The sequence below is a fragment of the Hordeum vulgare genome, chromosome 6H (assembly GCF_904849725.1).
Source record: "Hordeum vulgare subsp. vulgare chromosome 6H, MorexV3_pseudomolecules_assembly, whole genome shotgun sequence".
In the NCBI taxonomy this organism is placed as follows: Eukaryota; Viridiplantae; Streptophyta; class Magnoliopsida; order Poales; family Poaceae; genus Hordeum; species Hordeum vulgare.
In genome coordinates, this window is record NC_058523.1 from 6624502 (window position 1) to 6696590 (window position 72089).

General features: G+C 44.7%; 1 protein-coding gene, 1 long non-coding RNA gene and 1 pseudogene across 2 annotated transcripts; 1 reads left to right on the forward strand and 2 right to left on the reverse strand.

Annotated features, from left to right (window-relative positions):
- Nucleotides 1-20708: 20708 nt before the first annotated feature.
- Nucleotides 20709-21254, reverse strand: LOC123404425. Its single transcript, XR_006611791.1, has 2 exons — nucleotides 21139-21254; nucleotides 20709-21043 (listed from the first exon to the last, which is right to left on the reverse strand). It is a non-coding gene; the product is annotated as an uncharacterized LOC123404425 (long non-coding RNA).
- A 13714-nt stretch (nucleotides 21255-34968) lies between these two features.
- On the forward strand, nucleotides 34969-40969 carry LOC123406041. Its single transcript, XM_045099541.1, has 12 exons — nucleotides 34969-35068; nucleotides 35548-35601; nucleotides 35685-35820; nucleotides 35970-36079; nucleotides 36219-36288; nucleotides 36398-36471; nucleotides 36567-36662; nucleotides 36869-36961; nucleotides 37216-37343; nucleotides 37423-37669; nucleotides 37746-39157; nucleotides 40271-40969. Exons 2-12 carry the CDS (start codon nucleotides 35563-35565, stop codon nucleotides 40281-40283), a joined length of 2418 nt encoding a protein of 805 aa, XP_044955476.1. The 5' UTR covers nucleotides 34969-35068; nucleotides 35548-35562; the 3' UTR covers nucleotides 40284-40969.
- Nucleotides 40970-71492: 30523 nt separating this feature from the next.
- LOC123404853 overlaps nucleotides 71493-72089 on the reverse strand; it is an 8615-nt pseudogene continuing 8018 nt past the window's right edge.

The following is a 72089-nucleotide window of genomic DNA, read 5'->3' on the forward strand; positions in this document are numbered from 1 at the left end:
GCGGGTCATGAGGGTGTGCAGAAAACCCTACATCGTCTTCGCGCTGACTTCTACATCCCCGGCGATCGCACCCTGGTCCGCGACTGGGTTCGGTCTTGTCAGACATGCCAGCGCAACAAGACGGAGACCCTGAGACCGGTTGGGTTACTTCAGCCCTTGGAGGTGCCGTCTCAGGTCTGGGCGGATATTTCCATGGACTTCATCGAGGGCCTCCCCAAGGTGGGTGGAAAGTCGGTCATCCTCACGGTGGTCGACCGCTTTTCTAAGTACGCCCACTTCATCGCGCTCGGTCATCCGTACACGGCGGCGTCCGTGGCCCGGGCCTTCTTCGACGGCATCGTTCGCCTACACGGGTTCCCAGCTTCGATCGTCAGTGATCGGGACCCGGTGTTCACGGGACATGTCTGGCGCGACCTCTTCAGGATGGCGGGCGTCCAGCTCCGCCTGAGTACGGCATTTCATCCTCAGACGGACGGTCAGTCCGAGGTGGTTAACAAGGTCATTGCCATGTATTTGCGTTGTGTGACAGGTGATCGGCCTCGAGCTTGGGTGGACTGGCTCTCTTGGGCGGAGTACTGCTACAATACCTCCTATCACTCTGCACTTCGTGCTACGCCATTTGAGGTGGTATATGGTCGTCCACCCCCGCCTATACTTCTGGTGGACCCGGAGACGGCTCGGACGGAGGTTGCGGGTGACCTTACCGCACCCGTGATGAGATGCTTGCTGAGGTCCGTCAGCGTCTCCTTCAGGCCCAGCAGCTGGCGAAGCACTACTACGACGATCACCATCGCGAGGCGGAATTCGCCGTGGGTGATTGGGTGTGGATGCGTCTTCTCCACCGCTCTACGCAGTCACTCGACCCGCGCGCGAAGCGAAAGCTCGGCCCTCGCTACGCTGGGCCCTTCCCTATCGTGGAGCGCATTGGGAAGGTGGCCTATCGTCTTCAGCTGCCAGACCGCGCTCGTATCCACGACGTCTTCCATGTGGGGCTGCTCAAGCCTTTCCGTGGCGAGCCACCGGCGGCCCCTCCGGCGCTTCCTCCAACCGTCGATGGTCGCATTCTTCCGGAACCAGCCAAGGTGTTGCAGGCACAGCTTCGACGTGGAGTGTGGTTCGTCCTCGTTCAGTGGGCGGTTCTTCCGGAGGAGGAGGCTACGTGGGAGCAGCATGAGGAATTCCGCCAACACTATCCAAACTTTCAGCTCGAGGACGAGCTGTTTGCGCAGGCGGGGAGAGATGTTATGACCGGCTTGGTCTATAGCCGGCAGAGGCCCACCGGGCGTTAATATTAGGGGCTTGGCCCGCAAGTTATCTTAGGCAAATTATTTTAGGAAAGTTATCTTAGGCTCGAGTTATAAATACTAGTTGTAAAACATCAATTGAGATCAAGCAATAAAGATATTATCTTCTGTTGCCCAGCTCCCCAAGGAGCCGGAACCCTAGCCACCGCCGCGCCCAACCCTAGCCGCGACGGCGCCCTCTCGCCGGCGCGCCCGCTCCAGCCCTCGCTCCCCTCCTCCTTGCCCATACAATCTACGCCGGAGGCCCGGTAGGAACCCTAGTCCTACCATCCTATGGTAGATAAGTTGGTTAAATTCATCATAGGAAGCTGTAGCAGCTGAGGTACTCGATTATTGAACCGGGCAACCCCTTTCCATTACTCACATAACCGAAATACATTGTCCAAATTCAAAAGGAAAACCAGAAAAGGGGTGTGAGTTCAAAGCATTCTTGGGAAACCTACACATAGGCACTCGTCATCGAGCAGCCTACCGTAGGGCGAAAATCCAAGAACACCCATACTACGCACTAAACCATCCAAATAAGTCTAGTAAACTCCAGAAAGCAAATAACATAGGTCATCGCCTGAAACCACTCAATGCAGGGAGGCCAACAAAACAACTGAACATCTCACCAGCACCCCAATATAACCAGAATAAGCTACGCTCATCAGCAATCCTCCTTCGGGGCCGCATAGATCCTCAGCAGATTCGACGCATTCCTCTTCAGCATCTTCGCCCCCCGCTCCAGTGCCAGTTTGTCCTCCCCTGTTAATAACCCTGGCCAATATGTCAGGAACCCACAAACAGAGTAAACGACATCAAAAGGAGATCCCAGCTTCTTTTTTTCAAAGGTCGCGCGATTGCGGCAATTCCACAATGCTCAACAAATAGCAGCAAGGCCACAAGTATAAAACCTAGCTCCATTAGGCAAATAAGCAAAGCACCAAGCATAAAACTGCCAAAGATTATCAGGACCTTTGCTGGTCCCAAGCATACATCCCACTGTTCTTCACAACACTCTAGCGACAGGACAAGAAAAACACAAATGCTGCGAAGTCTCCCTCTCTGGGCAAAAAGAACATCTAGGATTACCTTTCCATTTTCTCCTACTCATCACGTCTCGCGTTAGAACAGCATCTTGAAAAAGTTGCCATAAGAAAATCTGGATCCATCACAACCAGCAATGTCACTAAGTTGACTGAAGCTATTAGTTAAGAGAAAGGTGTGCCTAGGCACCCTCTCTGAACAGTAAAATCAAAAAAATAGAAAATAAAATCAAAAAAATCTGAAACTTTACAGCATCAACGATGATCAAACGTTGTAGGTTCCTACAAGATTTCATGTCAAAATAGCATGTAGAGAAAGATGTACAAACAAGTTTCAGATTACAGCTAAAAAAGCTCAAAACTTCAAGCATTGAAATATTTTCCGTGTGAAGAGATCCTCGAATAATTTTTTGGCATGAAAACTTTCAAACACCTACAAACTTTCATCATCTTTGATGCTGCAAAGTTTCAATTTTTTCTTATTTTTTTTTCTATTTCTTTTGATTTTACTCTTTATAGAGGGTGCCTAGGCATCCGGGAGCTGAAAATCCACTCTCGTTAGTTAAATGTGTGACTGAAGCTATCAGACTAATAGTAATCTCCACATGCATCTGATGCGTATTGTCTCCCAAACAGCAGACCACATATGTATGCAGGCTCGTGCGCGCTCATTAATTGCACGCGCGCAGATGTCGGATCTGAGCTATTAATCAGATTCATCAGAGTAACCCCAATTCATTCCTTCACTAACCAGCCTCTTCTGTTTATATATGTGTGTACGACCGTCTCCTCAATCCATCCATCTTGTGTTGTTACTTGTTACGCATAGCATACTTGAGCGGCCAGCCAGATAGCCACATAGCTAGCTAGCCATGGCTGTGGGTATGTGTTCCAACAAGAAGAACAACCGTGGTGGCAGTGTTGTTGTGTGGTTGTTTGTATCCCTAGGCCTAGCCCTGCTCGTCGATGCTGCAGCGGCGAAGGGGAAGCAAGGGGGCACCACCGTTCACCTGCCCCGCTGGTACTGCCAGGAGAGGTGCCACGGCAAGGAGGACTACTCATACTGCCTCAGACGGTGCATGGCGAGCCCCAGCAGCGGCGCCGCCCTGCGTCTAGCATCCCATAGGCGAACCGGAGAAGAAGAGACGAGAGGAGGTGGCGGAGGAGCTGGCGTCGGACATGAAGAAGAGAGGAAGCAAGGGAACACGGTCGTCCACCCGCCCTGGTCTTGCGAACTCGAATGCGAAGACATAGTTGATCCAGCCTTGGACCCTGACTCCTACATGGCTTGCGTCCGTGCATGCTACTTGGGGTTTGGCAATACCATGCATCATAGGGCATAAAGAGAAGCAAGAGGAGGAGGAGCTGGTCTCCTGGCAATGCCGGCGGAGCACAGCGGTCGGCAAGAAGAAGAATAAGATGGGAAAAAGAAGTAAGAGGACGCCGTGGTCCACCGGAGCTACAACCCAGTGTGCTCCGCCGGCATATTTATTAGAGTGTCATGTTTGAGTTTCATATATGAATTATGGCATGAATGATACTGTAATTTGCCCTTTAAATCTAGGAATTTTGGGATATTTTTTAAAAGTACTACCTATTTTCTACCAAATTCACAAAGTATATGTCGAAATTGAAAAAAATCAAAAATAGCACCCCGTCGGCCTCTGGTGAGCCGAAGGGGGTCCTGTCGGCTGGCGGGAGGCCGAAGAGGGCCCGTCGGCCCGGGGGTGGCCGAAGAGCCGGTTGTCGGCCCACGGCTGACCGAAGAGGACCCTCGGCCTCCAGGAGGCCGAAGAGCCCCTGGATAAGGCCGACCGAGCCCTTCTTCCTCCTCAGTCGCTGGCTCCTCTTCTCTCTCTCGTTTTTTTCCCTCATTTTGCCCCCCTACGATCTCCTCCATCCTCCACCCATTTCCTTATTCAATCCGCTGAAACAATAGATCATACCCATCTCCACAGGCCTACGATCTCATTTTGTGCCATGGTGGTGGGGTGGTGGAGGTGTGGATGGTGAGGAGGTGGTGTGGTGGAGAGGAAGAAGAACGTGGAGAGGAGTGAAGAAAGGGACACACGTGGTGGTGGTGGTGGTGGTGGTGTGGGTAAAGGTGGTGGTCGTTCGTCGTTCGTCCGTCGTCGGTCGTCGTTTCTTCGCACGCTTCAAGGATAAAATTCAAAAATCGTTCCCGTATGCTCCGGTAGATTTGGATATATTTACGTGACTCGGTTAAGTAGTTTAAATATTTTTAGGTTCGTAGATTTGGATATATTTAGGTCTTCTAATTAAGTAGTTTAAATACTTTTAGGTTGTCCGGTAGATTTAGATATATTTAGATCTGTCAATTAATTTGTTCAAATATTTTTAGGTTGTCTTAGATTTTGATATATTTAGGTCTGCCAATTAATTAGTTTATATATATTTTAGGTTCTTCGGTAGATTTGGATACATTTATGTCTCCCAATTAATTAGTTTAAATATATTTTAGGTTCTCCGATAGATTTGGATACAATTAGGTCTGCCAATTAATTAGTTTAAATATATTTTAGGTTCTCCGGTAGATGTAGATCAACCCTCAACTCATTATATCGAACATTACGAGAGGGCTGTAATAAACATTCAAATTTATGGATTCAAACATTTTCACCTGTCAGACATTGTCAGCTTATCATTATTCGCAACGAACAAATTTATAAAAAATAAACCTACATACACTAAATAAACCAACACTAAAAAAGAAGCTACAGTAAAAAAACGGTATACCTCTGACGCGTGTGTCCCCTTCTTCTTCCTCTCCACCACACCACCTCCTCACCATCCACACCTCCACCACCCCACCATGGCTCCTCCAAACGAACAAAAAACTAATCCATGGAAGAAAAAACTAATCCATGGCACAAAACGAAAAAAAAGAGGCCGGTGAAGATGGGTATGATATATGGTTTCAGCGGATTGAATAGGAAAATGGGTAAAGGATGGAGGAGATCGGAGGGGGTGGCAAAATGGGGGAAGAAAAATGAGAGAGAGAAGAGGAGCCAGCGACTGAGGAGGAAGAAGGGCTCGGTCGGCCTTATCCAGGGGCTCTTCGGCCTCCTGGAGGCCGACGGGTCCTCTTCGGCCAACTGTGGGCCGACAGCAGGCTCTCCGGCCACCCGCGGGCCGACGGGCCCTCGTCGGCCTCCCGCCAGCCGACAGGACCCCATACGGCCCACCAGAGGCCGACGGGGTGTTATTTTTTATTTGTTTTTCAATTTCGGCATATGTTTTTTGAATTTGGTAGAAAACAGGTAGTACTTTTCAAAAAAAATTGTATTTTAGATCCAAACTCAATACTTAGCTCAAGAAAAGAGAAGATAAAAACTTGTTCAAATATTCATAAAAGGTATCTATCATTTCTTTGTCATGCTTCCATGGATCAGATTCATCAAAAGGCTATAGCTAGCTCAACTTACCTCTTTATATATATATGTGTATCGCCGTCTCCTCAATCTATCCACCCTTAAGGAGTTCCAGCTTCTTCATAATACACTGTATCTCATGAGCTTGTTCAACCATAAAACGGTTGTTTACCATCTTGTAGTCGTAAAAATTCTCCATGATGTACAGTTCACTGCGTGCATCTGTCGTGCCGAACTTAGCTTTCAACACATCCCACATTGTCTTTACATCTTGTATGTGCATGTACACATCACACAAACGGTCAGTAAAAACACTCAAAATGCATTCCACAAACATAGTGTTGGCTTCCTCAATTTTCTCTGATCTTCATCAGAAGCTCCCTCTGGCACGGCAGCACTAACATGGAAAACTTTCAGAGCAATAAGCTAGAGCGTGGATCTCACTTCCCACCTCTTGAATTGCACACCGGTAAACTTATCCGGCCTCAGTGCATCAGCAAATCCAACCATAATTAACTCAGGAAATTGCCTACAATTAGGTTTTTGGATTGTTGGAAGATTAGGCAAGTTCATGATTAATTTCCATAAATAATTCATGACTAGAACAGAAGATAGTATGCAATACTCTAGCAATCTAGAAAAGCAACCGAACATACACATCATCACCGCGCACGAAGTAGCAACTACAACGAAGAACATTAACAGATTACGAGTAACATACTGTTCGTTAGTTGCAGCAGGAGCAACTTTGTTGATGAGGATGTTGGCGATGATCTTTTGTTGATGGTGATGAAGACGACGATGAGTAGCACCTCCCGACTTCGATGGTAAACAACCCATGGTGAAGGATTTGAGCAGTCGCGTAAAACGCTTCCGAAAAACCTAATTCGTCCTCTCCCGGTGCAGGATCGCAAAGACGAACGGTTCCAGAGACCTGCCCTCTCGCACGTCGATGCACGCCGGCGTTCGAGATGAGGTAGACTACAACGGCCGCGCAAGTTGTGAGACAAGGCAAAACCCTAGGTGTTTTCGGTGTGTCTTTGGCTGACCACGGTAAGCAATATATATAGGAGGGTCAAGGTTGGTACCGTGTCACGAGTAAGCAATATATATAGGAGGACCAAGGCCGGTACCGTGTCGCGATCACGTCTCGAACCGACTTGGTTGCCAAGTCGTTTATTTACTGGACAAGAAATCCTCAACTTGTCTGCCAAGACATAAAAATAAAACGGAAAAATGAAGCCGTGCCCCCGCAAGGCAACGGAACGGAATTCGGTGGACCATTCACGCGCATGTTGCACATACGCGCCGCCCGGTCTGTCCAGGCGAGGTGAGCGAGCGCACGCGTGTGGTCTTCTACTTCCTCTTCTCAACACACACTTAGTGTGGTGGGAGAACTCGCTATATAAAGAGGTCCAACTCTTCATCAACTAGCCTATGGGACTAAACTTTAGCAGCACCACACCACCACCTGTCATTTTACTCATGAGCTCAATTTAAGATTTTAGAATTTGTATATGGGCCAAGCCCATTAATTCTAACAGCTTGTTTGTAAAAGTAAAACCAGTTTAGTACATATGTCATCACCAGATTTATTTTGTAACTTCGTTCCTGCATGCTTTGCTACTGAACATGGGTTAGATGATTTCAAGGGAAAGGGTATATAGATATATCATCTCCGGACTATCCACCATTTATCAGCGACACTTGCTTTTCAAAATTGGAAAAGCGCTACAATTTATTATGGGAAAATTTAATTGGCAACGTGCGCACGGCTACGTTGCCGTGCGGCGGGCAGACCGACCAGTCTAATCTAAGCATATCGCATGAGACCATTAGATTAGGGAGGGGAAATAGTTTTGCATGCTACAAACAACGTGCAATTCCTTTTGATGTTTGAAATTTAAAAAGTTTTATCTACAAAACCGTTAATTCAATCGATGATCTGTTTTCACCATTTGCTTTCTCGCGACGAGTTCTTCGAAACTAGATCACATGCCGATATGTTTCGTCAACTATTTTTTCAATTGTTCATAAAAGGTGTCTATCATTTCTTTGTCATGCTTCAGTTTCATATATGAATTGTTGTGACATAATTGATATATATGGTTCATCCATATCATTTTTCCTACGTGCCAAACTGCCAATTACCGAAGGTAGAAATATTGGAAGATGTGTGTGAACACATTTTATTTAAAAAAAGTGCACATGCATTAGACTGCTCTATTGTATTATTTGTACTATGTGTGTGCATAGTTTTACACATATTGTAATATTGTAACATTTCTACTATGTGTTGTGTTCGCAACACGCATAACCAATAAACAAAGTGAGCATGTGGCATGCATGCAGCTGATCCACGTATATTGTCTTAATCTGCGTGATCTGGTCAAACAAGGAAGATTGTATGCATTAATTGTCACATGGGTGCAAACAGTTGTTTAAGTTCTTCATTGAGAAGGGCATAACTCCGGCCTCTTAATCCAACAAGTAGTACATGAAGAGGAAGTTGAATACTACGATCGGATCCATCAGTACACATGCATTGCACACAAGCACATGTTGGATCGATAACTCTTGCATGCGTGGCCCTTGTGGTGGTGGCCGACACGATTCCATGGATCATATTCATCAAAAGGCTATAGCTAGCTCAACTTACCTCTTTATATATGTGTGTATCGCCGTCTCCTCAATCCATCCACCCTGCAGCAAGGCACATTTTTAGCTACACAGGCAGCCACCAAGATAGATAGCCATGGGTATGGGTTCCAAGACGAAGCGTAGCAGCGGCGACCACCTTGTTATGGCAAGTGTAGTCCTAGCCCTAGCCCTGCTCATCGTCGGCGCGGCGGCGGCTAGGAGCAACCCAAACTCCTCCTGCAAGGCGCTATGCGGCGACCGGGAGGACTTGAAACCCTGCCATGCCGCGTGCCTGCAGGGCGTGCATCTGGGAGACCTACCAAACTGCCATCTGCGCTGCCGCCACGCGAAAAACTACGACACCTGCTTCCAACAGTGCAAAAAAGAACAAGAAGCAAGAGATGGAGGAGTTGGGCTACTGGTGGCGCTGGAAGAAGGAGAAGAAGCAAGACGAGGGGGAGGAGCTGGGCTCCTGGCGATGCCAACGCAGCGCGCCGGATGAGGAGACGACGAAGAGAAGTGGAGGCGTGAATAAGGACTTGCGGTCGAGACTATATGATATGTCCTGCTTCCCTTACCAAAGTGCATGCATGATCGACTGCCATACGTAGCAGCGGCAAGTAAGGCCACCATCGTTTTCCCTTTTCAGAATAATTGAGTTTTATGTTTTACACAAGGATCGTTCATATAAATAAATTATTACGCAAACAAACATGTACGGAAATTTTTTGGCCAAAGGCAGGTCTCGTGAGTCATGTTTCTCTTTACGATCTATTGATCTTCTCTTGGTTATTGGTGTTAAAACTTACAAACATCATGAAAACCTCGTGCATACATTACATATTCAGGCAGGTAAACACAAGGATTGACACAAATCATGGAACCGTAATATCACTGGAATTAGATGTCGCCACTCTATGTAGTATCACTGGAACCGCTTGCAGTGCCCTGCTATATACTCGACTCTTCATCATGTTCATTAACTTGTGGAAGCACTCGGAAGAAAACAATGCAAAAGCGTTCTTTCACTGTTTCATTTATAGAACTAATTATTGCTTCCTTCGCAAGCTAAAATAAAAGCGTCTAGATCGCTAAAATAGTAAAAATGCTACACTTACGTAAAATTCCTACGTACTGTTATGTAACTTTCCTAAACAATCTCTCCCCCCTCCCTAATTTCAAGTGGGTGGGCCCCCCTCCCCTAACTAAACCCAATTAAAAAAGGACAGATAAGCAATTACGTTAGTTTATGTAACTACCTTACGTAGATATAACATTGCTTCTAAAATAGTGATCTAAACGCTTTTATATTAGTTTACGTAGGGAGTACATTGATCACATCGGTGTGTGTCAACTCTTTCCATTTGCTAACCAAACTCTTTACATGATGAGCTCCGCTTCACACAGGCAAGTGGCTATTCATTTGCACTTCCAAAGAATAACTATACCTAACGCGAAAGTGTTCACACACGAACACGTCACGTGTACCCTCGACGTGGGGGGTGATGCACCCCAACTCACGTCGAAGGAGACCCGACCGACAGCACCATACGCAAGACAGTCGGCGGGTGTTTTGAGGACCCAAAGCCCCACACATCCGGGAGGGACCCCGTCAGGAAGTGCGGCGGCTATGGGCTGCTCTAGGTCGATTCGCTCGCCCCTAGATCCTCGGGATTCGCAGCTCTCAAACTCGAGGAACAGTGAAGAACGAGAGATAAAATACGATGGAGAGATAAAACGTAGATGAAAAAGTAGTATATTGATGTTTTGATTGTGTGTTGTTTCAATCGGCCATCACCTCCAATATATATAAGAGGCGACTGGACTTCCCGTACAAGCAAAGGACTCATCTAGGCTTTCCTAACAAGAAAATTATAGCACATCACGTCCTAGAGTCCTAATTCGAGTCTAATTCAGATCCAGCCCAAATCTGGCCCAATCTTCTGTCTTGCTCCTTTCGTGGGCCGTGGAATCTGCAGATGACCTCCGATGAAGACGGTCCAACACCAATTCAGTGCGCCTTGATGAGGCCAACAATCTGTATGCTGATCACTTTTTCAAATAAAGCCATCTCGAATACTCCATTAGGTCATCTTTAACTTTTGAATCAGCCTCAGTGATGTAGCGGACTGGACCGTCCGAGTGATGTAACGTTCCTACATGCCGTGTACTACTTCCTATGATAATGGACTTAAAATCAAAGTTGACCATGTCGACGTTACGAACAACTTTCATGTTGAACACTTTTCCATCTGAGGCCATCTAAACGACCATACAGGCCAATCTTTGCCTTCTTGTTGATTCACTCGGATTTGGAACCCTTTAGTTGGTCGAGTGACTTTCACTCGGACAACAATTTTTCCACTCAGACAACAATTTTTCCACTCGGAATTCATGTATCTAGGCTCCTTGACCAAAGCTCGACTCGTATTTGGAAACCTTTTCACTCGGTCATCAAGCCTTCACTCGGATAGCAATATTTTCACTCGAATGATAAGCTTTTCACTCGGATTTACAGAATGGAAATACAATCTGAGCTCTTTTCGCCTCTGCAGGCTGCATACAACCTGAGATAAGAAAACCAAATCTAAAACGCTTATCAAAGGGACCGGCGGAAGAGAGAAAAATCTAGATCAAGAGATCGGGAAAAAGACTCTCTAGGGTAGCCGGTCAACTAGCCCGATGGACGAACCCTAGGTACGGGAGGCACGGCCCATGGCAGCGGTCATGGAGGCGAACCGCCCCAAGGACGCAGCACGGGGGTGGAACCGATGGGAGGTGGCTAGGTCTAGGAACTTGCAGCAGATACCTTGTCAGAAGGGAGAGAAGGATTGATGGAACAGATGTTATATTGCTTGAGCCTCATGAACACATATATAGGAGTACATGATCGTCTTGGAGTATAAGTCAAGGCAGGAATAAGTCCTAGTCTATCTATGTTTCCTAAACAACCACGATACTCAATAGTCCAGCCAGACCTCGACGACACAACCGAGTACTTTCTAGTCACTACCCATGTACGAGGTTACGGTGAGATACACTAGTACAGATGAGTACATATGAGTGTAGTATAGAGAAAGTGGCACCCTCGCCCCTCCTTTCCCGTGATGCTCACGCGAGCGCGGGAGGGGGGAGGGGTGGCAACCGTAGTGGCCTGTCCAGGCCACCTTTTGCCTCCCTCCTCCCCTTACGTACCGCTGCCTTGATGTATTGACGAGCGAAGCCCGACCAGCATTGGCGGCGGCGGGGCTATTTTCCTCCAGCCGCTTGGGACCGGGCGACGGCGTTGCACGGGCACAAGGTGTGGCGGTGCAACGGCAGCAGATGGTGGTACATAGGGTCTGTGGGCGACGGGGTGGCGCCCGGGTTCTGTGCTGTTTCGGACCGTTCTGATCTGGCCGTCGACTCAGGCAGCTCGACTTCATGGGGTGGCTCGAGGGGTGGGCCATGTGTGGTTGCTAGGTCCGAGCCCCCCTCTGCTCGACATCTCTAGTGGTTGTGTGCCTGCCATTCTTTGGGTAGATCCAAACAAGCTTGGTTGGATCTGGCGCTGGCAGGGGGTGCAGGTCGCGTTCGGCGTGAGATGGCAGCATTGGGGTGACATGGCTGCTTGGCTGGACGGCGATGTGATCCGGGTGGCGGGTGGCTCCACCAGGCGGCGGGGATCTGGATCGTGGTGATGGACGATGTGTGGCGGTGCAAAGGTAGGGAGCTGACTTTGTCCATGGGGGATACCTTCGCATTGTGTCCTTCGTGCGTGTGCCCGGTTTGTGACGTCGGTCCAAGCTAGCTCTTCGGGCATTGCCGTGTTGTCGTACAGATCGGTGCCAATGACCACGGACATGGCGGCACTCGAGCGTGCTCAGCGGTGGCTGCCGGTTGTCACTAGGTTGTTTCCCTACGGTCCACCGGGACCGGCTGGGGACACACGGGTGGGCGCTTCCGATAGTGGAGGTACCTACCCAGACGTGGTGGCTAATGTCGGGCTAGGAGTGACAGGTGGTCCCTTTCACCCCTACTACCGTGGTCATTGGCGCCGATCCGTACGGTGGGCCAATCGATGGTGCTTAGGGGCATAGATGCCGAGGCGACGGCCTCGGACGGCAGGCTTCACGTTGGCTTTCCGGTAGGCCCCTTGGTGGCGGTGGTGGCTCCATCTCTCACGTGGGCGACTAGGGATGGAGTGGTGGGAGGCCTTGTCCTGCTATGACAGTACCCAGATCGGGAGGTGGGCAAGTTGGCCCTAGTCGAGGTGGCACCCGGACTCCTCTTGGTGGTGCAGGCGAGTGTCGAGTGAAAGCTCCACGCTTCTGGGACCGGCGCCGGCGACGCCCGTGGGTGCCGCTTGCTTCTTGAATACGGTGTCGTGGACCTCCATCTTGTACCAGGGCTCATAGTGAAAATCTTTGTCTGTTCTCAGACTCCGCAGGGGCGACCCTCGTGCCATCACCCTCCTGGGGGCGTTGTTAGTGAGCTCAGGGGTCTTTGATCGGGCTTCGGGGAGGTGTTAGGCTTGCTCTAGGCTTATGTTGTATTTTTTATCTGCTTTGTAAGGGGGCCTCCCCACCATATTGTATGGTCCGGCCGTGTACTATTGTTCGTTGCTTTATCTATAATAAAGAGGGGCAAAAACCTATTTGAAAAGATACACCAGTACAACAACCTAGCAGTTGGATGAATTGCTTCAGAAGACGTACACGCGTTGAAAGCTTGTTAGAATAAATCCGAGGTACGCGGTCGATCCACCGAGGAACAAGCAATCACAGCACGATGACGACACCGAGATTTGTTAACAAGGTTCGGCGAACTCGCCTATACTCCCCGGGGCAATGACTACGGCGCTCCTCCCCGAGATACCGCAACACCGGCCACCCGGGCACCGGCACAAGCCGCCGGCTCCCCCTTGCGAGTCTGTCGCTATCTAGTCGTCATAGGTTACAACGTGGGGTGCCTCCTCATATATAATAGGTCAAGGGTACGACGTGTCCGACTACGACACTACATGTATCCTACCCACACTACAACACCAAGTCCATATGTAACCCAACTCGTACATCAATATTCGACACAACTCTAACAAACTCCACCTTGGCGAATATTTTCCACCACTTTGAATTTGTCCGTGCATCAAACTTCCATGTACTCCGGACTTGTGTTGTCTTCTTCGTAGCTTACCGAGAGCTACCCGACGAATCTGCCCCAGACCCGCCGCCTCCGTGGGAAGCTGCTGCTACTCCTGCAACTCCAGTCCCCGTGACTCCACCTGCAATAGTGTTTCCTTGCAACTTGTAAAGATGCGAAGCCATCCTCGCTTCAATCATCACGGTCACCTTATCTTCCATGATTTCCATGGTCTTCTTATCCCGATCACAACGGAATACCATACCACCATCATGAAGAACTCCAAGCGAAATTAGATTCCTCTTTAGCCCTGGCACATGCCTGACTCCCCGAACCATCCGCTCAACTCCGTCAAACATCTTGGTTTTAATGTCACCTACTCCAGCAACACGATAATCAGTGTCATCGCCCATATAGGCTAAACCAAAATCACCAGACTTGTACGAAGAGAACCACTCCTTGTTGGGTGTCGCATGAAAAGAGCAAGCTGAAGCCAACATCCACGCTTCACTTTTGGTTGACCGCCTGTCTGATACTACGAGGGCATCACTACTGCTGTCTGAGTCATTACCATGAATTGCCATATTAGCACTTGACCCACCATTGAGCTCTGGACAGTCCTTTTTAATATGTCCCCTCTGCTTACACTTGTGACACTGTATTTTCTTTTTCTTTTTCTTGTTCTTCCCTGTCTCATATCCCTTCCGTCAATCTTCACCCTTGACTAGCAAACCTTCACCATGAGAGACTTCCACCGCATTCTTCTTTCTCATATGATAAGATAGCAAGGCCGCAGTAATATCCTCATTCTTGACGATCTCCTTGTCGTGCGTCAAAGTAGTGATCAAATGGTCATAGGACGATGGCAATGAACAAAGAAGCAGAATTGCCCTATCCTCGTCGTCAATCGTTGCACCCAAGCGGCTCCATCTTAGCTAGCTTGGCTTCCTGCAACAACGCCTTCAAACATCCCTGTTGTGCCAACAAATCTTTCACCCTTTTCTGTCATAACCCAAAGCTTCCGATCCCGTCGAACTTCTCCACCTCAAACCTGGTACCCACTGGCGCCATGGTTCTTTGTACGGCTGACTGTGTGAAAAAATAATCCGAGCTTCCATGCAAAGCCAAGTACACGAACTCCGCGTACAAAGACTCTCACACAACTCGCCATGCTAGCTTTTGCTTTGCCTCAACCCTTGCTTTTGATGGATGTGTAGCCCCTGGTGGATTTTTTTCTCTTCCCGATTGATCTGGCTGTGCGTCTCTCGCCGATCTGGCTGCGTCTCTCATCCCGTTCGCCGCTGCTTTTAACATGCATGCAGCTGTCCGGCTCCAAGACGACTTCTCCTGGGACTCGGTCCCCTTTTCTTTCAAAACAAATCTCCTATCGTACGAGCTGATCAGGACTCGGTCCCTCCTGTGCATGCAGCCCTGTCAGGACTCGGTCCTCATGCATGCAGCCCTGCCAGGACTCGGTCCCTTTTTTTCTTTCAAAAAACAAATCTGGAGCGATGGCGTCCTGGCTCTACACGAGTACACCAGCCTGGTCTTCGCACCTCCGCGTACACGTTCACCAGTTATACGACTTTGCCTGCCTGCAGCCCGTGCGGCTTCTCTCTTGAGCGGCACGGCCTGCTGCTGCAACTCACCATCGCCTAGACATCCAACCAAGTGACTGCTTCTCCATCTACCCATCTCTAGATGGACGAACAACGACCTCCTCGTAACCTTTCTCATGATACCACTTGTTACGCAATCCCGGGTCCCCTAACACCAGCGTTTCCGACCCACATGCATCAACAGGCCCAACCAGAGAGCAACACCGACTTATGACAGGCCTTGGGTCCTCTCCCCTCAAAAGACTAGCCTGTTAGGAGGGGACACCCTCACCCTTATAAGTCGTGTTATGTCTCCTCCCACAACCGATGTGGGACTAAATCCAACATTCTCCCCCTCACACATCGGTCACCCATGGGTCCGCTAACACCAGCGTTCCAGCCCATCTACCATGACCGACGACCCGTGAGTCCACCGAGATTTATTCCGGGCACCTGGGCTCTGATACCACTTGTTACACATCATGACCCCCGGAAGGTTTCTGTGGCGACAGCTCTCGCCGCCAGCGCATCGGCCATGGCACTCCATCTCAGATACGGTGAGACTGTGCCCTTCACCGGGCGCACCCACCTTGTCGTGATCTCCCACGAAAATGAGCGCCAACTTTGCGAAGTCGAGTTCGCCAAGTTCAAGAAGGAGTGCCGCTTCGAGATCGTCGACCCGCAGCACCCCCACACCCTCCGAGTCAGCCATATTGCCCGTGAGATCATCACGGCAGCCCACATTGGCCTCGCCATAAGGCAGAAACAGAATCAGAGGGGTGGCCGTGGCGTAAACCTGGACTGGATGGAGACGCTCGACTGGGAGGTGATCGTTGTCAAGGACGACAATTTCCGGGTAGAAGCTATACATTTTACATCGTAGCATGTGATCTAGGCCATTTATCAGACCTGCATACGCAACTATTTCAAATATCAAGATGATCAATGTAGGAAGGAGATAGAGGCGGATTATATTGGGATGCTGCTGTTCGCTGTCGTCGGTTTCGATCCACGCATGGTCCCGCTGGTCTGGGACAAGCTTGCAAAGGCAGAAGGAGACTCAGCATGGCGAACATTGGTAGATTACTTCACCGTCGAGCATCCATCAAGCAAGAGGCGATCGGAACTGTTATCGCGGCCCGAGGTCATGGAGGAGGCGCTCGAATTGTACCGCCAAGTTAGGCCTCGCGTGGAACCGAAGTATCCAAAAACCCAAGAATATGAGAAGTGCGGGGAGTATCGCGTGCTACCACATCTTCTTCATCCCTACAGGAATCAGAAACAAAGGAATGACACAAGGTAATTGTTGACGCTCCATTACAAACAATGGATTTTGCTGCAGAACATATGTCTGATCTCATGTGAAAGAGAGATCTTGCCTATTAATTGAAATACCAGGCTTGAGCACATGTTTCGAATCCTGCAAAATAACGCTTTCATGTATAAAATCTTTGATCCATGCATGTTCCTACCGTACGTGTCACAGGCAGTAACTACTTTAACATTCTTTTTGTTTCAAACAAGTCTGTATATATGTATCCATTAACGCAATTTTAGAAACGGGGGTATATATAGAGTACACGATGAGGGAGAGAGTTACGAGTAGAAGGTTAGTCATGTCTATTTTAACCCTATTATATCGCCATCTCTTATCTCTAACTTTTAAAAAAAATTATCACACCTTCGAATACGTCGCGCAAGGCCTCGTCAATTTTGCCCCAGTTTTTACACAACCTCCATGAAGGCTTCTCTCGAACGGACTGAAATTTTTATCACACCTTCGAATACGCCGCGCAAGGCCTCGTCAATTTTGCGGCCCTTAGAATTTCCGAGGATTGAAATGACAACAAACCGCACGCCGACGACCTCTTCGTGATCCGTTGTGCCAGGCCGTTCCTTCCGGTTGGGCGAGTAGGGCCTGTACATGGACTGACGACCACATGTAGCAACATCGAGCCCTATCTGTCCATGATTTCATGTGGGAGCGGCGCAAATCTGGAATTTATGGCTTTAAACCCTAGAAATGTACTAAATACATAGTATATGGTTGGTGGCCCCCGAAAAAGGCCATGACCTGGCAGGTGCCTTCGAATGGACTGTGGTGGTCCCAGAAAAAAATTCAAGTCCAACAGAGGAGCGAGCACCGCATCCACTTCACAAACAGGACGCGCACCATCTCGGAATTTGGATCTTTCCATGGAGAAGGTCTAGTTTCCACAGAACCTCCAGGAAGGCTTCTGTAGAAAGGCCGAAATTTGTATCACACCCTCCGGGGGCCATTCGAAGACACCGCCCAAAACCTCGTGAATCCCCCCCCCCCCCCCATGAGAATTTCCGAGGATTTAAATGGAAACAAACCAGGCCCGTCCTCCCGGTTGGAAGCGCATTGTCTCGCATGGACCGAGGAGGACAGATAGGGACATCGAGCCCTATCTGTTAATGATTTTATGTGGAGACGGCGCAGATCTAGAATTTATTGCTCTAAACCCTAGAAATATAGTAATTGCACCAAATATGGCTGGCGGCCCCCGAAAAAGGCATGACCTAGCACGTGCCTGCGAATGGAGTATTTTCAAGGATTTAAATGGCAACAAACTGCACGCCGACGACCTCTCCATGGCCCCCGTTGTCGGGCCCTTCCTCCCCGTTGGCCACACAAGGCTTGGCCATGGACCGAGGACCACAGGCAGGGACATCGAGCCCTATACGTCCAGGATTTTATGTAGCGAAGACGCAAATCTGGAATTGCTGGCTTTAAACCCTAGAAATACATTAAATGTATCGAATATGGTTGATGGCCCCCGAGAAAGGCCATGATAATGGACCCTGGTGATCCTAGAAAAAGTTTGCCAAGAGCTTCTCGGATGTCCAAGTAAGATGAAATTTGGAACGAACTTCACGCATGAAATTATTTACCACACATAAAAAAATGGATTTTTTTGAATTTTTTAATATTCTTTTTTAATTTGTTTCTGACCGAAAGCAGATGAGCCTGGGAGCATAAGCTAGTGAATTATCGCATTTCCTCTCCCTCCACAGTTCCTCTCTACCGCTCCGTTGCTCGTGCTCCATCACTCAACCGCTCCGCTTACTCCATGGATCAACCAACGGCACCCGCAGAGAGATTCGCTTCGGTGATGGGCGCTATCGTGAACGTTGTGTCTGCCTCTTCCTCGTCGACGGGCATGGGGAGCAGCGCCCCTTCCTCCACGAGCACTTACGCGGCCATAGATGCCTCCCCCACCCCCCCCCCCCACCCCCCCCCCCCCCCCGGCCACAGGACCGATGTGGCCAGGGGGCGCCGCCAACACTGTCACGACCACGGACAAAGCCGTCGCCACAACGGGCAGCGATGACAATGACGATGGCGTCCGTAGGGTTTTCTTCTACGTCGTTGCCGAGGAGAGGTGAGCGTACCGCTGCATGGTTTTTCCTTATTAAGATGTTCTTCTTTTTTTTCTTAATAAAATGGGTGATTTTATTGATTGACCGTTTATTTATAGGTAGCTACTCGATCTGTTTTGTTGTGGATAATACGTGGGTTCTTATAATGCTCTAGATATATATAGTTTAATTTAATTTGGTAATTAATTGTTAGAAAGTTATTTTTCAGACTTATCTTATTTTGTTTCTGTAATGTTTTTGAATGTATCCAAGCTGCACACCACCCTTTCTCATATATACGCATATATATAGTGTAAGAGGGTGTTTTGATACGTTTTAGTCCCATGACTAAAAGTAGTGGGACTAAAACTTGCTAGCCTCATCCATGCTTGGATCCAAATACTAAAAAGACTAAAATCAAGTTAATGAGCATTTATTATCCTCCAAACCCTCCAATCCAGAACTCGCCTGTGTTAAAGAAGAGGAGTTAAATGAGGAGAGAGAGGACTAATCCATATTTTAGTAGGGTTATCCTGACTAAAAAAAGTCTCAAGACTAGTTTTAGCCCCTACTTAGTCAGGGATGCTTGGAACTTTAGCCTCTTAAAGAGACTGTTTTAAGTTAGACTAGTTTTAGTCCCTTGGATCCAAGCACCCTCTAATAAGATGTCCTCTTCTTAAAATAGCTACAGTGTAAAATGTCACACTTTTTATTAATTAGGTGTACACCCTTTCTTATATATAGTTTAATTTTGCAAATTAACTGTTCTTATTGAGTAACGTGATTGTTTAGGAAACATAGATAGACTAGAATTTAGTGATGCCTTAACTTATACTCTAAGATGATCATGTACTTCTATATATATGCTAACAAGGCTCAAGCAATACAACAACTATTTCACCAATTCCTCATTCCCTTTCAACATGGTATCTGCCGCAAGTTCCTTGACCTAGCCGTTGCCACCGCTTCGACCCCAGGGAGGCCGGCCTCCATGACCTCCGTCGGAGGCGACGCCGCCCATACTTAGGGTTCATCCGCCAGTCTACTGTCGACCGCGCATCTTCCCTACCGTCGACCGCACGTCTTTCCGTCGTTGCACCGGTCGTCGCCGCTCTTCTCCGACCGGGATTGCTCCATCACCATCCGTCCCCGCCGTCTCTTCATACAATTGCGCACCGGCTGCGTCAGGCCGACTCCCGGCTCCGGCCATTGGCATAGCCAGGAGAAAGAAAAAACATGGCCACATGAGAGGGCAAAATGGGCGCGGCACAGGAAAGTTGGCTTTGCAGTGTGTGCCCAGAAAAAAGACGCAAACAGCGGCCCCTTAACCTGGACACGTGGTTGACACACGAGGCGGCTGGCGACATCCAACTGTTTGGAAGGAGTTTCCCCAAATTAAAATATTTGGCTGCGCCAGGACCTTAAACGTTGACGGACAATCGGACCCCAACCATGCAACACTCCGGCTCAATAAGCATCTACGAGATGTATAGGACTACCGTTTTGTCAAATTTACAGTGAAACCCGAACTTCTCATTTAGTTCGCGTTCTGAGTTTATTATCCGCAATTTCAGATTGCAAATTCATCATTGTTTTTGCCGATTATACGATAGTTTGTAGGAACTTGAACCTGGTTGTTCAGGCTGAAAGTGCTTACGGCAAAGTCAAAAACCATAAGGTTAAAATTCATCAAATTAATAGTTATCTACACACTCATTGAAAGATAGGGCAACCGTCACATCTAAGGTACATGTGGCTCTTTGAAAGGAGATAAAGACCACGGCTACACAATTCAAGCATTGTTCCTTCGTCTTTGAAGGAAGAACACGCTTTTGGTTTAGGCTTGGACGTCATCTTTGGAATCTCAGTCCCCCAGACCTTCTCCGTATCCAATAGTTAAGTTACACTGTCATATAACATTATTTAGACATCCTTTGTGCTTTCAAGGCACTTGCAGTTCCCGTGTATTTTTGTACACCTATGAAATTTAATGGAGTAACATTTTGTGTTCTGTGAAAACATTAACGGCAAATATTCCACCGCTGATAGTATCCATGGAAAAAAAACACCAATTCCTATATAACACTCAAACGGTCCAACTAAGGTGGACAAAAAAGGTGCATGCATTTTAATGGTTGTTGTTTGGAATTTATGAGTTCACTATAGTTATTTTGTTCCTTTCAGAAGTAGGGTGGTATCTTGAGAACAACATTTATAAATCCCTTGATACTCCACATCAGCCAAGCATCACTTCTATTATTATTTTTGTAATACATCATTTTCCAGCTTATATCTATATTATAATATTCCCACTCTTATTCTCATAACAACAAAAATTAAATGGGCAACTAGTTAGCATCACTGTTCCCCTTTTTGGAGCCCTGTATGCGGAGGGAGCTAAATGTGCACACCCTGCACTTGCATATCGTTCCAACACAATTCGCCTTCCATACACACTCATCATTTGGACGACACACGTTCTTGTACTTTTGATTGCAACCATTCTCACAAGAACTGGCTGAACAGACACCAGAAAAGTCCAATAGTTGTTTCTGTGCAATGTTGTGTTTTTCCATCTGCAAAGCATCACCATGACAACGAAACACACATCATGAGCATATATATAGTCGACTGATGAAACATTGTTTTGTGTGAACAAGTTTAATTGTACCTGATACAAGTATGATGAAAGCGAGGGTCACGAGTAGTGCTAGAGTGAACTTCATCTTAGCTTAGATGTTATTGTGACAAAATAATTTTGCTGCTGGTTGATTGTGTTTACCTGTGCATTGTGGGGCTAGCAAATTTAAGTGCATGTCTTTTTATAATGGATTTGATATCAATGCTCATTACAATATTCTTAAAATAGCACTAAAGTCCAACATTGGATAAGTCATGCTAATTATGGTACCAATTAATTGCAATAATTGTGTACGGGCAGATGCTTTTTATACAGTGGATACGATACCAATACACATTAGCATGAACTAAAAATAGCACTAACATGGGAGATTGGATAAGTCACGCCACTTTGGTAGCAATTAATTGCAATGATCGGAAATACACACATAGTCAATTTCAGTTAACCGCGAAAGATCAACCTTGCTAAAGATGGAGAAAGTGGACTGAGCATATTCAATTTAACCTATTGGCCTATTCCTAAATCCCACGGTCGCTCTTGATTAAGGTTAGTTTTAGAGTATTTAAATTGTAATATTTTATCTTAAACTCCAAGACATTGTTATTGTATTAAAACTGCAATAGTTTTATGTCATATTTCTGATACATCATCAATTTCATCAATGGTCAGATGTAACTTTAAGAAAGCCATGCCCACGGGGTATACCCACGAAGGACAGAAAAGGCCTAGAAACCACCTGGTGTCATCTTTGACATGGATGAGATAAACATAGGAAGTTTCATCGGCCCATGTCAAAGTGAAGTGAAAACTGTAATACTTTCCAAAATTGTAGAGGGATAGAAAGATTTAATAATTTATAATGATAGCTAGAAATAGAAGTTCCATTCTTCCATAAAAGATCTAAATTTTGATTTAGGCCTGGAAATTCTTCACGGATATCCCCATCAATACAATAATATACTTATCAATGGTAGATTATTATCGGTACCCACATGTTCATTTCTTTTGTCATCGATGCCAAAACTTTATTTGGTCGTACTAGTTACAAAGTGCATCTCCAACTCGGCCCGCAAATGTACGGATGAGGGTGTGCGAATGATGTAAGCCAACCAAAATCGTACCCCATCAGCCAAGTTTGTGAAGGTTTTTTCATGAAAAACTTCATAGTCCACATTTCTTATTTTTCCTATGCATGGAGTTAGTCACATAGAATGATGATTGCCACCAGTTTCCTATTTTTTTGATTTTTTTGAATTACTTATGCTCAATCCTAACGTTTGAAAACCTCTCAAAACCCCATCAAAACCCCGCACCTGTCTGGACCATTGGATCGCCGTGAATGGACAGTCTGGATCAGAAAGTAGGGCCACATCAGCGATCCACGGGTTGCGCTTTCATTAGTCAGTCCAGCTCCACCGAAACGTTACGCTCCTCCACATCGATTAACTGAAGAATTGTTGCACTATGTTAACTGAAGAATTGTTGCGCTACCAGAGAGTGCAACGTTGTCGTGGCCAAGGTCGCGGACAAGGGGGAGGGCTCAAGGACGTCAATTCCATGCGACAAGAGTGAGGGGACGCACGGGGGAGACTACTTTGAAGTCCGGGCTGAACAAACTACTTCTCCTTTTAGCAAAACAGAGAAATACCCAATGCATGTAGTTGAAGAATTATTGGATGAGTTATCTTATGCTCTTTGGTTTACTAAGCTGGATCTGATCTGAGAGCTGGATGAGTTATCTTCTGTTGTTTGGTTTACTAAGATTACATGAAGCAGATTTGATCTGAGAGCTGGTTACCATTAGATAAAATCAGAGTCTTTTTTTTTAAAGAAAGCAGACATCATTCGATTTACATCTCACATAAATTACCAGCAGCTAAAAAAGCTAAAATCCTCAAAGCAAGCATAACAACAAGGAAATGTCTTGGGAATTAGGTGTTGGAAATATGCCCTAGATGTTGGGGAACGTCGCATGGGAAACAAAAAAATTCCTACGCGCACGAAGACCTATCATGGTGATGTCCATCTACGAGAGGGGATGTGTGATCTACGTACCCTTGTAGACCGTACAGCAGAAGCGTTAGTGAACGCGGTTGATGTAGTGGAACGTCCTCACGTCCCTCGATCCGCCCCGCGAACCGTTCGCGATCAGTCCCACGATCTAGTGCCGAACGGACGGCACCTCCGCGTTCAGCAGACGTACAGCTCGACGATGATCTCGGCCTTCTTGATCCAGCAAGAGAGACGGAGAGGTAGAAGAGTTCTCCGGCAGCGTGACGGCGCTCCGGAGGTTGGTGGTGATCTTATCTCAGCAGGGCTCCGCCCGAGCTCCGCAGAAACGCGATCTAGAGGAAAAACCGTGGAGGTATGTGGTCGGGCTGCCGTGGAAAAGTCGTCTCAAATCAGCCCTAAAACCTCCGTATATATAGGGGGAAGAGGGGGAGCCTTGCCTTGGGGTCCAAGGACCCCTAAGGGTTTCGGCCGAGCCAAAGGGGGCAGCCCTCCCCTTCCAAACCGAGTCCAACTAGGTTTGGAAGGAGGAGTCCTTCCCCCTTTTCCCACCTCCTCTTTTTTTTCCTTTTCTCTTTGATTTTATTCCTATGGCGCATAGGGCCTTCTTGGGCTGTCCCACCAGCCCACTAAGGGCTGGTGTGCCACCCCCAAGGCCTATGGCCTTCCCCGGGGTGGGTTGCCCCCCCGGTGAACTCCCGGAACCCATTCGTCATTCCCGGTACATTCCCGGTAACTCTGAAAACCTTCCGGTAATCAAATGAGGTCATCCTATATATCAATCTTCGTTTCCGGACCATTCCGGAAACCCTTGTGACGTCCGTGATCTCATCCGGGACTCCTAACAACATTCGGTAACCAACCATATAACTCAAATACACATAAAACAACGTCGAACCTTAAGTGTGCAGACCCTGCGGGTTCGAGAACTATGTAGACATGACCCGAGAGACTCCTCGGTCAATATCCAATAGCGGGACCTGGATGCCCATATTGGATCCTACATATTCTACGAAGATCTTATCGTTTGAACCTCAGTGCCAAGGATTCATATAATCCCGTATGTCATTCCCTTTGTCCTTCGGTATGTTACTTGCCCGAGATTCGATCGTCAGTATCCGTATACCTATTTCAATCTCGTTTACCGGCAAGTCTCTTTACTCGTTCTGTAATACAAGATTCCGCAACTTACACTAAGTCACATTGCTTGCAAGGCTTGTGTGTGATGTTGTATTACCGAGTGGGCCCCGAGATACCTCTCCGTCACACGGAGTGACAAATCCCAGTCTCGATCCATACTAACTCAACGAACACCTTCGGATATACCTGTAGAGCATCTTTATAGTCACCCAGTTACGTTGCAAGGTTTGATACACACAAAGTATTCCTCCGGTGTCAGTGAGTTATATGATCTCATGGTCATAGGAACAAATACTTGACACGCAGAAAACAGTAGCAACAAAATGACACGATCAACATGCTACGTCTATTAGTTTGGGTCTAGTCCATCACGTGATTCTCCTAATGACGTGATCCAGTTATCAAGCAACAACACCTTGTTTATAATCAGAAGACACTGACTATCTTTGATCAACTGGCTAGCCAACTAGAGGCTTGCTAGGGACAGTGTTTTGTCTATGTATCCACACATGTATATAAGTCTTCATTCAATACAATTATAGCATGGATAATAAACGATTATCTTGATACAGGAATTATAATAATAACTATATTATTATTGCCTCTAGGGCATAATTCCAACAGTCTCCCACTTGCACTAGAGTCAATAATCTAGCCCTCACATCATCATGCGAATTACATTGTAATAAATCTAACACCCATACAGTTCTGGTGTCGATCATGCTTTGCCCGTGGAAGAGGTTTAGTCAGCGGGTCTGCTACATTCAGATCCGTGTGCACTTTGCATATATTCACGTCCTCCCCTTCGACGTAGTCGCGGATGAGGTTGAAGCGTCGTTTGATGTGTCTGGACTTCTTATGAAACCGTGGTTCCTTTGCTAAGGCAATGGCACCCGTGTTGTCACAGAACAAGGTTATTGGATTCAGTGCACTTGGCACCACTCCAAGATTCGTCATGAACTGCTTCATCCAGACACCCTCCTTAGCTGCCTCCGAGGCAGCCATGTACTCCGCTTCACATGTAGAATCTGCTACGACGCTTTGCTTGGAACTGCACCAGCTTACCGCACCCCCATTAAGAATAAATATGTATCCGGTCTGCGACTTAGAGTCGTCCGGATCTGTGTCGAAGCTTGCATCGATGTAACCTTTTACGGCGAGCTCTTCGTCACCTCCATACACGAGAAACATCTCCTTAGTCCTTTTCAGGTACTTCAGGATATTCTTGACCGCCATCCAGTGATCCACTCCTGGATTACTCTGAAACCTACCTGCCATACTTATGGCCAGGCTACCGTCCGGTCTAGTGCACAACATTGCATACATGATAGAACCTATGGCTGAAGCATAGGGGACGGTGCTCATATGCTCTCTATCCTCATCAGTTGCTGGGCACTGAGTCTTACTCAATCTCGTACCTTGTAAAACTGGCAAGAACCCTTTCTTGGACTGTTCCATTTTGAACCTCTTCAAAACTTTATCAAGGTATGTGCTTTGTGGAAGTCCTATCAGGCGTTTTGATCTATCCCTGTAGATCTTAATGCCTAGAATGTAAGCAACTTCTCCTAGGTCCTTCATAGAGAAACTTTCATTCAAGTAATCCTTTATGCTCTCCGAAAACTCTACGTTGTTTCCAATCAGCAATATGTCATCCACATATAATATTAGAAACGCCACAGAGCTCCCACTCACTTTCTTGTAAATAAAAGATTCTCCAACCACTTGTATAAACCCAAATGCTTTGATCACCTCATCAAAGCGTTTGTTCCAACTCCGAGATGCTTGCACCAGTCCATAAATGGATCGCTGGAGCTTACACACCTTGTTAGCATTCTTAGGATCGACAAAACCTTCGGGTTGCATCATATACAACTCTTCCTTAAGGAAACCGTTAAGGAACGCCGTTTTGACATCCATCTGCCAGATTTCATAATCGAAAAATGCAGCTATTGCTAACATGATTCTGACGGACTTAAGCATCGCTACGGGTGAGAATGTCTCATCGTAGTCAACTCCTTGAACTTGTGAAAAACCCTTTGCCACAAGTCGAGCTTTATAAACGGTCACATTGCCGTCAGCGTCCGTCTTCCTCTTAAAGATCCATTTGTTCTGAATAGCCTTGCGGCCCTCAGGTAGTACTTCCAAAGTCCACACTTCGTTCTCATACATGGATCCTATCTCGGACTTCATGGTTTCTAGCCATTTGTTGGAATCTGGGCCCACCATTGCTTCTTCATAATTTGCAGGTTCATTGTTGTCCAACCACATGATTGATAAGACGGGATTACCGTACCACTCTGGAGCAGCACGTGGTCTCGTCAACCTGCGTGGTTCGACATAAACTTGAACCGGAGTTTGATGATCATCATCATTAACTTCCTCCTCAACCGGCATCGCAACTACAGAGGTTTCCCCTTGCCCTGCACCACCATCCAGAGGGATGAGAGGTTCGACAACCTCGTCAAGTTCTATCTTCCTCCCACTCAATTCTCTCGAGAGAAACTCCTTCTCGAGAAAAGCTCCGTTTTTAGCAACAAACACTTTGCCCTCAGATTTGAGATAGAAGGTGTACCCAACTGTCTCTTTTGGGTAACCTATGAAGATGCACTTTTCCGCTTTGGGTTCCAGCTTTTCAGGCTGAAGCTTTTTGACATAAGCATCACATCCCCAAACTTTAAGAAACGACAACTTTGGCCTTTTGCCATACCACAGTTCGTATGGTGTCGTCTCAACGGATTTTGATGGTGCCCTATTTAAAGTGAATGCAGCTGTTTCTAATGCATAACCCCAAAATGATAACGGCAAATCGGTAAGAGACATCATAGATCGCACCATCTCTAATAAAGTACGATTACGACGTTCGGACACACCATTACGCTGTGGTGTTCCAGGCGGTGTCAACTGTGAAACAATTCCACATTGTCTTAAGTGAGCACCAAACTCGAAACTCAGATATTCACCCCCACGATCAGACCGTAGGAACTTGATCTTCTTGTTACGATGATTTTCAACTTCACTTTGAAATTGCTTGAACTTTTCAAATGTTTCAGACTTGTGCTTCATTAAGTAGACATAACCATATCTACTCAAATCGTCAGTGAAGGTGAGAAAATAACGATATCCGCCGCGTGCCTCTACGCTCATCGGACCACACACATCGGTATGTAAGATTTCCAACAAGTCACTTGCACGCTCCATTGTTTCGGAAAACGGAGTTTTAGTCATCTTGCCCATGAGGCATGGTTTGCACGTGTCAAGTGAATCAAAGTCAAGTGACTCCAAAAGTCCATCGGCATGGAGTTTCTTCATGCGCTTTACACCAATATGACCTAAGCGGCAGTGCCACAAAAATATGGCGCTATCATTGTTAACTCTAACTCTTTTGGTCTCAATGTTATGTATGTGTGTATCGCTATCAAGATTCAATATGAACAATCCTCTCACATTGGGTGCATGACCATAAAAGATGTTACTCATAGAAATAGAACAACCATTATTCTCTGACTTAAAAGAGTAACCGTCTCGCAATAAACAAGATCCAGATATAATGTTCATGCTCAACGCAGGCACTAAATAACAATGATTCAAGTTCATAACTAATCCTGATGGTAACTGAAGTGAAACTGTGCCGACGGCGATTGCATCAACCTTGGAACCATTTCCTACGCGCATCGTCACTTCATCTTTCGCCAGCCTTCGTCTATTCCGCAGTTCCTGTTTCGAGTTGCAAATATGAGCAACAGAACCGGTATCGAATACCCAGGCACTACTACGAGAGCCGGTTAAGTACACATCAATAACATGTATATCAAATATACCTGATTTTTCTTTGGCCGCCTTCTTATCAGCCAGATACTTGGGGCAATTGCGCTTCCAGTGACCCGTACCCTTGCAATAGTAACACTCTGTTTCAGGCTTAGGTCCAGCTTTGGGTTTCTTCGTCGGATTGGCAACAGGCTTGCCGATCTTCTTTGATTTACCCTTCTTGCCTTTGCCGTTTCTCTTGAAACTAGTGGTCTTATTCACCATCAACACTTGATGTTCTTTACGGAGTTCAGACTCTGCGACTTTCAGCATCGCAAACAACTCGCCGGGTGACTTGTTCATCCCTTGCATGTTGTAGTTCAACACAAAGCCTTTATAGCTTGGCGGCAGTGATTGAAGGATTCTGTCAGTGATAGCCTCTTGCGGGAGTTCAATCCCCAGCTCAGCTAGACGGTTTGAGTACCCAGACATTTTGAGCACATGTTCACTGACAGACGAGTTCTCCTCCATCTTGCAAGCATAGAATTTATCGAAGGTCTCATACCTCTCGATCCGGGCGTTCTTTTGAAAGATAAACTTCAACTCTTGGAACATCTCAAATGCTCCATGACGCTCAAAGCGACGTTGAAGTCCTGGTTCTAAGCCATACAAGACTGCACATTGAACTACCGAGTAGTCCTCCTTACGTGCTAACCAAGCGTTCTTAACATCCTGATCAGCCGTAGCGGGTGGTTCATCTCCTAGCGCAGCATTAAGGACATAATCCTTCTTCCCATCTTGTAAGATTAGCTTAAGATTACGAGCCCAGTCTACAAAGTTGCTTCCATCATCTTTCAACTTAGCTTTCTCTAGGAACGTATTAAAATTCAGGATGACTGTCGCGTGAGCCATGATCTACAACACAAATATATTCAAAGTGGACTTTGACTATGTTCAAGATAATTAGAGTTTAACTTAATCAAATTACTCACTAAACTCCTACTCAAAAAGTACATCTCTCTAGTCATTTGAGTGGTTCATGATCCACTTACACTAGCTCAAGTCCGATCATCACGTGAGTTGAGCATAGTTTCAGTGGTAAGCATCCCCATGCTAATCATATCATCTATATGATTCATGATCGACCTTTCGGTCTCATGTGTTCCGAGGCCATGTCTGCACATGCTAGGCTCGTCAAGCTTAACCCGAGTGTTCCGCGTGCGCAACTATTTTGCACCCGTTGTATGTGAACGTTGAGTCTATCACACCCGATCATCACGTGGTGTCTCGAAACGACGAACTGTAGCAACGGTGCACAGTCGGGGAGAACACAATTTCGTCTTGAAATTTTAGTGAGAGATCACCTCATAATGCTACCGTCGTTCTAAGCAAAATAAGGTGCATAAAGGATTAACATCACATGCAATTCATAAGTGACATGATATGGCCATCATCACGTGCTCCTTGATCTCCATCACCAAGCACCGGCACGATCTTCTTGTCACCGACGCCACACCATGATCTCCATCAACGTGTCGCCATCGGGGTTGTCGTGCTACTCATGCTATTACTACTAAAGCTACATCCTAGCAAAATAGTAAACGCATCTGCAAGCACAAACGTTAGTATAAAGACAACCCTATGGCTCCTGCCGGTTGTCGTACCATCGACATGCAAGTCGATATTATCTATTACAACATGATCATCTCATACATCCAATATATCACATCACATCGTTGGCCATATCACATCACAAGCATACCCTGCAAAAACAAGTTAGACGCCCTCTAATTTTGTTGTTGCATGTTTTACGTGGTGACCATGGGTATCTAGTAGGATCGCATCTTACTTACGCAAACACCACAACGGAGATATACGAGTTGCTATTTAACCTCATCCAAGGACCTCCTCGGTCAAATCCGATTCAACTAAAGTTGGAGAAACTGACACCCGTCAGTCATCTTTGAGCAACGGAATTACTCGTAGAGATGAAACCAGTCTCTCGTAAGCGTACGAGTAATGTCGGTCCGAGCCGCTTCGATCCAAAAATACCGCGGAATCAAGAAAAGACTAAGGAGGGCAGCAAAACGCACATCACCGCCCACAAAAACTTTTATGTTCTACTCGAGAAGACATCTACGCATGAACCTAGCTCATGATGCCACTGTTGGGGAACGTCGCATGGGAAACAAAAAATTTCCTACGCGCACGAAGACCTATCATGGTGATGTCCATCTACGAGAGGGGATGTGTGATCTACGTACCCTTGTAGACCGTACAGCAGAATCGTTAGTGAACGCGGTTGATGTAGTGGAACGTCCTCACGTCCCTCGATCCGCCCCGCGAACCGTTCGCGATCAGTCCCACGATCTAGTGCCGAACGGACGGCACCTCCGCGTTCAGCAGACGTACAGCTCGACGATGATCTCGGCCTTCTTGATCCAGCAAGAGAGACGGAGAGGTAGAAGAGTTCTCCGGCAGCGTGACGGCGCTCCGGAGGTTGGTGGTGATCTTATCTCAGCAGGGCTCCGCCCGAGCTCCGCAGAAACGCGATCTAGAGGAAAAACCGTGGAGGTATGTGGTCGGGCTGCCGTGGAAAAGTCGTCTCAAATCAGCCCTAAAACCTCCGTATATATAGGGGGAAGAGGGGGAGCCTTGCCTTGGGGTCCAAGGACCCCTAAGGGTTTCGGCCGAGCCAAAGGGGGCAGCCCTCCCCTTCCAAACCGAGTCCAACTAGGTTTGGAAGGAGGAGTCCTTCCCCCTTTTCCCACCTCCTCTTTTTTTTCCTTTTCTCTTTGATTTTATTCCTATGGCGCATAGGGCCTTCTTGGGCTGTCCCACCAGCCCACTAAGGGCTGGTGTGCCACCCCCAAGGCCTATGGCCTTCCCCGGGGTGGGTTGCCCCCCGGTGAACTCCCGGAACCCATTCGTCATTCCCGGTACATTCCCGGTAACTCCGAAAACCTTCCGGTAATCAAATGAGGTCATCCTATATATCAATCTTCGTTTCCGGACCATTCCGGAAACCCTTGTGACGTCCGTGATCTCATCTGGGACTCCTAACAACATTCGGTAACCAACCATATAACTCAAATACACATAAAACAACGTCGAACCTTAAGTGTGCAGACCCTGCGGGTTCGAGAACTATGTAGACATGACCCGAGAGACTCCTCGGTCAATATCCAATAGCGGGACCTGGATGCCCATATTGGATCCTACATATTCTACGAAGATCTTATCGTTTGAACCTCAGTGCCAAGGATTCATATAATCCCGTATGTCATTCCCTTTGTCCTTCGGTATGTTACTTGCCCGAGATTCGATCGTCAGTATCCGTATACCTATTTCAATCTCGTTTACCGGCAAGTCTCTTTACTCGTTCTGTAATACAAGATTCCGCAACTTACACTAAGTCACATTGCTTGCAAGGCTTGTGTGTGATGTTGTATTACCGAGTGGGCCCCGAGATACCTCTCCGTCACACGGAGTGACAAATCCCAGTCTCGATCCATACTAACTCAACGAACACCTTTGGAGATACCTGTAGAGCATCTTTATAGTCTCCCAGTTACGTTGCGACGTTTGATACACACAAAGTATTCCTCCGGTGTCAGTGAGTTATATGATCTCATGGTCGTAGGAACAAATACTTGACACGCAGAAAACAGTAGCAACAAAATGACACGATCAACATGCTATGTCTATTAGTTTGGGTCTAGTCCATCACGTGATTCTCCTAATGACGTGATCCAGTTATCAAGCAACAACCCCTTGTTTATAATCAGAAGACACTGACTATCTTTGATCAACTGGCTAGCCAACTAGAGGCTTGCTAGGGACAGTGTTTTGTCTATGTATCCACACATGTATATAAGTCTTCATTCAATACAATTATAGCATGGATAATAAACGATTATCTTGATACATGAATTATAATAATAACTATATTATTATTGCCTCTAGGGCATAATTCCAACACTAGAGGCAATAATAATTAGTTATTATTATATTTCTTTGTTCATGATAATCGTTTATTATCCATGCTATAATTGTATTGACTGGAAACACAATACTTGTGTGGATACATAGACAAAACACTGTCCCTAGTAAGCCACTAGTTGACTAGCTCGTTGATGAAAGATGGTCAAGGTTTCGTGGCCATAGGCAAGTGTTGTTACTTGACAACGGGATCACATCATTAGGAGAATCATGTGATGGACTAGACCCAAACTAATAGACGTAGCATGTTGATCGTGTCATTTTGTTGCTACTGTTTTCTGCGTGTCAAGTATTTGTTCCTATGACCATGAGATCATATAACTCACTGACACCGGAGGAATGCTTTGTGTGTATCAAACGTTGCAACGTAACTGGGTGACTATAAAGATGCTCTACAGGTATCTCCGAAGGTGTTCGTTGAGTTAGTATGGATCAAGAGTGGGATTTGTCACTCCGTATGACGGAGAGGTATCTCAGGGCCCACTCGGTAATACAACATCACACACAAGCCTTGCAAGCAACGTGACTTAGTGTAAGTTGCGGGATCTTGTATTACGGAACGAGTAAAGAGACTTGCCGGTGAACGAGATTGAAATAGGTATGCAGATACTGACGATCGAATCTCAGGCAAGTAACATACCGAAGGACAAAGGGAATGACATACGGGATTATATGAATCCTTGGCACTGAGGTTCAAACGATAAGATCTTCGTAGAATATGTAGGATCCAATATGGGCATCCAGGTCCCGCTATTGGATATTGACCGAGGAGTCTCTCGGGTCATGTCTACATAGTTCTGGAACCCGCAGGGTCTGCACACTTAAGGTTCGACGTTGTTTTATGCGTATTTGAGTTATATGGTTGGTTACCGAATGTTGTTAGGAGTTCCGGATGAGATCACACACGTCACGAGGGTTTTCGGAATCGTCCGGAAACGAAGATTGATATATAGGATGACCTCATTTGGTTACCGGAAGGTTTTCATGCATTACCGGAAAAGTTTCGGGCTCATCGGTAGTGTACTGGGAGTGCCAGGAGGGGTGTCGGGAACCATCAGGAGGGGTGTCACGCCCCAAGGGGTCTCATGGGCTATGGGAAGAGATAAACCAGCCCCTAGTGGGCTGGAATAAGTTCCCACTAAGGCCCATAAGGTTTGAGAAGGAAAAAACACAAGGTGGAAAGAGTTTCCAAGTGGGAAGGTGGAATCCTACTCCAAGTAGGATTGGAGTAGGACTTCTCCACCTCCAATTTCGGCCAAACCTTTAGGTTTTGAGGCTGCCTCCTCCCCTCCCTCCCTCCTATATATAGTGGGGTTTTAGGGCTGATTTGAGACAACTTTTGCCACGACAGCCTGACCACATACCTCCACGGTTTTACCTCTAGATCGCGTTTTTGCGGAGCTCGGGCGGAGCCCTGCTGAGATTAGATCACCACCAACGTCCGGAGCGTCGTCATGCTGCCGGAGAACTCATCTACCTCTCCGTGTATCTTGCTGGATCAAGAAGGTCGAGATCATCGTTGAGCTGTACGTGTGCTGAACGCGGAGGTGCCGTCCGTTCGGCACTAGACCGGAGCGGATCGTGGGACGGATCGCGGGACGGTTCGTGGGACGGTTCGCGGGGCGGATCGAGGGACGTGAGGACGTTCCACTACATCAACCGCGTTTCTTAACGCTTCTGCTGTGCGATCTACAAGGGTACGTAGATCGGAAATCCCCTCTCGTAGATGGACATCATCATGATAGGTCTTCGTGCGCGTAGGAATTTTTTTGTTTCCCATGCGACGTTCCCCAACATTAGGCTTAGATCAACCAACTCGCAAATGAAAACAAGTTCAACCAAGCAAGCCTGGCGTGGACCCCATGAGTTTTTTTATTTTTATTTTTTGAATTACTTATGCTCAACTCAAATTGATTGGCATATTTTCCAACAATAGCTTGCTGAAAAGATAAATTTGTACTTATATTGGTGAACCAATGTAACATATTAGCATGTATCTTACTGCTAAGTACATAATAAAACCATGTTCCAAACTTATGCCCATCTAGTATGGTTGATGTATTGTACATTTCTTCACATTATTCTAACACCTAAGAATAAAGAGACATAGTTCAAAATACGATGAGCATAGTATGATATCGTTCATATCAGAGACCAATTGATATTAGAAAAAACTGGAAACTGAATCATTTCGTGGGCACGTCCACCATCCAACTAAATTACAAATTAAGACCAGAAGAATATCATTTTTCTTTTTGAAACCTTGTAAGGTGCAAGGATACGATAAGAAAACTGTGTACAGATATATTTTACAACCATTGAAATGCATCACCGGAGTTCAAAGCGATACTCTCCCCAATTCTCTCCACCAAATTCTTCACGGCCTTCTCCTCCATGCTCCGCAACTCCCGTGGATCAATATCTCTACAAGGTAGGCGCAGAATCTCCCCTGCCCCTGTTTGTCAATGGCGGGAAGGGGGAAGCGGTAGGGGTGCCCTAGCAGTAGTGGAGTGAGGTACTGCAGGGCACGACGCGCAAATCGAGTTCAAGAATAGCTAAAGAAGGGTGCATTACCAATTAGAACTATTCTCTCCTCCCTCCATCTCATTCAATCCGTCCACGACACACGACTCTACATTCCAAATCGACGGAAGAAACAGAGCGCGAGGCCACAAATCCTTGCAAAATTGTGGGGAATGGGGCTAGGTTGCGAAATTACTCATCAGAGAAAGCTCCTCCGCCGCCGATGACATATAACTTATATTTAATCGATGATTTTTTTTTAGACAAGACGGAGGGAGTAATATATATTTTTCTAGACAAGATGGAGGGGGTAATAGAGAAGATTGAATAGCAAAGCCCAGTGTCAAGTTTGTTTTTCCAATTGATAGACTGCAATTGCAATGCATGGGCCGCTGCAGTTTTCTCTCACAAAACTCAAAAGAAAAGAAAAAAATCTCCGCAGTGTTCCCACAGCACACAACGGCGGCGAAAAGGGGGAGCTGCGCCGCCGGCGACCTCAATCGGCCCCGGCCCCGGCCCCGGCAGCCGCCCACGATTCGAGGTCTCCTTTCCCATCTCCCACTGATCCATTCTCTTTTCTCTCCTCTCATAGCCACTGGTTCGCGGTGGTGTTTGTCCGGTCGATCAGAAGAAGGGGATCTACATATCATGCCGCCGAATCCGTGCGCCATCTCTCGATTCCTCTTTCCTCCCGGCCCCCAATCTCCTCCCGTGCTGGTTGCCAATCCCCTTTCTCATAATTTCTCATCTCAATTTCGTGGTATGCGAGAGCTTTGTTAACTCTTGGTTGTTGTATAGTTGTATGCAATCCATTTCTTCCCCATGTACCACCTGGACTGCACATGGGGACTCTCTGACCTGCAGGATCTCTTCTACTGCTGCTGTTGATCTGGATTCCCCTGAAACAGGACTGCTCTCCGCTTTTTCAGTTTCGACAGATGTAGCTTCAGTTGCTTGCTCTGCTTCCCCATATGTCTCCACGATGAAAATGCCTATCTATAACGCACTTTTCAAATGCAGGAATCTGGGCAACTGATGGAGCAACCCAGTTCCAGTCAACATGGTATTGCTGAGGTAATGTTGCATATCTAGTCAATATCCATGACATTGGTTAATTTTCGTCCAGGCGAAAGAAAATTATCCCTACTTATTTGCAGGACATCTATCTTGCACCCATTCCTCAACCTTCACAGTCATTACATTACCTTCCTACGAGAGTAGTTTGTACACTATCACAGGGATCTAATGTAATTAGCATGGACTTTCATCCTTCACATCATACGCTACTACTAGGTACGATCAAAATCTATAATTTACTATATATATATATAGACGCAGTCACTCACAACTTTGCAAGTAATAAAGCTGTTTCATGTGATTTGGGTGTATATTAGGATTTTAACACCATATTAATTTTCTTCTCATGATTACTACTCAAATAGTTGGATCTGCTAATGGTGAATTTACACTTTGGGAGATTGCTACACACGAGAAGCTGCTCTCTAAGCCCTTCAAAGTCTGGGACATGCAAGCATGTTCAACACAATATCAGGTAACTGAGCACAATTCGTAATTCTGTATGTAATTCGCTCCTCTTTGGTTTTAGTTCTAGTCATGTACCTTGTTTGCAAGCATCTACATGTTCTCATGTTATATATATGTGCCTCACTATTTTTCTACTATGAGAAAAGAGTGTCATGGCTAAAGACTCTTCCATTGCCGTTAATCGAGTTACATGGAGCCCTGATGGGGACTTGATTGGTCAGTGTCAATATTTTCAATCTCCAGCCAGTAACTTTATATTGCATTTAGTATATTCTTCGCATTGTGCTCCATTGTTGCTGAAGCTTACTTTTTCTTTTTCTTTTAGGAGTTGCATTTACGAAACATTTGATCCATCTCCATGCATATCAGCATCCAAATGAAGCACGCCAAGTTATAGAGGTTTGATCTTCTTTCATCGAACACCAGTTATATAGATGTTACATTTCATTATATTGAGTGACTTCTGTTACTAAACCATTTATTTTTCATCTCAGATTGAGGCTCATTCTGGAGGAGTTAATGACATAGCCTTCTCCCGGCCAAATAAGCAACTTTATGTTGTCACATGTGGAGATGACAAGCTGATAAGGGTATCTTATATGTCTTAAATGGTTATCATCTACTCCCTCCGTCCCAAAATTCTTGTCTTAGGTTTATTTAGAAATGAATGTATCTAAATACTAAAACGTGACTAGATACATTCATACCTAGACAAACCTAAGACAAGAATTTTGGGACGGAGGGAGTATTTCCTTTTTCCCAGCCTGATCTTTTTAGCTTCCTTTCCATTTTGTAGGTCTGGGATATGCATGGACAGAAAATATATTCATTTGAAGGGCATGAGGCACCTGTGTATTCTATTTGCCCTCATCACATGGAAAATATTCATGTGTGTGCTATCTGAACACAATATTTAGGCATTAACATCTCAGCATGCAATGAATATATCTGGTTGCTCCTTAGTCTGTATACAGCAAAAGTCCACTCAACTATAGTTTAAATTGTGGCAGTATGAGCCACATGCGGGTGATGCCTGTATTTTCTATTTTGTGCTCTGAGAGAGATTTGCCACTGCATTGTTTTTTGAAGCACGTCAGACTTTATCTTGTGTACTTATATATGGTTTTATCGTGTTCGTTGCAGTTTATTTTTTCAATTTCCTTTGACGGGAAAATTAAGGCATGGCTTTATGACAATATGGGTTCTAGAGTGGAGTATGATGCTCCAGGAAAATGGTGTACTGCAATGCTCTATAGTGCCGACGGAACTAGGTAAACATAAATGTGTTAATTTGCTCACTAGAAGTGCTTCTAGTTATTCATACGTAATATTTTACTTGTTGATTTGAAGGTTGTTCTCATGTGGAACAAGTAAAGAGGGAGACTCACATTTAGTTGAGTGGAAGCAAAGTGAAGGATCTATCGAAAGGACATATTCTGGATTCCGTAAAACACCATCTAGTGTACTGCATGGTGTCGTGCAGTTTGATACAACTCATAATCACATTTTAGCTGCCGGTGAAGAGAACCGAATTAAGTTTTGGGATGCTGATAACACCAACATGCTTACCTGCATTGAAGCTGATGGAGGCTTGCCGGTTAGTCTGAATTCCCTATTATATTTGTCAACCTTTTTTCTCGACTTAATAATCTAACCCCTGTACATTCTAACAGAGCTTTCCGCGGTTAAGGTTCAATAAAGAAGGCAATCTTCTTGCTGTTACTACAGTAGAGAATGGCTTTAAGATACTTGCAAATACTGATGGGCTCAGGTCTTTATTGGCTTTTGGTGTGGGTCATGTGGCTACAATGTCAGAAACTCGAGACCAAGCCAGAAAGGTTCGATCCATCTTACCTGAGGAGTCAACCCCATGCATTGGAGTCTCCACGAATGATTCTGATGTGATGGCTGCATGTGGTGGAAAGGTATCCAAAGTCCTCGACGATGATGACCTTCTTAGGGAGATTATCGTCCGCGTTGGCTTCTCCACCACTCTTGTCCGTGCTGCCCTTGTCTGCAAGCGATGGTACCACCATGCCTCCGAACCCGCCTTCCTCTACCATTTCCATGAGCGCCACCGGTCCCGCCTCCTCGGCTTCTACCTCGAAGACAAGGAGGGTCATAAAGTGGCTTCCATTCGCTTCTTCCCAATGCTACCTCAGCCCCCAGAGCTTGCTGCCGTCATCCGCCGTGTGGTGAGCTACAGTTTGGAGTCCTACCGTGGTGCGCCAGCCAAATTCCTCTGCTCCTGGAGCAGCAGAGTCCTCATCAGCTTGCACAACCAGAATAATCACAACAAATTTACAGTTGGGGTGCACAATCTTTTGTATCCTGAGAGAGGCCTGGTTGTCGTCCCACCATGCCCACATGTCCAAATCCAGGATGTCTTTTACCGCAATCTCCTCCCGGTAGACGAAGTCGATGGCTTGTCCTACTTGCATGTTTCAGTGGTGTCTAACATACAGATAACAACATCAACAGTGCACGTACATATACTGCGACATGATGATGGTGTGTGGCGCATGTATCATACCTTCGACATAGACCAGCTCCTTGATCTGCGACAGGAACCAAAAGCTGTGCTTGCTAACAATAAAATCTACATAGCGAGCGCCCAGAAGGACATTGTTGTCTTGGATTTGAATGCCTCGAGCATCTCCACAGTTCAGCTCCCGCAAGGGGTGGAGTATGGTGATAGAGATATCATGTTGGCACGGGCTGATGATGCTTCTGGTGTGTATGTCATCCATGTCAAGAAGATTCAACTTCACATTTGGCTACACAAGGGGGACAACTGGTTGCTCGTGGACACCATTTGTTTGCGTGACAAGGTTGCTAATTTGAGGATCCCAGGGTGCGAGGTTGAGGATGAGCACAATGCTCCTCTCCAGATACACCATGTAGGTGACTATGCTGAGTTTGTGTTCTTGGAGATGGGTCGATGCGCGCTACACTTAGATGTCAAGTCCATGCAGTTGCGTAAAGTGTATGACATGACGGAAGAAGAACTGCAATTGGGTGACATCCATCCTCTTATGATGATCTGGCCTCCCAAATTTCCTGTGCTCAAGGATAATCCTGCAAGGTTTGCCTTTTTGTCCTCTTGTGGAGGTTACAAAGTTCTGTTGTGTACATCGTCCATTGCCTGTTAGGTATTGCTGTGGAAATATGTTGGGTATATGGTTGTCCTTAGGCCTTTTTGACAGAACTAGCTAAATGACATTAGAGAATGCTTGCCGTGCAATGATATCAAATAACTTACTGGGGTAGTGTTCACTTGTGGTCATAATATTGGACCGCAGGGTGTGGGTGTGTTTCTTTTATTTAAAGCTTTGGATGGAACTAGGCATAATGCTTCTTGAAACTGTTAGTCCCCCCTTACTAAGTCTCATAACATCAGTTTGTGATGGTGCTGAAAAGTGATTTGTGTGCTGTTCTTAGTATGCACCTCCAATTGAGTCGTATCACTGTTTTCTGAACTATCACCACAAAACTAGAAATTAGGCCTACAAAAGTAGTATAAAACATCATGTATATGAAGAACTGGAAGATGCTTAGCCTTGTTAATGTTTTGACCACAATATTTTTCTCGTCCTGAAACAGAATCACAAACCCATCAAACTTGGAATTTAGCTTTGTATTTCTTAAGTATAATCATGGTGTAATTTTCTACTGCCGACCTTTGAATTGTGAACCCCAAGCTATCTGTTATTACTTATTTTTTTAATCTGAATATTGTTGATGGATTGTATATTTTACTCTGGAACTCTAGTGGGTCATAATTTATATATAGGTATGCCTGAGCTTACGCATCATTTGTTGTTCAGATATATAACCCTGAAAATTTTCCTTTGTATGACAATTGGCAAGTTGTTGGTCCAAGCTAATGGTGGGTAATTTGTGTTTGTGTGGCATTTTTCCTTGTATGATCAGAATTTTGCTGTACTCGAATGCAGATTATAAATTGGAAACATCTCCGTTTGGGACATGATGCCATTTAACCCATAATAGCATTTAAAGGAAACTATATTGCTCCAGCAGATTCACTATTTGATTTCTGAGCACGCGTTACATTTTAGTATAGTTGTGCTAGCCACTTGTCTTGTTCGCTTATTTAATTTTGTGATGTGTTAAGTGGCCGAAAAGTATTCCGATGCTAAATTATCTTCATCCTGCTCCTTCGTTTTCTCTATAACAGCAATGCCGTGTGAAGAAGGATGATATACGCAAGCATTTGGATGGTCAGCGACCACGAGGAGCAGAGAACTGTATTTCCTTAATCAGTTGCAGTTCTAACTATCTTTAGTATACTTGTAGCTGATTTATTAGATGCTATGTAATCGGAACAGGCATTCCTATGTTATGGTACCACGACTGTTTGTGACCAAGATCTTTGTTTCATGCACAAGACTCTGTGTATATTTGTTTGGTAGCCATCCCGTCTTGTGTCTGCTTATGTCAGTCTTGTTGCTTGACTGGATTGAAGAGCAGAGAGCTACTTGATTGCTATGTATTGTGCTTGGCTGAATTGAAGAAACTGCAAGGGGGATTCACTGTCCCAGAGATGTTTCTATCACGAGGACAGACAAAATAGCAAGAATGAAACAAACAGAGCAGCGAGCTGCATTCCTCGGTAGAGCTGATCGACCGAAGAATTATCTGACTGCAGAATTGTGTACTAGACGGCCAAGGGGTTCTGTTTTGCTATACTTTGTTGTGGTAACCATTTATTTGCTCATGATCATGCTCCTGCCAAGCTCACTTTATTAGACAGCAGAGTTTTGCATATTAGACTGCAGAATTTTGTGTTGGTTCAGGAGGTGCTCAGCTGTGCTTTATTGGCCAAGGGTGTCATGTGACTGGAGAAGATGTTATGTAACTGGTTTGCATTTTTCCACCGGTGGATGAGAACTCTTTTGTATTTGTGAAATACTCCCTCTGTCCGGAATTAATTGTCGGAAAAATAGATAAAAATGGATGTATCATCTAGATACACTCATTTCTCCGACAAGTATTTCCGGAGGGAGGGAGTATTATCCTACACTATTTGTCTACAATTTTCCGCAGCAATGGGTATGTAATTGGAGCAGAAGGTATCTGTATAGATGGATCCTATGTTATGGTTACTATGGCAAATATGTTTGTTTGGTAGTGGGGCTGGGAAGAAGACTGAATATGAGATCTGTATGGTAAAGATTTTTATGATCTGGTTGTTGTTACTCCTTCTATACACAGGCGTAAGATGTTTTTGCGGTCTAATTAAATTATAAAAGCTCCTACATTTGTTTACTCCCTTTGGCATCTGGAGCTTGAATGAATAGTTAAGTGGTTGTTGAGGGTAGTAGGATCTCAGGAGCCGGTCGTTTCTCATAATGACGGTGCCATCTTTAGTACACCGAGAAAGTCCGGAACTAAGGGATCCTTACGCGTTGGTCCATCTCCTTAAGACAAGGACTTCTCTCCACCGACTAGGACTCTTGTTATCCTATCCTTTGGTGTACTATATAAACTGAGGTCAGGTTAGTTAATAATTATTATCATATATTATAACGTTGACAACATCAATACTCTTAGGGGTTAGACCACAACATATGATCTGGAGATGGATCAACTATGTATTCGATATTCCATCGTCAACATAACAAAGAACATGAAGTAGGACTTTACCTCCATCAAGAAGGCCCGAACCTGGGTAAACATCGTCTCCCCTATTCTTGTTACCATTGATCCAAGATCCACAACTCGTGACCCCATACCCGAGATATGCCGGTTTTAACATCGACATTGGTGCTTTCACTAAGAGTTCTGATGTGGGGTCGCCGAAGGATCGATGACTCGTGTGCAGATTGCAGTTTTTCTTGGACAGCGGATTCATGTTCGTCGTCCCCGTTTCCTCTAGCATCGCTTTGACGATTGTTTTGGTGGAATTGTACGAAATTGAATCTACAACAACCTTGCAAAATTTTATCGCGTTTCGATGGAGGAATCTCCGGCGATCTCCGATATACCGGAGCCTTCTCGAATCTGGACGAAATCTGGATGAGTTTAGGGCGAGGTGTCCAGTATCTAGCTCGGACATCCGTTAAAAGATTCAAGCTCGGCTGAGGAATTCCTATATCGATGACCCCTCAAACTTTCAAGTCGATCCGATCGTCCAAACTCCAAAACATGTCTGATGCGTACAACAAATTTTGAATCTATTTTCTGCGCGAAAACGAATCCGACTCGAGTTCATCTTTTTCATGAAAGGGTTGTCAGACGTCCTTTTTGGAGGAAATTTTCTCATCATCTCGGTCAGCTGACCAAGAGTTCGGCAACGCGATGGCCGAATAATCACTAAGAGAAACTCGTCATCTGCGGGTTGCATGGGTCGGGCGCGCTGTTGCTTCATCAAGCAAGCATTTTCCACGTTACAAATTCCAACCCGCGTCGGCCTAGCCGCACCATCGCTTTTTCAAGCTGATGTCCACAGCGCCGACGTGCTTTGACATGTTAGCTGGCATGGGGGCTCTAGAGTCACCATATTGATCTACTCCATCACCTCAGCTAGACCGGGGTCTTCGCCATCTCTTCATCAACCTGCTCCGGGGACTACGACGTCACCATCCAACCAACTTCATCATGTTAGCTGGACCGGGGGCTTCACCTCGCCACATCAACTGTGTTGCATCACTACATCATCAGGTCGAGCTCTTAGCTCGGTCACCTCAGGACCGGCTAGGGGGCTGGGAGTTCGGCCCGCTACAAGCCCGGCCAGGCCCACAAATGAGCGAGAAAACTGGAGAACAAACCAATTAGACGACGCATACCTCTCCCGAGATGAATCCTTCACCACGAAATCTGGAGAAGAAAACCGACAAGGAGAAGAAGAGATTACCGAAAACGCGGACACAAAGCTGCCCTGGCCGCCCTCGCCTTCATCGAGGAGAGCAGCCGCCAGCGCTGCGACTTGGTGGGGGGGGGGGTGAATATAGAAGAGGAGATGAAGAGAGGGCTTGATCGTGCCGTGTCGAGGGGGAGAAGGGGATAAAAGGAACTGTCACGCAAGCGTAACTTGGTTGCTCCAGTTACAACCAGAAAGATAAAAACCTTGATGAGAGAGTTACCTCTTGCCTCGCTTAATGCGAGAAATAGACGTCATGGCTTGTTCGTGTTGGAATGAATAGCAAATTACTAGATTAGCAAACAGCTGCAGGCTTGCTGCCCATCTAACCGACCATTGTGGGCATGCAAACAATTGCACACATAATTTCCTATTTGCCTCTCATTGCGTCGAACTGTCGACGCAACGCACAGGCAGAACCCCTGGCAGCGATAGAAATGGGCCGACCCAATTAACAACCGCTAGCGAACAGTTTTGGGAACCTGCTAGAAGGTTCCTTCCATAGTTTTTTGTTTCTTTATCAGGTTTTCTTGTTTCTTTGTTGGTTTTTCTCGGTTTTCTCTTTTCTTTTCTTTTACTGAATCTTTTTTCTTCTCTTTTCTTTTCATTTTCTTCTTTTTTTCTAAAAAGTTCATCTTTCGAAAATTGTTTGGAAAATTTTAAAAAATTAATGATTTCGAAAAAGAATCCAAATTTCAAAAATGTTCATGATTTCAGAAATTGTTTACAAAACAATGTTTGCATTTAAATCCAATCTTTCAGTCATTTCAAAAATGTTTTTTTTCAGCATGCATTGTCTTTTTCAAAACTTTCATAACTATTCAAACAATGTTTAGGATTTCAAAAAATATTGCTTTTGAAAACATTGTTCAATTGAAAACTTGTTTATAAATACAATAAAATGTTCACATTTTTTTTATTTTTTAGGTGTTACAAAAAATGTCTTAGCTTTTTTAATTTCACAAATATTCATGTTTTTAAATTTTGTTTGGAATTTAAAAAATATTTTTCCTTTTCCAACTTTTGTTCTGGAATTTCAAATAATGTTTATGTTTCAAAAAAGTTGGTCATTATTTGAAAAATGTCCTGTTTTTGAAAATGCTTCTGTTTTTAAAAAAATTGTTCGTAAATTTACAAAACATTTATTGTTTTTTGGTCACATTTTCAAATTTTCGTGTTTCGAAAAGTCTTTCATGAATTTCAAAATATGTTCTTGTTTTTAAATTTTGTTCACAATTCGAAAAAATTGTTCCTGTTTTTTCAAAAATTCAGTAATATAAAAAATATTCTCGTTTTCAAATTTGTTATATTCATGTTTTCAAAAATTATTCAGAAATGTCAGAAAATATTCTATTTTTCAAAATCTGTTCAGGATGTCATGCATAAAATGTCTTTGTTTCAGGAAATGTACATGAATTTAAAAATGTGTTCTTATTTTCATAATTTGTTCATAATTTCAGAAAAATGTTCGTGTTTCTAAAAATTCGCAGGATTTTCAGAAAATGTCTCTTACTTTCAAAAAATATCACAATGCCAGAAAATGTTCAATATTTAAAAAATGTTCACGTTTTAGAAACCTGTTACATTTTGCAAGAAATGGACGTGTTTTCGAAATTCAGATTATCAAATTGTTCATATTTTTTCAGAAAAAATAGCTTGAAATAACAAAAGTATTTGCAGCATTTGAAATTGTTCTAAGTTTTCAAGAAATGTTTCTAAAATATATATATTTTCCAAATCTCAACCCAGCTTTGTATTGTTATAGAGTTTCATGCTTTAATATTCAGCAGCAGCAGCTGGTATGAGCGAGATCCCGAGGTCGTTTCCCGACGATCCACTTTGTAGTTCAGATACCAGTGATTATTATAAGACCGTTTCTTATAATAAGAGAGACGTGAACATTTAAGAGCGTTTTTGGCACTAGTGTAGTGTCAAAAACGTCCTTATGTTATAAGACGGAGGAAGCACCTTCTAATTAGCTAAACAAATACCAGTTAACAAATGCAATCTTCTTCTGTTCAATCATGTCGTTTTAAATATCTCTAGCAGCCCAGCTTAAAAAATATACATAATGCCACAGTAGTTGGAGTATTTTGTCGTAGCTCGTGCGCAGTTGGTAAGGGCATGTACAATGATTGATAAAATGGTCTTATCTTAAGTCTTACATGCAATTTAGAGATGACAAAAAAATGTCTTACAATGGGTCACTTCTTAGCCTTACCTTCAATAACTAGCTATTTCTAAAAACATGGTGAGACATATTGTGCTAAGAGAACGCCTCTTGTTCTCTCAAATAAGAGAAGACAAACCTTTTCTTATGAGTTATCTCTCCTTCACCTCATCATTTATCCTACATGGCACTCCTAAGATAGCATCATTGTACATGCCCTAAGTGAGGGCACGAAATTACAACTTATGGCAGCAGCTTGTGTTTAGTGACGTTTTCAACTTTGAAAAACGACTAGGTTGCTCCCAAGTCTCACTCGTTTAATTTACTTTGGTGTATACTCCCTTTGTTACTAAATATAAGTATTTCTAGAGATTTCACTAGAGAACTATATACATACGGAGCAAAATATGTGTATCTATACTCTAAAGTATGTCTATATACATTTGTATATAGTCTCCTAGTGAAACTTCTAAAAAGACATAGATTTACGAACGGAGGGAGTACTTCGTAATAGCACCCACTACCCACCATTCAAATGGTGATAGATGATAATTCAGGTGGACCAGCTTGTCAGAAAGCTACACCATGATATTACTTGTTTAAAAATAGAAAACTGAAATTTCCGGAACGGATGGGTCGGCGTTAATTTGGAGGACCGGAAATACTGTGGTCATCATGATAGATACATATTGCAGCTCGTTTAATTTACTTTGGTTAAGCATATTGCAGCTCTTGTGCACTTTGTACACACGTGACATGCCTGCACTCAAAATGGGCACAAAACCATGGTGTGTAGGCGTGGAGTGGTTCAGAAGAAATTGACGATGTACATGGAAGAATATTTCCTTTTTTTTGAGGGGTAAATGCTTTGCTTTATTGATCAACAATGCGGAGTTAGGAATTACATGTAAATTAAAGGGTTGTAGGAGCCACATATGGCGTCCTTCTCCCAAGTGCAAAGCATGCTTAGCTAAGAGGTGAGCTTCCCTATTAGATACTCTCCCTTCATGAACAAAAGAAATATGCTGAAAGTTTGAAATGCCATCATTTACTTCTTGAACTATCTGGCATGTAATCCCATGTGTGCCCGAGTTGATCTCCCGTACTGCTGTAAGACAGTCCGAGGCCACGACGATATGTTGTAGGAGAAGATCTTGTGCTAGGGCTTGTGCTTCCCGGCATGCCAATGTTTTCAGGGTGTGAGGATCGGTAAGTCCATGAAATACCACTGCCGAGGCACCCAGGTACTTGCCGTGGTCGTCGCGACAAACTGCGCTCACCGCACCTATAGGTGGATTTTTGTAGACTGCCCCATCGACGTTGATCTTGGCAAACACCGCCGGTGGTGGTCTCCAACCTGCTGCTGCTGTCCGTGTCGATCCCGCATGTGATAATAGCCTCTCTGGTCTTGTCCCCTTCAGCTCCTGGATGAACCTTGTGACAAAAGAAAAAGTTGCCGTAGGACTCTGGTGTTCTCCCTCATGGATGAGCTTTCTCCGTGCATACCATATAGCCCACAAAGTGACTGTCATGCGGGTAAGTTCGTTCTGAGAGACAGATGCAAACATGCTGAATAGCCAAGAGCGTGCAGAAGGCTCGGCAGTAGCCAGCATATGTTCAACCAGTTGTTGATCATGTAATTCCCATACACAGCGAGCCATCGTACATGTAACCAGCGAATGGAACCAAGAATCTGCGCCGCCACATACAGCACAGGACGATGTCGATGCCATGTGCCGATGGTGGCGCACATCTACTGTAGGGAGGGAAGAGCATGCAAGTCTCCACAGAAACACCTTTATCTTCGACGGTACTGGTATATGCCATAATTTGTCCCAACACTTCCTCTCCCTAGTAGTGTCGGCAGGTCCTCCGCGTCCTTCGAGCCATGCTTCTCTTCGCAATTTCGTCGTAATGAGCATGCGGTAACAGGAGCGAACAGTGAACTGGCCATTCTTTTCTTGTGACGAAGCCCAATAGTCCGAGCTTTGCCTAGTAGGAAGTGGTATATTTAAGATCACCTCCGCATCAATGGGAAGAAAAGTTGCGCTTATCACCTCATGTTTCACTTAGCAGCCGTGTTATCAATTAACTCCGACACCATCATAGGTCTGTGGGTTGCCAGACATGTTATTGGACGCATCGACGCCTCCTTAGGTAACCAGTTCTGGTTCCATATGTTAGTTTCTGTGCCATCTCCAATTCGCCTGATTAAACCAACCGTGAGGGCTTCCCTCCCTTCCATAACTGTCCGCCAGATCTGTGAAGGGTTGTTTCCCAGTGCTGCCTCCAGAATACCAGTGGAAGGAAAATACCGAGCTTTAAGGATCTTTGCACTGAGTGTGTTCGGGGAAGTAAGAAGCCGCCATGCTTGTCTTGCCAGGAGAGCGATATTAAAGATTTCTATATCCCTAAACCCAAGTCCACCTTCATACTTTGGGCGAGTCATTACTTCCCAAGATACCCAGCAGGTTTTCCTTTCTCCATCCTTACTTCCCCACCAGAACTTACGGATCACCGAATTGATATGTAGACAAAGACCCCTCAGTAGTTTGAAACAAGCCATCGAAAAGACAGGGATTGCTTGCACAATAGATTTAATTAGTACCTCCTTCCCTGCAGATGATAACATCTTCTCCATCCAACCTTTAACCTTACTCCAAACCCTATCCTTTAGATACTTGAAAGCGCCATTCTTGCTGCTACCCACATCTGTGGGCATGCCAAGATACTTTTCAGTTAGGCTTTCATTCTGGACGTTAAGAATAGCTTTAATGGACTCTTTGATCATTGGAGTACAACCTCTGCTAAAAAAAACTGATGACTTTGCTTGATTTACTTTCTGTCCTGATGCTCTACAATAGGTTTCCAACATGGTAGATATGGCAGTGGAGCCCTCACAACTTGACTTGAAAAAAAGCAGGCAATCATCGGCAAAGAGTAAGTGGCTGACCGCAGGGGCCGTTGGCGCCACTTTTATTCCATAAGAAGGCGATGACTCGTTCTGAGATTTTAGGAGGCACGAAAGGCCCTCTGCTGCTAACAAGAAAAGGTAGGGTGACAAAGGATCCCCTTGTCGAATTCCCCTTGTAGGTTTAAATTGTTCCAACTTCTTCCCATTGAACAAGACCGAGAAACTTACTGAGCTCACCATCTTTAATATTGTAGCAATCCAACCATGAGCAAAACCCAGACTAAGCATCATGGCTTTAAGGTAATCCCATTCCAGGCGATCATAAGCTTTCATCGTGTCTAATTTCAAAGCGCAAAACCCATTCTGCTTGGACTTATTTCGCTTCATGAAATGAAGGCATTCGTATGCTGAGATGATGTTGTCAGTGATCAACCTGCCTCCGACAAACGCAGATTGCTCTTCTGATATGATTTCCGGGAGGATGCTGTTTAATCTATTAGCCAGGACTTTGGAGGCTATTTTATAAATCACATTACAAAGGCTAATAGGGCGGAATTGAGCCAGCAGGGTGGGATTGGTTACCTTTGGTAGAAGGACCAGGATAGTCTCATTAAGTCCATTAATTTCCTCCTCCCTTTTCAATACTTTCAGTATGATGTTCGTGATCTCATCACCGCAAACGTTCTAGTGGCGCTGAAAAAAATGGGCTGGAAAACCATCCGCTCCTGGAGCTTTAGTAGGGGCCATCTGAAAAAGAGCTGTTTTAATCTCTTCTTTGGTATACTCGGAAGTAAGGTGTAGGTTCATTGCATCTGTCACTCTCCTAGGGACTGTATTCGTGACAACCTCCATATCTGTTGTGCCCTCTGAGGTATATAGATGGTGATAGAAATCAGTTGCCATATGCTCCAATTCCGTTTCATCGTCGACCACAGACCCATCCTCCCTTACCAATGATTTTATCCTGTTTTTGCGGCGTCTTTTACTGGCTCGCAAATAAAAGAACTTGATGTTCTTGTCGCCTGCCGCTAACCAGGAAATTCGGGATCGTTGGCGCCACATGATTTCCTCTCGATGGTTTAGTTCTGCTAGTCTGTCTTTTATCTTGATCTCCCGGTGTGAAGGACCCCTACGGGCAGGGTCCCCTTGAAGTAGTGTCAAGTCTACACTTAGGTGTTTTATCTCGCTGCGGACGTTGCCAAAAGTGTTTTTATCCCACCTTCACAGTCCTTTAGACAAAGACTCCAGCTTTGCCTTAAGCTCCTGAACTGATGTGGCCCCTGGGCCTTGCCAATGTTGTTGTATTTCCTCCTGAAAACCTTCATGTGCCTCCCACATCATCTCGTATCTGAATTGTCTGCTGGGGGGATTGGTGCCAGGGGGGTCACCTTCCATCTGGAGTAGGATTGGATTATGGTCTGAAGTGGCTGCTGTTTGATGTGACAAGGTTGCCTGCGGGAACAGAGTGCTCCATTCCCTGTCCGCCAGTGCTCTATCAAGACGTACTCGGGTATATGTTCCCCCTACCACTCTCCTTTCAAAAGTCCATCTTGTTCCAGAGAAACCAAGATCATTCAGATCACAGACATCAACTGCATCTCTAAACCCATTTACCTGTGTCATACTGCGATGGCTCGACCCTTCATACTCATCCAGTCGCAAAACCTCGTTAAAGTCACCAATGCATAACCATGGGCATGTGCTGGCAGAAGACAATGATCTCATGAGATCCCATGTTATGTGTCTATTGTCAACTCGTGCCTCACCATAGATCACAGTTAACCTCCACTGGGGGATCCCTGGTACTGTTATCAGAGAATCTATGTGATAGTTCGAGTAACCAAAATTCTCAAGCTTTATTGCATTGTTCCAAAAAACACCAAGACCTCCACTCCTTCCACAACTACTAACAACAAAAGAATTGTCAAACCCTAGTGTACTTGCTAGATTCTCGACTCGTACTGCAGGGAGTTGAGTCTCGATCACACAAAACACTAGTGGAGAAAACTGCCTCACAAGGTTGCGAAGCTCACGAACTGTCTCGGGTCTACCAACCCCTCGACAGTTCCAACAGAGGATATTCATTGAGCTCGGCGGCGCTCCTCTAAGGAGCCCGCCATATCGCTCTGTGTGCCCGTCTTCTTCAGGGGAGACGAGCCCGCTCTCTGCTTCTTCCTATCCCGAGGTGCCACATAACCCTGCGGTGGTGGAGGAACCTTCTCAGATGTCACCACCACCATCCCAGCTCCATCATTGGCATATGATACAGCAGACATATCCAGTTTCTTTTTTGCTGTCGGGACAACCATCAGTGCTTGTGTTTCCACTCCTTCCTGTATTTCCTCTCCGTCAGACTGTCCATCAGGAGTTGTTTTCATTGGGCTTTCAGCTGTGTCCTCCAGGATCTCCTTATCACTTAGATCAGCCTCGTGAGAGGAGCGCTTTCTAGCTGTGTGAGTTGCTCTTCCGTCCCCAGCGGATCTACGTCCCCGGCCGCGACGCCGAGGAGGATTAGAGTGACTGGCTTGGCTATACTGATAGGACGGTATAGCTCTCCTTTTCGCTATCATCCAGTTGCCATACTCAATTTCATCAGGACCATGAACACCATCGCCACATTCTTCCAGACTATGTCCCATAATTCCACATACCTCACAAAAGAAACCAATTTTCTCGTATTTTACCGGCAGCAGCATGATCTCCTCCCCACTGATTTTTAACGGAGTGAAACGAACCAAGGGTTCACCAACCTTTATCTTTTCTCGAACCCGGACATAGTTCCCTTCAAAAACCCTAGCAGGGTTTAATTCCACGCTCTTAACCTGCCCGATCCGCCTTGCTAGCTGATCAAGCACCCCTTCCCGGCGATAGAGCTCCGGGGTATCATGGATTTGTGCCCAGACATAGGTCCGTTCCAGCGCCACCCCATGTGGTTTTCCCTTCCCGTCATATTCCTCCAGCACCACCATCAATCCTCTGAATATCCAAGGCCCTTGATGCATCACCCTATTCCAATCACCGACGCAGGAAACTTGCACAATGAATAGATTATCATCCGCTTCACGAATAGATGGTTCCTGCGCAAGCCGCCAGATGAACTTCATCGTTGTTTTAAAGGATTCAGCGCTGAACGTCTTGGTCGTGTTTACTTTTGCTACTGCTAGCCATCGATTTTCTTGCGTGAATTGGGCAATCTCCTCCTCCCCAACCATTACTGCATCTAGCTCTGACTCCTTCAGCTTCATGTTCTTCATCGCCGACTCCAAGTCGATCGGCGCTTTCCCCCTCCTGTTCCCCGAAGAAGAGCCCGGGTGCGTAGTCGAGGCCGATGCCATGCTCTCGTAGCACCGCCCCCGCTACGTCGATCAATACTGATAGGTGTAAAGAGACCTCACGACGGCAAGGAGACCGCCGGAGTAAAAACCCTAAACCCTAGGCGCCGCTAGGGTTAGTCTTCTGATATCTCTAGTGCTCATGGAAGAATATTTCCTGTTGTCTGAACATGCACTACTGGGAAAAGATTTATATGTGGGCTTAAAGTAGTGTATTATCAGCAACAAGGCCTCTGCAGTGGTGGACACTATTTATCACCCAGTAGTAGCAACATGCACTACTGGGAGAATATGCCGTGGGACGTAAACAACAGTGGCAGGTACTTCACACCACCTAGCGGGCGTTCTGCAATGCCTGGCACTACAATATTTGGCTGACCCGCGCCCAAACCTTTCAAAATTTCTCAAAGTTCAAAATGACGGGCGAAAACAAACATTGCAGCGAATATTGACAATTTCCCATATCACATTTGTTAACCAAGATCGTAGTCTGAAGCTTGAGCATCACGCTTTCAGCAGCGTATGTTCAACATAGAAGTAGTTTGAATGGGAAATGCTGTAAAAATATAGTTTTATTTGTTAAGGCCAACTCAAAAAGTGGCCAAATCTGAGAATGAAACTTTGTATGGGGTCTATTAAACATAGAAAAAGTTTGCAGTTGAAATGATGTATTAAATTTAATTATTGTGTGGCAACGAGTGGTTTTCGTTCGAAACCCCAACACTTGGTGGGAGTGCGTCCCATTTCTACAGGAGGTGCGTCAAGTTTTTGCCATTACACTCTCAATTTGTACCACACCCTATGGGGTCCTATGAAGACACCATGCCAAGTTCACCAATATCGGAGCTCTTTTGCACGCGATTTTCTACCGAAGAGGGTCTTGTCCTTTTTAGAGGTGGGAATAGCAGTTAATGCCTCGACAATAGCAGAACAACTCAAAAAGTGATAAAATTTGAACAAGGGGCTTTGGATGGTGTTTCTGAATCGTATGAAAGTTTGAAGTCCAAATGAGGTGCATTAAACAGTTGTCGTAACACTCTCAAATTTTTACCACACCCTACGGGGTCCTATGAAGACATCATGCCAAGTTTCATCCAGTTCGAAGCTCGTTTGCATGCTTTCCTACAGAAAAGCATTTTGGGCTTTTTAGTGACCGAAAAATCAGCTAATTTCTCGAAAATAGTTCACCAATTCAAAAAATTGCAAAATTTGAGCATGAGGGCTTCAAAGTAGGAACCCGACTGTTTTAGTTGGAAACCCTGACAGTTCACCGGCTGTTATAAGTCGATGCCACCAATATGGCGTTAGCATTGGCGTGCAGATGAACCCATGTTAGTTGTATCCAGTACTAGTAGAAAGTTGTAAATAGCCTAGGTGTTTATTGATTTAAACAAAAACTAGCAAGGTAATTGTGTGGCTAGATTTTTTTTTTGTTATATTTTTCACTTTAGTTTTGACATATCCTGCATCTTTTCCAACATACTTATTAGTTTCCATATGTATAAGTTGTTACAAAACATGAAATACATTATTATGTAGAAAAAGTAGTGAAATGAAATGGTACCATCTCTACTGAAAACACTCGCAATAAAAATGTTGATTGAATGAATCTACAATGTCAGCAATTTCTGAGTTAATTGAGTCGTACGTATTATTCCGTGGACAATTATGTGGTTTTGTAATGATTTACTATTTCATTTACTTGTTGTGGTGTAAGCTTTCCTTCACCATCAATAATTCAATATACCTAAGAAGTTCATCCCCACTATTTATTTATCGCAACATGCAAGCATGCCACATCATCATATAATTATGGATGGGATAAGGTCAATCTTTACATGCAATCATCCACGGAGAAAGGCCCACCACCACATACAACAATGCATGAAAACATATTTTTATTCTATTATTCAACTTATATTCAATAAATATTTTATAACCATACATAATGAATATAGTAAATCATACGCCTCGTGAATCTCGCAGCGCGATTATGCGGCAGACGCATAACACGTACAGACATGTTCTGCAAGAAAATCCCCTTTCAGAGTTAAACCATACATGCTTTTTTCCCGGCCGATGAGTACCGGCTGTGTCATATGGAGATTACTATCTAGTATGCCGGTCTCCTTTGACTTTGAAGCCTTGCCGTCTACCTCCGTTGCATTAATTGTCAAGGTATGGAATCCTTGACTTTCCTAAGAGGTAATATAGATTCAAGCATGGTTAGAACAGAGGGGCTCGGAGAGAAAACTATTATTTGTTACTCCCTTCGTCCCAAAATAACTGTCTCAAGTTTAGTATAAATTTATACTAGACCTAGTACAAAGTTGAGACACTTATTTTAGGATGAAGGGAGTAGATTAATTTCCCTAGCAGAAATTTAGAGGAAGAAGCAACAAAAACAACTAAATTGAGAAAAGTATGGGTCCACCCGACCCGCATGAACAGAAAATCCAATATGTTAGTTTAGGCAATGATGGGAGTAGGTGGTTGTGTTTGCTCAAGTTCTTTGTATTCTCTGAGTAGGTAGTGTGGGACGTGGCCTTCCAGCTCATTGTTGTGGTAGTCTCCTTTTTGCTGAATAAATTCGTTTTGGTTGCATTTTTTTTCCAAATGTATAGGAGTGCCTAAAACTAATGAGCCAGGGTGAAAATTGATCCGTGAATGATTAACACGCATTTTTCTTCTTCTTTTGATCCGTGATCACGATTCACGCAGGATTGAACCTTATATGCTTGAAGAAGCTACAACTTTAGCAACCACAAGATAGCAATATCTTGCAAGTTCTTACACAAGAAATCTCTCTGCTTGTTTCAGATTTTGGCAAACCCAGCTTCATCTCGCTGTGGTACGGAATTTGTAAGTCCATTTTCCATCACTTCATGGATATATAAGAAAATGTGGCAAGTGCATGCCTGAATAGCTACCTATCCTTGCTTGCTCTCTTGACGCTGGTCCTACTGGACCTGCTTGGTTTGTTAGTTATCTACATGCATGACGTGTGTGTGTGCATGTACGATTGAACAAGAGTCAACCTAAAATGGTAACATCTTGGCGCACAAGTTATTCCAAAGACAACAGTTGAATTTAGCTCACTTGCTGTACAAAATTCAACACCGCAATTGACTCATTATTTCCCTGTGCCTCCCATGCCTACTAGATGCTTGAAATGTTTCTTTCTTCTAAATAAACAAGGAGAAAAATCCATGCCATCAATCTTTTATTTTTTGCGGGTCATGTCATCAATCGAGTACATCTTATAGTTTGAACAGTAGCTATAACGTTGGGAGTTTGGACACAAAGAAGTGAGGGACTTGGAGACGAAGATCAGTGTCTCGATGATGCTTAAATAGTCCAAGATGTATGTAGCCATGGAGTCCTCTTACATGCATATGGTCTACTGCTCATTCAAACCCCCAATACCGATAGTGGGCCATGCTGGAAAGATGGCCCAGTTACTCTTCGACCAGTACAAATAATGCCTTTTTTTATATTAGGAACTAACTGGAAAACATGGTCAGGTCAGGTGGCACATGGACAAACGAAGTTATATACTGTCTCCATTACAGTTTATAAGGCGTACACGTGTACCTAGATCGCCAATTTGACTTATATAAAATATATTATTTAACATAAAAATTATATTATTAAAAAATAAAACACCTAAAGTTTCTAATGATATATTTTTTTGTAATATATGCCTTTTATTAAATTGATTAAATTAACAATCTAGATACACGTGCCGGACTTATAAACTGAAACGGAGGGAGTAGTATAAATGAGCAGGAAAAATGCACACTACATGTGGCATTTAGGGTGAGCTATCCATGGATCTAGTGTCAAACCATAAATTTTCACCTTCAAACTGCCGTCGGCCACTACCTCCATTGCATCAATAGTGAAGATATGGATTCCTTGATTTGCCTAAGAGTTAATGTATATTCAAGCATGGTTTGAACTTGGATGCTGAGAAATTCAATTTTTGGAGACTGTGGGGCTCGGAGAAAAAAAAAAGTTACTTGTTAGATTAACTGTCGTAACAGAAATTCAGAGGAAGAAACTACAAACAAAACTAAATTAAGAAAAGTGTGGCTGTTCCGGGCCGGGTGTACCAGGTACACTCGCATGAACAGAAAATCCAATCTCTTAGTTTAGGCGGTGATGGGAGTAGTTTGTTGTGTTCGTTCATGTTCTACGTACTCTCTGAGTAGTTTGTTGTGTTTGTTGTGTTCATGTTCGTTCATGATCTGAGCAATGGTACGGATTTTGTAAGCTCATGCTCCATCACTTCATGCATGGATCTAGATTTATGTAACGCCTGGTCTTCTGCCGCCAGGAAAACACCTCTATCACAAGACCCCCCTGCCCCTGCCGGCGACGGCCTCTGACCGGCTGTCCGGTGGCGGCTGGTGCTCCAGGTCGACTCCCCTCCTCTTCTGCCCTTCTAGCTCTCACGACCCCTTGTCTTGGAGCTCGTCAGCAGATCGTGTTCAGTCCCATTGTCCAGATCGGATCAGGGCAGGCTAATGGTCTTCGACATGATTTTGGTACTCGCTCAAATCGGCCTCCTGCTGATTACCCTCGTCCAGATTGGGAAAAGGAAGGATGGAGGTCCTTAGTCATGCTCTGTTGTCAGCAGATCCGTTCAAAGCAGATCGAGGAGGCGGCGCCAAGCCTTTAGGCACTGGCCGTCTTCCTTGGTAAGCGGAGCGGCTCCTACATGCGGTGTGGGGATTCGAATGCTGGACGTCCATTTGCCCGGCCCTACAAAAGTAGCAGGCATGTCACGTCCTTGGTGGACACAAGGTGTGCTGGATCAACAAGTATATGGCTCATTGATGCATGATAGCGGTAGACACGAAGCATTCCACAGCTATCGCATGACGCGAGCGACTCACATGGGGGCAAACGGCAGGTGATCGGGTGTTTATGCTGCCTCCCAGCCTGTTCCGTCTACCCCAATGCTCCACGTCCGTCGTGAACTGCCGTCGAATAACTTTGTTGAAGATGTGGCGGGTTGCTGGATTGCCCCTTGTGGATTATTGGACGCACCCATGACTTTATTTCTGCAGGCTGTGTCCGATCACCACCAGATGCATTGGGGGTGCCAGTTGGCCCCTAAGGTGGGCTATTGGCACCTAGCTGATATCGGCGAGCATGCTCGATTTGCTCCTCGTACGCGCAATATGTCCAGTTGCGTCGTGATGTCCACATCAAGACTCTAGACATGTACGGTTATCGAGACGAGATGATATAGTTTGCAACAGTGACTTCCTCATTGAAAATGGTTCCAAAAGTAGATGAATACTCAAGTTTGGTGGTGCTATTCAGCGCAAGGTCTTGAGCTCTGTAGTGAAAACTCTAGGTCTGACCTGCATAGGTTGTACCTGGCAATCGTGGTGTTATACATCATATCGTCCTTGTTGGAGGCATCATTTGGAGTATGCTCCGACTTCTTCTTTGGGATGAAAACCCAAGATCTAACCTCCACGACTGGATCTGGGGACAACGACCACACTTGTCTGTCGTTTCCTTCCTGAATGATTCGTTCTTGAAGCAATTTGCTCACATTCCAGGTGCCTATTATCGATGGTGGTTGATGTTGATAATGTTGTTGTATGGTTAATTAAGTTTTCTTCGACGGGACTTTTGAGGGTTATTTTTTTGTTTCTCTGTGAGTGTGTCTTGGTGTTGGCTGGATGCATCTTAGTCTTGCAGAGGCCGGACGTGTGCTCATAGTGATTATGGTCTCTGATGCAACATTTACGAGTCAGCAAAATGTGCTCTTTATAAAAAATATCACTTAATGCATGAGATACTACCATGTGCATGCTTCGATAGCTACCTATGCTTGCCGGCTCTCTTGATGCACGTCTTACTCGACCTTCCTGGCTTGCGAGTTATCTACTTGCATGAGGTGGGTGTGTACCTATATGACTGAACCAGAGTCAACCTAAAACGATGAAATCTAAGCCCACGACTTATTGCAAGGATGGTGATAAACTATTGGACCCTTGTTGTACATGATTCGTCACCACATCATCCTATAGTTTGAGCAGTCATGATCATGATTAAATAATTCAAGAGAGAGGTCATCATGAAATCCTTTAATATTTTTTTCGAAAAGGAGGCGTTGCCCCGGCCTCTGCATCGAGTGATGCATACAGCCATTTTATTAATACCGAAATAGTCTGAAAAAAACAAAGGAGTCCGATCATTCAAAGAAGAAAATAAAAATTACACGGCGATCAGACCGCCGAACAACCGAGTAGAACCCTCTAATAAACTGGACTAAGGTCCAATCCGATTAGCATGCCGTCATCCATATCGGTTGAAGATATCCTGAGCTACCATCTCCCATCGGACACACCCAGTAACCAAAGGCTCCCTGGTTTCCACAGGAGTGAGTAAGGACCACGTGCGGATCAAGGCGGTAGCCCTGAAGATGACCTGCAAAAAGTTAATGTAATGCAATCTGTTAAAAACTAGATCATTTCTGCAGTTCCATATCGCCCACAACATGGCACAAGTTCCAACCCGAATTAGTTTGACGTAAAGAACATTAACCCCGTTTAGCCACGTCCCAAATAACATGTGAATGCTAGTAGGCGGTTTAATGTTGAAAGAAATTTGTAATGAGCGCCATAATAATTTAGCCACAGGGCATTCCAGAAAGAGGTGTTTAATCGTCTCATGCGTTTGACAGAAGCTACTTCTTTTATTTCCTTTCCACTGTCTTTTAGCCAAGTTATCCTTAGTTAAAACAACTCCCTTGTGAACAAACCACATGAAGATTTTTATCTTAAGGGAACCTTGACCTTTCAAATATGCATGGACTTTGGAATAGGCGACGTATCAATAATATGGTCGTACATCGATTTCACTGAGAAAGTACCATTCGTGGTCAACCTCCAACGAATACTATCTGGAAAATCAGACAGGGAAATATCCATCAGTCTTCTGACTAGATGTAACCAACTAACCCATCTATTTCCGAACAATGCTCTGCGAAATTGAATGTTAAGAGGAGTCTGCCGTAACACTGTCACAACTGAAGTCTGTTTTCGTTGTGCAATGTTATAGAGTTGCGGATACTGTAGAGCCAAAGGTTGCACTCCTAACCAAGTATCCTCCCAGAATCTAGTAGTTTCTCCATTTCCAATGACGAATCTAGTTCTGTTAAAGAAAGCGGCCTTTGTCCTCATTAGACCCTTCCAAAAACGGGAATCACCCGGTCGCGCAGTGACCTGGGCTAGGGTTTTGTGCTGTAGATACTTGTTCTTTAGAATTTGTACCAACATCCCTTGCGATTCGACAGACAATCTGAATAACCACTTGCTAAGCAGACACCTGTTCTTGACCTCTAGATTTTCAATACCCAAACCTCCCTGATCCTTGGGTCTACAAATAATGTCCCATCTAGCAAGTCTATATTTAGTCTTGACCTCGTCGCTCTGCCAGAAAAATCGAGATCGATAGAAATCCAACCTTTTCCGCACCCCAACAGGCACTTGGAAAAAGGATAGGAGAAACATTGGCATACTTGTCAACACTGAGTTGACGAGAACTAATCGTCCTCCGTAGGATAATAGCTTGCCCTTCCAGCAACTTAGTTTTTTTTCTCAAAATGATCCTCGATACATCTTCACTCCTTGATGGTCAACTTTCGGTAATGAATGGGGATCCCTAAATATGAGAACGGTAATGTACCGCCCTGACAGCCGAAAAGTTGGTAATACGTGAGCTGTTCAGCTTGTGCATCCCCAAAGCAGAAAAGCTCACTTTTTTGAAAATTAATTTTCAACCCAGATAGCTGTTCAAACAAGCATAATATGAGTTTCAAGTTTCTGGCCTTTTTGAGATCATGTTCCATGAAAAGGATCGTGTCGTCCGCATATTGTAGGATCGAGACACCCCCATCAACTATATGTGGTACTAGTCCCCCTACTAAGTCTTTGTCATTAGCCCTCCTGATCATTAGCGCCAACATATCCGCAACAATGTTAAATAAAATAGGTGACATAGGGTCTCCTTGCCTAAGTCCCTTAAGCGTCTGAAAGAAATGACCGACGTTATCATTTACTTTAACACTGACACTTCCTTTTTTATAAAACAATCCACATGTTTTCGCCAAATGTCACCAAACCCTTTCATACGTAGAGTTTGTTGTAGGAAAGACCATTTAACTTTGTCGTATGCCTTTTCGAAATCAACCTTAAATAAAACTCCATTGAGTTTCTTGGAGTGTAGTTCATGAAGGATCTCATGCAGAACGACAACCCCTTCAAGAATATTCCTACCAGACATAAAAGCTGTGTGCGAAGATTGCACGACCCAATGTGCCATCTTAGTTAGCCTATCCGTTCCCACCTTTGTGAAAATTTTGAAGCTGACATTGAGCAGACATATAGGACGAAATTGTTCAATTCTGGAGGCCCCCTCTTTCTTTGGTAATAGCGTAATCGTACCGAAATTAAGATGAAAGAGTTGAAGGTGACCAGAATACAGATTATGGAACATAGACATAAGATCCGCCTTAATAATATGCCAACAATGTTTATAAAACTCAGCTGGAAATCCATCTGGACCAGGAGCTTTACCATTTTTCATACCCTCAATTGCCTGTAACACCTCTTTCTCTAGAAATGGTGCGGAGAGACTCTCATTGTCGGCCTGTCCGACTTGAGGAATGTCCGCAGTCTGATACTCGTCCATAGATACAAAACTATGTTCTGGAGCACTAAACAACCGTTTATAATAATTTGTGATATAAAGTTTAAGGTTCTCATGGCCTACTATGGTAACCTCATCTTGCTCTAGTTGTATGATTTTCTTTTTCCTATGTTTGCCATTTGCAATCAAGTGGAAAAACTTTGTGTTGTTGTCCCCTTGGACAATTGCCCTGACCTTGGCTCTGACAGCCCATTTCATTTCCTCTTCCCTGAGGAGAACATGCACCCGCTGTTCGGCCTCATATTTTGACGACCTTTCATGTTCATCTAACATGGTGGTCTCAGCCTTACGATCCAGGGCATCTATAAAGTGAAGCAGTTGGTCCTGCTCATCTTTGTACTGTCCGGACACATTCTTAGCCCAACCTCTCAAGAATTGTCTAAGGTGTCGGATTTTGCTTTGCCAGATGTCTACACTAGATTTCCCCTCCGCATGTTTGCTCCATTCTCTAGCAATAATGTCTAAAAATCCCTCACGGGTGAACCAACTGGCCTCAAAGGAGAAAACATCTCCTTTTCCTTTGTGAGTAGCATTGCCAGAGTCTAACAATAATGGAGTATGGTCAGATATAGCCCTCTGCATAGCACTAACTGTGACTAAAGGGAACTTCTGCTCCCAGTCAACACTAGTTAGTACTCTATCCAATTTTTCAAAAGTCTGGTTATGTAAAGAATTGGCCCAAGTATATTTCCTACCGGAGAGTTCAATCTCCCGTAGATTCAGACTCTCTATGATCGTATTAAACATAAAGGGCCATCTACCGTCAAAATTATCGTTGCTTTTTCTCATCAGCTCTCCTGATGATATTGAAATCACCACCCACCACCAGTGGTAGATTTTTATCGCAAATTCTAACCAGATCAGCCAAGAAAGCTGGCTTGTGCTCCGGTTGAGCGGCACCATATACTGCTACTAGAGCCCACTGAAACCCATCTCCTTGTTTCTAATTCTAAATTTTACCGTGAAGTCACCTATAATTACTTCTCGCACTTGAAGTGTATTGCATCGTACCCCAAGTAAGATCCCTCCGGACCTTCCTCTTGGAGGGAGACAATGCCATTAAAAATCCACTCCTCCGGAAAGGGAGTTAAGGAACTGCGATGTGAAGTTTTCCCACCCCGTCTCCATCAACGCGATGAAGTCAAGACTATGTTGCAACGTTGATTCTGCAAGGAACCTAATTTTAGCCAAGTCTCTCAGACCTCTGCTATTCCAAAAAAAGTCCTTTCATATTTCATCATAAAAAAATTTAGCAGTCCTGAATCTAGCACTCCTACGAACAACAGAGACTGGATAAACTCTACGTTTCGAATTCCGTTTTGGCTTATCCAAAGCATACTCCTGGTCCATATAACCATGAATAACCTTGCCCGTATCATTAAGATGAGAAGTAGCTATGTTCGAATCATCGATATCTACTTGAGACTGTTTACTCTCCTCCTCAGGGACTAAGTTTTGACATAATAAATTCAACCCCCCCATATCCGATATGTCGTTATCATTCATAGGTCGAACCGCCGCTAAGTTTCGAATAATATCCAATGCCCTATCAACTTCTAAGTCTAATAAGTCATTGATAGATTTTGAAACTTGTTGGCTAGTCTCACCCAAAGTCACCCCCACTGCCGTAGCCTTATCTAAAATCTCATGCGGAGTAAAATGAAGAATAGAATGTTCAGTATTAAAATTCATACATGTTGAATTCTGAACCTCCTTCATTTCGGCCATACGCATCGCCCGTCCAATCTGTAGGTCATCCACATCTGGCTGAGACTGTACCCGTTGACTAGTCTGTCTATCCGGACCCATCGGATTGGGAACACCTCCGAATGCTATGACATCATCCACCGAGATCAGACTAGACTCTCGTGCAACAGTAGTAGGTGTAAATTCCGTGCCCGCCATGGGCAAACAAGCTGGACCCTCCATCGAACGGCAACCACCTGAGAATTGTCATCTGGTAGAGCAGCACAAAGGGCATCACCCATCTGGTCGCCTCCTTTGCTGGCCCGCGCTCCAACACAAGCGGTCTCTACAACCACTGGAGCAGGAAGAGCACCAGAAAAATCGCTGCCACCCCCAGCGATAACATCCTCATGCATGGCCAGCATGGCCGCATCAGTATGTATGTACGTAACCTGCTGGACCTCATCGACAGCAGCAGCAGGAATGAAGCCCGTCTAGGCATCTCCTGCACAGGCCAGCACGCCGCCGCAAGCGGCCGATGCATTCTCTGGAACAGGAAGACGAGCCGTATCGTGCTGTGGTGGTCTATCCCCCCAGCGCTACCACTGTTCTCCTGACTTGCCGTGGCAGGCTGCATGCACAACACCTGGGCGTCACCAACATCCCCCTGCAAAAACGAAACCTGCATGGCCAAGCCAGTAGGTTCGCCATGGCCCAGTCCATCCGCTGTTGCTCCTCCCAAGCAAGTATCAGAATCTGGCCGTACCTCCGATGGTGCAACAATCGAACCAAGCTGAGAATTCGCTGCCCTTGCTCCCGCTAGAAACTCCCCCAGAGACAGTGGTTGCAACATAGATTGAGGCTGCACACTTTCTTTGTTGCACCGAGGATTCTTTCCCAAAAAGCGCGGCATCCTAGGCCGAACTACACTCCCAATGCATCCCGGCCGAGAACCAAACTTTGCCGGCGCGGACGCCGGTTGAAAAGAGCCAAATCGCAAATCCTGGTGCATAGCCGAGACCAAACTGTTTGGGCCATTACCTGAGGTAGGATTAGGCTGATTTTGCTGCGAACTAGTAGTCTGCTTAGGGTAGTCGGTCGGACCTGTATCCTTGGACCCCTCCGCATTATCTTTGGAGCCACTCGCATCATCACCATCAGCCATGGGAGTATCTTTATCTGTGTCAGGTACATCAAACAGTGTAGGGCTTTCGATTTCCAGCTGGAGAGTATATCGCAACCCCTCAAAGGTCCAAATAACCTCATCTGGAACAAGCTCAATATCAAGAACACTAACCAACATCCGCGCAACTCCTTTGGCTCTAGTGTAAACCATATCCACCTCCTCAGTTTTACCAATGAGCGATCCCAGACTCCATGCAACCTGAAAGTCATTAGTCGCTCTAGAAGGAGCTCCTGCAAAGTGCACCCAAATCTGGGGTAGGGGCCTCCCCTTAGGCTCTTCACACTTCCAGGCATCAAACTCAAGAACAATACTCGTGCTAGCAACCCTGCACATACCGAACTTAAGCAATCAAGCTAGATCCTCCTTAGTAGGGAAAACGACCTTGAAAACATTATCAACTATCAAAACAGGTTCCCATCTGAAGGTAGAGGAAACCAGCTCCTTAAGTTGCTGCACTATCTGCTCCACCGTCAGCACCCCCCGAGTCACCGTCACTGTACCCGTGTAGGTATAGGATTAGTAGTTGTCTTGGTTAGCTACTATATATACGTACAAGTACCCGTGTAATATTGGATCAGATCAAAGCAATACACAGAAATATTCGGGCGCGACACGCTCCCGCAGCCATCAATCTCGGCGTCTTAGTGTTGTCTTGCGTGCGTGTATTTTTCAGTGTTCCGCCGGCGACTTGATCTGGCTCGTATTCGAAGCTAGCTCACACCGAGTAGTATTCGAAGCTAGCTGACACCAAGTAAAATCCATCCAGCTACTAGGCTGCTTGCTAGCTAGCTTTGTACGTTCACCTTGTCTCAGGAAGAATCGATCAACGTGGTATTGTACGTACGAGTTCTCGGTCGACGGAAAGTACTCGTCAAGGAGCCGGCGTACAACGCTTGATCGGGCATGTGCCAACAACTACAACATGTTAAAATCTACAGAAAGAACTAACTAAAAATAATAAAAAACAACAATTAAATGACTAAAACAACTATATAAGCAAAAAAATATTTCTTTAATTAAAATACTAATTTAAATTATTCTAAAAATAACCAAATAAATCTTACTGTGACAACAATCTAACACATGAGTGGGAGCAAAAAGAATTAAATTAAAAACTATTTGTAAACTCAAGTTATTCAAAAACTGGGTTTGAAGCAAATTTAAACAAATTCAAATTTAAACCATTCAAATTTAAAAACTAATGGCACAAACAGAAACTAGACAAAATTTTGAATCTAATGCAAAAAGAATCAATAAAAACATCAAATATCCTAAAAGATATAAGCAATTTAAAACAGAAACTACAAACAAGAATTTAAAAACACACAAAAAAATCTGAACACCTTTAGTCCCGGTTCGTGTCATGAACCGGGACTAAAGGTCTACCCTTTAGTCCCGGATCAAGACACCTACCGGGACTAAATCCTCCAAACCCTTTAGTCCCGGTTCGAGACACGAACCGGGACTAAAGGTCCAAGACACGAACCTGGACTAAATCCTCCAAACCCTTTAGTCCCGGTTCGAGACATGAACCGGGACTAAAGGTCCCATTTGAACCGGGACTAATGCCCGACCGGCGCCTTTGCCGCTCGAACCGGGACTAATACTAACATTAGTCCCGGTTCCTACTAATGTGTTTTTCGAGCCCGAACCAAAGCCTTGTTTTCTACTAGTGACTATCATTCTCAATTCCATGAAATCATGAATATTTTTTGAACTCGTGAACATATTTGAAATCGTGATTTTTTTTTCAAATCCATGAACACTTTAAATCACATGGACTTCTTAAAAGAGAATGGGTATTTTATAATTACGATTTTTTAAGCATCTGAACACTTTTTAGAATTACAGGAACCTTTTATTTTAGAAAAAGGTGAATCAATGAAGACCATTTAGCAAGTATGCTCACTTTTTCACGAGTGTTAGGCTCATCAACTTCCATGGGCGCTCCATCCTCCTTATCTTCCTCCTCTTCCTCAAAATCATCTTCAAGTGCACTTCTTCTTGGTTCTAGCGTTCCAGAAGCTTCAGACCCTGTTTCTTTAAAAAGTCCTAGGACTTTTTTTAGTCCCAACTAAAAAGTCTCTAGTCTCTATCCGTTTCTTTCCAAGGACTAAACATGGACTAGAGGTCATTAAATGACATGCAAAAAGACCATGTTACCCCTAGTAATATACTAGAAGTTATTAAATGACATGCTAAAAGTAGGGGCATTGTTGGAAAAAGAGCCAAAAAAGTCCCTTCTATAGGGACTTCTTCCTTTAGTCACAAATACCACCTTTTAGTCCCTAAAAGTCCCTCCTGTTCCTTTCACATGGGACTAAAAGGGACTTTTTTTAGTCCCTACACCAAAAAGTCCCTGAAAAGAAACACCCCCTCAAAGACCCATCTGACGAAAAGAACCATAAAAATAAATTTGCGAGGCATCTGGAGCACATCAAGAGGCAAACATGTATTTAAGATTATTGACCAGTGGTCAAAAGAAAATATATCTAAACCAAAAAAATATTACTGAACATACATGACAACTATAACAATTATTAAGTAAAATCTCAAAAGGTATCTTTTTAAGATGTGTCTAGTCTCAGAACATCAGAAAAATTGGCAGCAACAGAGGACAGTACTATAGAAACAGGTGTGGCAAACAAGATAAATTTCAATTGCACGGCAGAGATCGGGACAGGATCAGACCTTTTCTGAATGCGGGGGAGGGCAGTGTCGCAGCTATAGTCCTTGGTCAGGAGCTCATCAATAAACTCGTCAACGTGTGTCAGCGTGAATTCTGAAATAAATACAGATGATCAAATGACTAACAATCGCATACCCCCAAATCTAACATCTCATACACCTATCTAGCTAAGAGCACAAGTAACAATCTGAGATCAAAAGAAATATCGAGTGCATACTTCCATCGATGAGCTTTTGCCTAATCTTCCGGTAGTCTTTGTAGAGCGGCACAAGGTACTGGTAAACGTCGGCGATGGTGCCAGTGAGGCGCAGGTAGAAGACCCCAAGAACCCGGACATACCTAGAGCAGAAACAACAAGATAAGAAGAGCGTCGATTTTTCAGTTCATTGCCTAGAAGAAGCAGCTAGAGGTAGAGGACGGAATCTACGAACACGCGAGAGGAAAGGAAATTACTTGTAGTCCTAGTTCTTGATGAACTCGACGACAATTTCCTTGTCGGGCTGGATCTGGAGCATCTTGAGGGCGAGGCAGAGGAAGGGGGTCGGCCTGCGGTTGCCGCCGTGGGTGCCGCCGGTGTGGTCGACCTCCATGGCCTTGTCGACGAGGGTATCCGCCGTCACTGCTGTCCGCACCTCCCCCGTCCAGGATTAAAATTTATGTACGAATGAATATAGATTTTTAACGGTGCCGTTTCTGGCTCCTTGTTCCCTCCTCCATTGGCACCAGAGAGCAGCTCCTGCCTCTTCTCATCGAAGGGGAGCCTCTGGATCCAGCGGCTCAAGACTTGGCCTAGATCAGCTTCAGCGGCGCAGCGACAAAGAGGCGGAGGAGGTCCTGGACGGGGGAGGTGCGGACAGCAGTGAAGAGGAGGGCCACCGGGAGTGGGCGCGTCGACCACCTCGCAGTCGTCGGGGATGTGGATGCCCGCCGGATCCTGTGAACGAGTGGGCGTACCAGAGGCTGCAGTACTGGATCTCCGTGCGGTCCGTGGCCGGGGTGAAGACGTAGCCGCCGCTGAGGATGAGGCGGCTGTAGGCCAGTGGGGGCTTGGGGAGGCAGGCCAGCGCGCCGGAGATGATGTCGTTGACGAGGATCTCGCCTGTGGCGCCGTCGACGGCGGCGACGCGGGCGTCGTCGGAGGTGAGGACGCCGATGGCCCTGGAGAAGGGAAGGCGGGCGCGGAAGCGGAGGAGGCTGCGGTCGGGGGTCTGGAAGAGGGCGAGCGAGAAGGCGGTGCAGCCAGGCTCGAGGAGCTTGAAGAGGGGCAGCGAGGGACATCTGGAGTGCGGGTTGATACCCAAAACCGTAGGGGCTTTTTCGTAAAACTTTCACGACGGACGACAGAAGCACTCCGTGCTTTATCATTACTAGCAAAAAGGCCCGTGCGTTGCAACGGAAGAAAAAAATTCATAGTCTTCAATTGTGGTAATCACATTATGTTCTTAAAATTTTAGGACATTTCTTGAGATGCATGAACATTATTTGAATTATGATGAAAATGGCAAAGTATGTTTTGCTAATTAATGATAGCATATGCATAAGAACATTATTTTTATCTTGCTGATATATGTGTTTGCATTTGTAATCTAAGTAAAGTCTTAATTTGGTTGCAAACATATTAGACAACTTCATCGAAAACAATCAATTTGTAAGTACATGCCTACCAAATATTCCAGGTTGCGTATCAATATCAATATTCTTAATTTTTTTTTAGCAAAACAGTTTATATATATGAAAGATTAGAGCTAAGCCATTTGTTTACATAAAGCTTGTATAAACATCATTGTATATTTTTTATACATTAGAAACTTTTTTTGTGTGTGACATCAGAAACATTGTTGAGTTTTGATGTTTAATTTTTTTAATACGCATTTTACATATTTTTTATGCATCATGAACATTTTTTATATACATGTTTTACATTATTCAAATACACGATTAACATTTTTGAAAAGTTCTATTTTTTATATCTACTTTGTTCCATATACATTATATATTTTTGTATATGTTTTCTTATACACAGAAAACATTTTCCTATGCACATTTAAAGTTTTCTAAATACACGATCAATAGTTTTTAAAATAAAAGAAAAATATTATTTTATTGTCCATACGCACTGTACATTTTTTTTATATATATGGGAACTTTTATATCTACAAATCTGACATTTCTTTAATCTATGATTAACATGTGTGCAAAGTTTATTGAAATAAAGGCAAAAGAGAAAAATAAATAGAAAAAATGCGAAATAGAAGAACAAAAAGGCTGCAATGGGGATCAAACTCGGGTCTCCTGCATGGAACATGGCGAACCCAACCAGTTGGACTAACTTTGTGCCTGTGAGAAAATATAGTAACCGCAACCTTTAGAATCCGAAAAAAGTGCCGAATCAAAGTTCGAAAAACGAATCGTTTTTGTCACTTACGGGTGTCATTAGTGGTAATTTTGACAAATTTTAGGGGTAAATTTAATGATGTACCACAGAAGCAATATGTGCTTTATTAGTAGGTATAGATTAGGGAGAGATAGACTAGGATGATGATGTGGCGCATCAGTTTCGTAATTCTGGGGTATGTTCGGGCACTCCATCCGGAGCCAGCACGCTGCCTATCCACGTCCTTTAACCCAAATACTGATATTATCACTTTTGTACTAACATGTTCCTATGGAGGAGGAAGAAAATTGGCAGTGGATACTTAATATGCGTCGTTGAACCAATATTATTCACGTCCTTCAACCCAAATACTGATATTATCACTTTTCCCTCATGTGTTGAACCAATATGCGTAGTTGAAAAAATATTCACATATTTGGAAAGAATATTCAGGGCATTTATGAAAAATATTCATTGTATGTCTAAAAAAGGTGGTCATGTGTTAAAAAATCCCAAATATGCATTTGAAAATTTAGAAAATTTCAAATTATATAAAAAATGTTTAACTTGTATTTCAAAAATGGTTATCGGGCATCCGAAAAATGTTCAACGTGTACTTAAATGAAGTCAACATGATTTAACAAGAGGAAGGAAAAAATAAAAAATTAAGAAACACGAAAGAAAATGGAAGGAATCTAATTAAAAAATAAACTAAAGAAGAAGACATACAAAAAACAAAAAATCATGCGGATTTGTTTTACTTCGAAACAAGCAGAAGGTTATAAAATCGGTCGAACCGACATGTAGAACATTTCTAAAAGCGGGACAGAGCCCAGCCTAGAGCCCAGCCCAGAGCGGAAGAGAGATATTGCACTGATGGTATGTGTTGTGGTCTGCCTTGATTTAGTGGCAACATCCCTAAAGAATAAAAGGAAAACTCTTACCTTCAATCGGCGGATCGTTTGGGGACATCCATCATGTTCGTGTCCGTTGGATTATTTTTTGATTAGCTTTTGATGGTACGGTCATGAGAAAGTTTTTTTGTGTCCATATTTTTCTATAACTGAGCATTTGTGTTAGAAAAAAAGAGTTTGCAGAGACGGAGACTCGTGCGGTTAGGAGGGCAACGACGACGAGGATTTCAAGCCGGATTTCTGCAACAAGACATGTGTTTTGCAAATATTTCCGCAACAAGACATATATTGCAAAATATTTTCTGCAACAACAACTTTGTTATAGTGATGAAAGACGCCACTCTGCCGCACGATTGTGGATCTTTTTTTTTCTGCAGCAGCGTTCTTATTTCAGAAACATAGGTCTTGTTTCAAACAAAAAACGGGACACGTACGGGAAGAAAACCGGACGGTTGTCAAGCTCGCGATCCTACGGCTATCATTTCTACAGCAGCGTTATTGTTTCAGAAACATAGATATTGTTTTAAAGAAAAAACGATTTGACACGCGTACGGAAAAAAGATCAACCCGTTGTTTTTGTAACTGTCTTGTTGTTTCATGAAGCGACCATGAGATCGGACAGCTGTACACAACTCTGTACGTGAAGATCGGTTATTTTGATGACGAATGTTTACTGCACATCTATCAAGGGCACCTAGGGGTGCTCTAAAAAAATCACCCAGCGGCAACAGCCTTAATTTTTTTTACCCAGCAGCAACTCCCCACCGGGCGGAGGGGAAGAAAGGAGCCGCCGACGCTTCCTCGTCTCCCTCTCCCGACTGAGGTTAGCCCTTCTCCTTCCCCCTGACTAGCTAGATTGATCGTCTCCCGCTCCCCCTCACCCTATACATGTGGCGGCAGCTGTACGTAGCTCCGAAGAGTACGTGGACTCCGATAGACGACGGAGATTCCACACTACCCCACTCAATTTCCTCCTGCTACAATGGAATGCGATGTGCTGCTGATGTTACGAACCCTTCTGTCAAATTAATGTCTGGTTTGGTAAAGCCGTGCATCGATTCTTGGGCGGTTTCAGCAATCATGGACGTATGGAATATGAATATGGACACGTTTTCCAACCTGTAGTGCAGTAACTTAATTTCCCGTGAATCTTTAGTGCTGAGTCTCAATGAAACAAGGTGTTCAGAGTCTACACATGGAACGGAAGCTTCAGGTAAGTCATGCACCATGACCATCACTAGTAGCAGAAAGAACGTGCACACGTACGGATGTACCCTTCTTGGAACTACCTTGGGAGACCACACTTAGCCTGCATTTCGAGTCCACTAGAAGGACTTCTGTTATTTCCGTTACTAGCTGCTGTCAATAGTCTCATCAGAAAGCCCGGGCCGGACCAGCGGACCGGCCAACAGCTTACCGGCGGCGAGGTGGTGACCATGGCATCGGCTATCGAAGGATCTAGGCCGTAACCGGAAACGGGGACAGAGAAAATAGGTGCGGGCATTCATGTAGAGCTCGATACCGAGGTCGGGAAGGCCGGAAAAGCAGCGACGGCGAAGCAACCAACAGACGAAAATACTCTTTCTGGTAGACGATGGATGCTTTCGACAAAAGATCCAAAAACGCTCAAATGATGTCCATAATAACCGACTCAAATGAGTTTTCGTCGATACAAACTTTATTTGCAGCTGCGGGCCAAGCGAAAATCCCTTTGGCTTGAATATTGGAGTTCTTTTTTCCTTCATGACGAACAGAACATTTCTTCATTTCTACTACCAAATGGCCAGAGTCAGCACCACACTTTACCCTCTATTACAACATGGTTGGTCCCTCCTTCTTTTCCCGGGCTTGGAACCAGCTATGCAATTGTAAGTGTTACCTTAAACTGGCATAGGCGGAGTTCCACCCCCCATCCCCAACCCACACAAAAAAAGAGAAAATACAATTTTTGTAAAGCCAACAACACCAGCCCCATCCTCGACCCACAAAAGGAGAAATAAAGTAAAGTTAAGCACATATTTTTTTTCATGGTTTGGCAAAGAACTAAGAAAAAGGCAATACATTATACGGATATCTTTTTCTTCTAATTTTTAGATTTTTTTTTTCTTCCTGTCTAGTTTTTTTGGGATTTTTTAAAGGACTCGGACATTGATTCAAAGAACAAACCACTAATGCTATATTGCATCAAGAGTACCACCAGCCTCTAAATAGCAGACCTGAAAAAAGTTGAAGGCTGCTTTAGTGAATAGCTAGGCAAGAGTCAAGACACCATGAAATCTGTAGATGGAGTTTGGAAACCAGTGAAATATAGGTTCCAACTTGACGTGGTACTGATCTTAAATTGGCAACTGTAATGCTCTAGAGGACTGAAAACAATACAACATTAACAGTTTAATTTTGTTAATGAAATGGCATTCTCGACATGTAAAAACATATTGGAATGGCGTTGTCTGTGTGTGCATGTGGGTCGAAATGGAAAAGAGGGACTGGCAGCAAGAATGATCAAGGAACCAAAGGTGCACTTGCCTGCGTGGACTCAATTCCAGATTCCATTATTATCAATGAAGTTTGGATGCGCTTCTATTGTTTCTTTCACTTGATCTGGTAACCTGGCACCATCATTAAATACCATTTCCTTCAAATTGGGAAGGTTTTTGATTCCGGAGAGAGACTCTATTCCGTTGATAAGCCAGACGATCTTTTCAAGCCTAGGAGCTTCTCCAAGTCCAGGTTCGAAGTCAATGTTGGTGATGCTGCCCCCCTCAACAACAAGATACTTGAGCTTTTGGAAGCCCTTGGTCTGGATTACAAGCTTGCCCTCAGTGTGTAAATTAACGCGTCGGAGCCGGAGTCCGCGTAGATTGGGCAAATCTGCGAGGGATTGCATGTCGTCCTGGTCCAACGAGGTGTTACAAAGAGTTACCTTGGCAAGATTGTCACTGTCTCTAGTGAATAATTGAAGAAGGCGCCCATACATTGTGACCCCAGTAATGCTCAGGCTTTCAAGAAGCTTGGGTGGGTTTTTACAGTATGCATTGATAGCATCGGTTGTAGGCATGTCAGGAGGAGTAGCAGCCTTGCTGGAAGGCGGAGGCTTGATGTCGATGGACAGGGACCTAAGGCACTCATTCAG

Coding starts and splice junctions, on each gene's coding strand:
- LOC123406041 (XM_045099541.1), top strand. CDS start 35,563: ATGGAGCAACCCAGTTCCAGTCAACATGGTATTGCTGAG. Junction 35,602..35,684: donor GTCAACATGGTATTGCTGAG/GTAATGTTGCAT, acceptor ACTTATTTGCAG/GACATCTATCTTGCACCCAT. Junction 36,962..37,215: donor ATCACATGGAAAATATTCAT/GTGTGTGCTATC, acceptor TGTTCGTTGCAG/TTTATTTTTTCAATTTCCTT.